The sequence below is a fragment of the Styela clava genome, chromosome 5 (genome assembly GCF_964204865.1).
Source record: "Styela clava chromosome 5, kaStyClav1.hap1.2, whole genome shotgun sequence".
NCBI classification, from domain to species: Eukaryota; Metazoa; Chordata; class Ascidiacea; order Stolidobranchia; family Styelidae; genus Styela; species Styela clava.
This window is the reverse complement of record NC_135254.1, coordinates 6,999,097-7,071,185: the sequence shown is the minus strand read 5'-3', so window position 1 is coordinate 7,071,185 and position 72,089 is coordinate 6,999,097. Positions and strand designations below refer to the sequence as shown.

The following is a 72,089-nucleotide window of genomic DNA, read 5'->3' as shown; positions in this document are numbered from 1 at the left end:
AATCGCCACAAGAGCATTTTGCTGTAAAACAAGTATTTGTGATAAAAATAGTAGGGTTTTTGAACTACCTTGCGGCGAGATTTCCTACGGCGGATTTTTCGGACACGTTAAATTATGTTTGTTAGATTAAAGGTTCTAGCTAGGTTTATGTAAGGCCGATCAAAGCTAGCACCAAAGATAAATTTAATAATAAATAAATTGTTAATATTTAAAATCATACAACAAAAAGTTATTGTCCTATCTGTTCTAATTAACTCTATTTTCAGGCAATTGAAGAAACTTCTCCACTGCTCCCGGTCAACTTAGGCTCGTCTATGTTAGCCAATGTGTGATAATTTTACTGAAGAATAGCAATATTATATAATTTATGCTCTATGTTATTATTTTTAAGTTTTGTTTTTTCATTTTTATGGATATATTTATGTATACCTATTATTTTATGATAAAGAAGAAAACATAGGACCACGGATATGTTACATCAGAAGAAGCATAGAAAGTCAAATTTAACCGGAAAAATATTTTTATATTTTTTATCGAAGCTTGATTTTCGATGTTATTATTTTGGAGTTTTTTAAAAAATCTGCTACTTATACCACAATTTACAACATTCCATGGTCGAAATTATTATTTCAGAATTTTCATCAAAATAATAGATTATTTTGTTTTGGTCATATTGGTGATCTGATATTTTGTTGTAAAATTGTAAAAGAGGGAAATATATATATATATAGGGTGTCCCAAAAGGTCTTGAATTTTTTTTTTGAAACAGAATTTATCGATACCCTATATTGTTTTGGCTCCCACAGATGTATTAAATGAAGTAAATTAAACAATTAACTGATTGAAAACAACACACCTGGTTAAGATTTATTGAGAACTAACTTCATAACAAAATTGAAATTGTAAAGAGACTTTATGGACACCCTGTATTTTCAAACCTTTCACTATTCTCTCCGTTTGTTTTTCTCAATTAGAAAAATCATTTATATATAAAAACTTTTTTAATTTTGTTCTCTGTTTGAAGAAAAATTGAAGCCAAATATTTTATTTCGTACTCAACTTTTTTTTACGAGTCCTTTTCATAAATTCACTCAGAACATATCTATGAACAAACAGTCTTTATCTATTTCCATCTAACTGGATCTCGCAGTGCCATGAATTCAATTTTCCTGTATCTGTCCCGATAGGGAACTTATAATCAAGACAAGATAATTTGCTTGTGTTATGTTTTAATTGTAACCAAGAACGGCAGACAATATTTCGTTGTTTGTGCGTGTTCTTTCTAAACAAGGCTCTGTTGAAGGACTATTGGTGACCGTCTTCAAATATTATTGGAAACTAAATTAACAGAGGCAAAGCAATGCCTCACCTATGATTGGCTAATTTTATTTCCCACCATATGTGAAGGAAAGTATCTCTAAATTATGATTGATTTATTTATCATTAATTTATTCTCTAATAATTGATTTATTAAAATAACTCAAAATTGGACAACCCAACACAGCTGTGTCTACAACAGAGGTTGGAGGGGGCGACAATGCTAGGCGCCAAACTGATTTTACCTCTCACTTCACAAGAAAACTCCCTGTTTTTCCTAGTTTAATGCTCGATGAGGTTATTTCAGTTGATGGTTTTGCTTTTTTATGCATGAATTGTTTAATTAAACATAGTGTGATTTGGTATATACCAGTCCAAATAACACTTTCAATACCACTGGAATGATAACCCTGGGGGCATGGGTGCTAAAAATCTCCGAAAGAGGGCCACAAGCCATAAAAGGATGAAAACCACTGACTGGTATACAGCATAAGTCTTTTAGTATGTAAGAGTTTGTGCTCATACTTATTAACTTTGTCGAAAATGTCAGAAAATTGTCAAGAATTGAGCTCTTAAAATACTGTACTGTTGTTTACTATATATGAAGCGATTAGTTGGTAAAATTATCTTTTAAATGTAGTTGGTTCTTTCTTTTATTAATACCAGTATTTGCCTTAAAGTTCCCTAGATGCCTATCTAACAGTAGCATAAAAGATTATTTATTTGTGTAATTTTAGTCCTGTATGGATTTCTCATTTGTGCAATTGAGCATGCTAATATTGTATTTGGAATTTTATCTCATCAGAGGTAAGCTATACTCACTCAATTATTAATGTGGTGTAAATGTGCATTGATGATAATGTTTTGCAAGCGTGCCGTAAATCGGATTATATTTTAGAACATTGCTTCTCCAACTTTTTTGCCCTGGATCATCTACGAATTAATCTACGATTAATCTACGAATTAATGCGGAACACCAAGTAATTAGAAGGTAAAATTGATGGTAGTTTCAAAAAAATTTAGCCTATGGTGAAAATATAAAATTTGCAGTAATTTTTACAAGTACAAATTCGGCCAATGCTTAAGGATATTAAACGATTAACGAAAACACCATGTTTCCGATATGGCACAAGGTTTGTTCGTCTGTTTGTCCCCATTTGGGAGACAAATTTACAACCCAGAGTCGCCAAAGTCCGGCCGTTATCACCATGGCGACCAATTTAGTAGCAATTGTGTTTCCTGTTCTGCGGAGCACCGTGAAGAAGCTCGTGGAACATGTTGCGCGGAAAACAGTTTGAGAAGCGATATCTTAAAATACTGGAATTTAAATAACTTCGATCGCCAAATTTCAGAAAACCGTTTTGGTTGCCTAGAAAAATTAATGATATCTGCAAAATTTTACTTTATGAAGTCAACATGAGTTTTTCGTGCATTCATTTTTCTGCAAAACTGACCAATTCTGCAAAAATTCTTTCACCAATAAGTTTGCTTTTCTCTGAACTGATTTTCTTTTGTGTTGATCCTATATCCATATCTTCATAGCATAATGTACCTACCAGTGTACACTGTCAGTGCACTTTTTTGCGAGAACTGTGAGGTACTTTCGCAATCATAATTTCCTAAAAGTGAACACTGAACCAACACCCCACCCCCGCATTCCAAAATCTGGGTACTTGATTTGAGGCTTTTTGAGAAATAATGGTTTCTTGTAACACTGGAAAGTACTATTAAGGCCTCAGTTTATTTACCATATTTTACAGACCATAAGGTGAACTTTGAATCCTTTTTTTATTTCTCAAAATTCGATCGTGCGCCTTATAAGCCCAATGTATGGATCTGGCAGTACTTTATTCGGTACTCCCGCAGTGTGTTCACCAGTTCGGGGACTGTCTGTGTTAGCCAAGTGAATATACCCCCTGCCCATAGGTTTCAGTCATTTTATACAACTCATGTAAAATAGGCAAACAAAATCAGTTACCTCCATATTGTTACACATACTTCTGGAGCGCTCTTTATTATTTATTGCCTACATTCAAAATACTGATATTGTTTAGGCTTACCATATGTCCCGGTATACCAAAACCCGTTGTGACTTGTAGGCCGACGTGCCTCGAATAAAACCATATCTAAGCAATTTATGACCTCACACGTTTTCGTCCTTGATATACGGTATATATAATATAATTGGACTAGACATGATGTGCGACATTTGTTCGACAGTTTTGATGTAATTCAACCGCTTGCGATGCACTTAGTTGAATATATAATCTTTGCATAATACTACTTTGTGTGTTTTAAGGGGTGTTGTGTATGGGGATTGGTAAAAGAAGATTTGAGAAGACTAGATTAAAAGACACAAAGACTCAGTTTCGCGGACATGGGAAGAATTTTGCGTTATTATTAATAATCTTTAGTTTATTATTACGATGTTACAGGGGGACCTGAAAAGGAACACATAAATTTCTCAATAATTTTATTAAAATGTCTACATTTGAACTTCTGTTGGTGAATGTGTGGGATATTGGATAATTTAGCTGCTTTTGGTTAATAGTTGTACGTGGTTAAACTTGAAATCTTTGATTCTAATCTCACACATTAAAATTAGAAGCGACCCAAAGTGATAAAACGCAACACCTGTGCGCTTCTATGGCTTTACAGCGTCATGCCCCCGGGATACCATAAGTTATAAACTAGATAGCGATCGGAGACCGCCGACTTATCAATCTGCGGTTTCGATTTATTCACTCTGACTCTTCATCTTTTCACTCTAATTAATCAATAACTCGACATATTATTAAATTATACGACATAATTCATCCAAAATCAAGAGACTCAAAAAAAATTATTTATTGATCGTGTGACATGGTCGTTCGCTATGCACAATCTTAGATATAGGTACCCTTGGTTTGAACCTTGAACTGACTAAATTACTTCAAGAATTTTACTTGCGCTATTTTTCCAATTTTTGGAAATTCAGAAGCAATATTTTTCATTGGCCTCCACACTGGACGGTTTTGAATAATGCGCATACCACAACGTAACTCGTTATATATTAATGTAGGATTGATGGTGAAATGGAATTCATTTCAGTTACTTTTCTGTTACCACGAACTTATGCCAACAAATAACAAAGTCAGAAGCCGCTGTTATAATTGTTAGGGCTGCAAGTCACATATCTGTGTCTTAGGCCAGTAAGATCTTGAACATGTATCTCGCCATACTGTTCAATTATTATGCAGATACTGTTACATTTTTGCGGAAACTAAACATACATACAAACAAGTATATATAAAAAAAATTCGAAAGCTACCTTTTCTGATAGTTTATGTCTCGATGAGCCTATACAGATCGCTTTGTACGTCTGTAGTTCAATGTTTTTACTCTCCCTGGCTGTAAGTCGTAATAATTTGAGTCATAACATTGTGAGGTTCGAGACTATTCGATTCGTCTGCATTAGAGTAAGTATGTAATATTTGTTCATCGCCATGTGAAAATTAGAGATACATTCACAAACAGAAGCAAAACATTGGTTTCCAAAGGTGAAGGAAGTTACTGAAATCCTCCATAGACTATAGGTTATCTAGTTCTGACATCCTATAAAGCAGGGGTGCACAACTCAAATGAGGACTCGTGCCAAATTTTTCTAAATAATCTTGTTGCGTGCCATGCACAATCATTGGTATTGTAAATTAACTCCCGCAAAACACACATCAAACAAATTTCAATAATAATATCGAATATCTATTGGTTGAACAATTTGATTTCCTGAACAACAGCTGATTTTGATATAAACGTGATATTTTAATGTATATCATAAATAAATTTTATTTTACAAAACGTTCGCGTGCCACGTTTGGGCGTATGGCGTGCCAAATTTAGCACGCGTGCCCCGTGTTGTTCACCCCTGCTATAAAGTATTGCTGCTATTAAAGGATGAACAATAAACAATTGAAAACTACATTAGTCAATTGTTCATAGTTGAGCATTGTTTTTATATTTCGATTGTCACACGGCTAGATAAGAATGTTTCAAACGTAGTAAGCCCTATACGAAGTAAGACTTAAAACTTGGTTTGTCAAAACATTCGAATCGTATATTGAAATATTAGAATGTCGTTAAAGTCTACGAATACCATTACTTTGACAGAGAAAGCACGAGTCGCTGAAGCAAAGAATGTTTCAAACAAGGTAAGCCCTAAATGCAAGTAAGACTCAGAGTGAAAAGTAAAAATAACATGATCTCTTTCAACGAAATAGTAAGTATATTTGTGAGCTTTCGTTAGATCATGGTCTAACTTCTTAAAGTGAAAAGTAATAATAACATGATCCATTTAAAGAAATAGTAAGTATATTTGTGAGCTTTCGTTTAAGACTTGACGTAGATAATAAATTGGACTCAGGTATATGGTTTGTTACGCAAAGGGATTGGAATTGCTCGAATGTACCAGATTAAACTAAAATCGTTTCGCGAGCCGCACATCATTCAAGATCGTCACCTCTCCGCGGGCGCATAACTTTTCCGTGCGGGCTGCATATGCAGGTTGCACACCCCCGCATTAAAGTATTCGAAAACCATTACTTTGACAGAGAAATCGCGCGTCGCTGAGGCAAACGCTTAAATCCTAGTCAATAGCACATTTTTTTTTACTTAGTCGATAGCAAGAAAATCTCTCCTGGACGTTTTAAAATTTAAATGATTAATATAAAAAGCGTGAGAGAGAAAAACGTGATTTATAAGTAAATGGATACCGTTGTTCATATTTTGTATATTTGAAAATCTCGTAATTCTCCACTCTGTAATTTTATTTATGATCAATGAAAATAAAAGACAATTCCGAAAATAAGTCCTAATGGTTTTTTCCGTCTTATTTTCGGGGAAACACAGTTATATAAGAACGATCAGAGCCAACGTCAAAATAAAATCAGAATAAAATTGTTTTAGAAATTTGGTTTGAAAATTTACTTCAAAAGAAAAACAAAATTTTGATGGCCGCCGGGGCGCGACGATTAATGCGTATGAAGAACTGCTGGAAAGTTAGCTTCCCAACTATCGGTGCCGGCGCACCAAAATGAATCGCGCTGACAAAAAACAATCGGCGATTAACACAAAATTAACACCGAAAGGGCGTTATTTTTTGACCTCATCGGTCTTCATTAAACATTAACAGTTTTATGTCTAGTGAGACAGAGGTTTTCCTGGCTTCAACGTCGAATGTAGACCAGAACAACTCATTAAAATGTTCGATTTTGCCCATCCCTACTTATAACTTTGCCTTTCCAAAGTCTCAATATAAAATTTTTATACAGAGCACATTTTCACTTCCTCAAATGAGAAATGAAACAAATGAGAGCAGGGTATATAAGTACTGATACGAAAGACAGAAAATGAACAATAAGTCAGGTCTTTCTTGCACCAGAAAAACTTTTTTCTAAACTGACAAAAAAGGGTCAAACTTTTGTTCAAGTCGCAAATAGCTAAATCAGGGAAGGCCAAGCTGCTTTCGACCGCTTCAAAATACCTCGCGATCGGCTGATCAGTAATAAGGTAATACACAAAAACGAATGGGTACTGAACATGCAAATAAATGCACACACACATACAAAATTAATCTCGGCTCTGTGGGGGTATTTTTTATGTCCCATTTAATTTGATTAGAGTAATTTTCATCATTTATTAATTTATTCGAATCATACCAGATTTACAGCCTGCTTGTTGCGCACGTACAGTAATGGGAACTCTCGTTGGGTGTGTAGAGCAATTAACCCCCAAATGTACCCCATCATGTCATGTTTAAACTATCCGAACAAAATTAACTTTTTCCAAAATTTACACAAAGACTTTCGTAGGAATCAAATTACACCACTTTTAGGAACATAACATGTTCCGTCCTGTCATTATCAAATTAAAATTCATTTCCCACCAAGTAAATCTACGGTCTGACAGGTACGACTCATTTAAATACTTTGTAATTACTGAACTACAATGACGAGAACTCGCGGAGTCACGTCTTCAAAATAATTTGTTTTTTGATGATCAAGTATATATATATAGCGTTAAATATCTTTCAATGTTAAGCTAGTTATAAGGAGTTTCAAGATTTGTATTCTGTGTGTCATGGAAATCTACGAATGTATTTCGCGGCGAATAAGTCTACTCGGTAAATAAGACCCGTTTTTAATCCTAAAAACATGTGTTTTTGCACATAACCTGCCAATAAGACGGGTAGTCAAACCGCATCAACATCGGAATCTCAAATTACCATACAGAGACATTTGAGCGGTCGCCGTGTTTGCGCATTGGTCAAAATAGCCTATAATGACGTTTTCTTGTAGCGTAATATTCAATCCATGCATTGGGTAAAATAGCATATAATAACGTTTTCTTGTAGCGTAATATTCAATCCATGCATTGGTTAAAATAGCCTATAATGACGTTTTCTTGTAGCGTAATATTCAATCCATGCATTGATTAAAATAGCCTATAATGACGTTTTCTTGTAGCGTAATATTCAATCCATGCATTGGTTAAAATAGCCTATAATGACGTTTTCTTGTAGCGTAATATTCAATCCATAACAACTACGAGAATTCAAACTGTTTTTCAATTTCAATCTAATTGTGTTCAACCTGTGGGGATGCTATCTCCGAACGTATTTGATATTTTATGATACGAATTGAATATTAGGGCGACACCAAAAAATTGTCATACTCGCCTAATAAGACGAACCCCCCCCCCCCAAAAAAAAAAAATCAGGCCAAAAAGCGACTTATTCGCCGGGAAATACGGTATATATATAGATTCGTAACGAATAATCATTCACGTGGGCGTTGGCGCTGAGAGGTGAACGAGCGGCTTGCAAGTTCGTAATTTTGTAACTTCAGGGACATCTCATAGATCCCTAAATGTGTTCCAGGTTAGAGTTAGATCATAGTTTTATCCAAATTTTCCTTATTTTAGTTCTATTACGAGTTCGGGGACTGTCTGTGTTAACCAAGTGAATATATCCCCTGCCAATGGGTTTCAGTTCCTTTACACAACTTGATGTGAAAGAGGAGAACAAAATTAGTTAAATCCATATATTGGTACACACACTTCTGGAGCGCCAAAGATTGTATTTTTAGATAGGTGGCTATTACTTTTATTCATTTCAGAAGTTTCCGCGGGATCGATTCGTTTTTTGTGTGCGATGACTTCATCAAATATTTTATACTTTGTGTCCGTCCCGCAACCGCGTTAGCAGTGAGCACTGCTTTACCGGTAGCCCACTGTGACATGTGCTTACTGCATACCCGTACTACTTCGTTTTGGCTTCTTTCGTATCCATATATTTGAGCATCGTTCGCATGTTTCCTCTATGAGCATTTTCCGTTCTTACATCCGACAGTGTAATTGAACCTGATAGGTATTGCCTAGGCCCGGGGTGGGCAACCTTTTTCGGCCCGCGTGCCAAAATCGACTAAATTTAACGACAAAATTACTTCGCGTGCCGACCAAATTCAAAAACAATGGTTTGCTACTTCCAAAGCAAAAGTACACAGTAATAAACCTTTTAAACATGTACAGACAGATTCAATATTCGAGAAAATATCGGTTTGACAAATAGATTTGATTACTTTTCTTATTTCATATCAGTAAGACTTCTTCTGCTGCATTACCGATGACCGAGATTTCACATTGGGTTTATATTTAGTAACGTCAAAGCATTACACGAACTACTTGGTTTCATCTTTCGGGCTACTCTTAATACACGACTTCAAGTTCAGAGATTCACAGGCATATGTAGATGAAAACATGGAGAGAAATGTAGTTGCAGAGTTTTTAAGACGCGAAAAATGTTCGCGAATGGCATGTCAATCACGCAGTAGTTAGTTTTCTGCACTATACTCTCTTGTATTCCCTTCCCCCAGCCGCTTACATTTTTTTCGAAATCAATTCATACCATCGGTACCAGTATGACAAACTGTATAGCTGTGTATTTAAATTGTATCAAAATCATCTAAAACTATAAAACGATGCTAATGCTGCCGAAATAAACAAGCAGTCCGAATTGAATGGTCGAAAGGTCCGAATTCGGACCGCGGTCTTCCAGTTGAGTAGTCCTGGTTTAGGGGATGCTATTTGAAAATAACTATGTTGAGAATAAAATCTATTTTTTATTTTGGTAGGTTGTCGAAAAAAATCATCCCGACGAAGCGGTCGGCGTAGTTTGTCTTGTTGACAATGTTTACCAAGTCGTAGAATATTCTGAAATAACATCGGAAACTGCACGTCTACGAACTGAATCCGGGAAGCTCACGTTTTCTGCAGGAAACATTTGCAATCATTTCTTTACTCTAGATTTCTTGAAGAATGTTTGCAGGTTTGTGATATTCTATGTTCAATATTGTATCATACACTCAAATTCGGAATCTCTCATTTAGTTAGCAGGACTATGAAGTCTTTGCATAATTTGGTGTTGAGCTAGAGCATTCGGACCAGGGGCAAAAAATTTTGTCCACCTAGACTGGCCGGCAGTGTGAGTGTGACGCAAATTCTTACATTTCATCAACAATATTTACAGTGTTACAAAAGCAAAAGTGGAAAATCCTCATGCTAAAACTAAACATTCCCTGAGTTATTTTTTGCTAAAACATCAAAATTTGGTTTTAGTTTGGTTGTGGCAGCATCAGGCAGGCCGGATTGAAATTCACAAATAGCCGGATTAGGCCGTGGGGCCGTACTTTGCCAATGTCAGGGCTAGAGTCATAGTTTGAAATTTTGATTTTATTGTAGTTGTAATTTCAGAATTTTAATGGTGAATGTCGAATTCAATTTTTTTTTACAAAAGTCTACAAGCATTTTTTACAATTTAAAAAAGAATACTTGATTTTATTGTAGTTGTAATTTCAGAATTTTAATGGTGAATGTCGGAGTCAATTTTTTTTTACAAAAGTTTACAAGCATTTCTTACAATTAAATAAAGAATGCTTGTATATGCTCTTCATTACAAAATTCGTTTTCCTTGTAGATTCAGAGCTGCAGTCGAAGTTGAAATTTCCACCAACTTAGAGTTTGGAATAAATTGTAGATTTTTCCACTGCCCTGGTGCCATAAAAACCCTGGTTAAATAGGAACCATCGTCAAGTGTAATGAGGTTCCCTCTGATTCCTATAAAATTATTTTGAACAGCTTTCAATTCATTTGTTAAAATAGAATGTATTGTATCAATTACTCAGATCTTATTAAATATTACTGTCAAATATTTTCCAAACTTTATGTTTCAGTCTGGAACAAGAAAGTCAGCTCTATCATCATGTAGCGAAGAAAAAAATTCCTTACTTGAACAAAGACGGTAAAACAGTGACTTCATCTACCCCCAACGGTATCAAGATAGAAAAATTTGTTTTTGATGTCTTCAAATTTTCAGAGTAAGCATAATTTGTTATCTTCCAACTTTACAAAATATCCTTCCAAGTTTGATTCAAAGTTGGTTTCGGTAGTACAGAGCAGGATTTCCCAAATTTTGTTTTGGGCCGCGAACCCATATTTGTGAATCTTAGTTTTGATGGATCCCCCCCATCCCCACCCCCCATTCTATGCCGTATAACATTTCTCAACAACGCAAACGACATTAATGTAATGGATGAGGTGGCTTTTCACTGCTCTATTTATCGATTCTCGGAACAATTTGTGACAAGAAAGCTCTTATAAGCTGACTCTACGGCAAGTCTCTCCTATTTTTTTTTTCATCATAATAATAAGAACTGATAAAGCTTCCTCACACACGAAGGTAGTTACAAAAGGCAATAAAATTTATTTGTCATTTCAATTTGTCCGCAACACTCAACCAAAACGATGCAATGGCTCTTCGATTGAAATTAATCCTTAAAAATCGATCAGACTCTTTTATATGGTTGCTGACCCCTGTGCATTCATCGCATACCCCAGTTTGGGAAACTCTGGTTTAGAGTAATCGTTTTCAACAAATTTGATAAAATCAGATTGTTTTTCTCAAAATGACAATCATTACTTTTGAGACGATTCTTTTTATTAAACAAAGTTATAAAAAATTGAGAAATTCATCTACTGGGATTTGCTATGTAGCCTATTAATTTTTTCTGCAGATAGAATAATCTGCCATGAAATTTTTTTGACTACTTTATTGACGACGTATTTTCTTTGCGATGGAATTACCAGGTCTTTCGCATATCGTCTATGCCAGGGCTATTAAACTGACGGACCCCGGTCTGAATCTGGACCTTTCGACCATTCAATTTAGACCATGTCTACTTCTTTATTTTGGCATGACAAGCATCGTTTTATAATTTTAGATGATTTCGATTCTAGTTACATACACAGCTTTTTCATACAGTTTGCCGTACTGGTACCGATGTGTGACATTTGTGTCCATAATTTTGAGCCATTCATTGCTCTTGTATTTAATTTAATATTGCATTTGAAGTTTCGTTTCTTTAATGAAATAAATTTTCTGAAATGTCCGTTCCCCGGTAATTTTGAAGTTTGTAAACCTTATGAATCTTCGGTGAAGATAGTAGAAGTGGTTAATACTCTTTGTGTAAATCGTTTGACCTTTATGACATCGTTTGACCTCTATTTTTCAGGAGGTTCGCAGTTCTTGAGGTCAAACGAGAAGATGAATTTTCTCCGCTTAAAAATGCAGATAAACCAGACGGAATTGGAGGAGACTCAAATCCTCGCACTTCTCGATGGGCTCTCATGTCTTTGCATCATAGACTTATAGCATCTGCTGGTGGACAGGTCGCAGATCAAAGTGGAAAGGTCATCACTGTTGAAGAGAGGTGAGATATTGCACACGTCACTCTTTTTAACCAGGGTCCTGCGAATTTCCATTCAAATAAGAGAGTAAATAACTATAATGTATATTGTTTTCAAATATAATTTAATATTGCATATTTTATTAAACTTAACACACTTTATCGATCATTTTTTTTTACCAATATTTTATCTGGAACGTGCAGGTGGTTCCAATCTTTGCCTATACCTGAGTCGACTTCATTATCTATCCCTATGATGTTACAATGCTCTAACAAATAGCATATCTTAAGCGAACAATACATGTCATAAAATAATTAACCAAAGTTATTTTAGTACTAAAAATCCTATAACGATGCAGCCCACAGTTTCACCCAGTTACTTGTATGTGGCCCTCCTGTATTAAAGGTTGCACACCCTTGCTCTAATTTCAAGTGTTTCGTTAGGAAAGTGTTCAGAAAATTTTTTCGACAAGCATATCCTCCGAAATCAAAAATTACTATGCTCTGTCCTATTTCATTTAAAAAACAATCACTTTTTCACTCATTACAGTTGCACTGTTTTACCCAGATATATCTGTATATGGTCTTCCTGTAAAAAAGGTTGCACTCCATTGCTATCTAATGTACAATTGGTACACTAGGTCAGGGCTACTCAACTGGCGGACTGTGGTTCGAATCCGAACCTTTCAAGTACCGTATTGGATTAGGGCTGCACTTAATTCTTTATTTTGGATCATTAGCCCCACTTTTCCAGTTTCCTTTTAGAAAATGACTTTTATAGTTTTGAATATATATGAAAAGAACTATAACACCATAATAAATAATCTTGATTTGGTAATAATCATTAGCCGGCCGAGGAAGTGCTCGTTTAAGGATGCCGAAATATAATTTCTGGAAAGTCCGGACCCAAATAATTTTGAAGTTTTGTTTGCGGATCTTCGATAAAAATAGTTGAGTAGTCCTGGGTTAGATCATGCTTTTCATCTGTATAAAATAATAAAGAATAATAAACAAACATAAAATCATTCTTAAAACTGTTACTTTTTCATATATTGCAGCTGCTCAAATACTGAAAGGGAATATCCGGTACAAGTCGAGATTTCTCCACTGTTGTCGTATGCTGGAGAGGTGAGTTGGACTTACAGCAGTGGTTCTCAAACTTTTAAGCCCTGTTTTAGAATTTTGTCAAGTCTCGCGCCCACTTCAAAAATAACTAGCTAACAATAAGCTACACAGAACAGATAATAAGGCAAAAGGGGGCTCCCGAAGTATGCGAACCAAGATGGCGGACATCGGAATGTAATATGTGTACTAGGTTAGGTTTAGGCCATAATTTTAGGTATAAATACTACGGGAGGCTCTTGGCTAGTCTTCGAATTGATAATAGGACTAAAATAATGAAAATTCGAAAAAAATTATGGCCTAACCCTAACCTGTTACCCATGTTACGTTCCGATGTCCGCCATCTTGGTTCGCATACTTCGGGAGCACCGGCAAAAGTTTGTTTTATTCAAAAAAAGATGTTGAAAAAATTTTGATAAAATCGCAATCTCTAAATAAACAATGAAGAAATGTAAATATACAAACTAAGCTGGGAAAGATCAAACCTAACAAATATTTTTCATTCTCAATTAGCTTCACGTCCGACAAAAAATTGTCTATATATCAATTTATTCAGCATGAATTATCGTTAATTCAAAAGATATGGAATTTTGATAAGTAAAAAAATATTACCAATTTGTTTTTCTCTGAAGTTACCATAACCATTTTTTATTCTGGAGATATTAGCAATAAGATTTTTTTTTCTTGAGCTATTGCAATTTCTCAAATTGCAGGTTTTTGGATGAAATTATCCTTAATTCTTTCTTTTATCAAATTTCAGGGCCTAGACAATCTGGTCAGGAATAAGACGTTGCCTTCACCTGTCCATCTGACTCTACAACAATGAATGTGATATCCTACTGTTTTACGCTAGCTAGGTGAGTAATTAATCCATCCCTTTTCTTGTTTTTGATTTACTTATGCCACCCTCGCTATGGATACCGTACTCTGTTTCTGTTTTTGTTCGATCTTCATTGCAGTGGTTGCCAATTTTTAAAGGCCTGTGGCCCCGTTCCGAAGACTGTTGGCACTCGTGGCGCTCATGTTTATCATTCCAGTTGTATTTATAGTGTTTTTTTGAGCGGTAGATTCCTAATCCCATTATGTTCAAACAATTCATGCTCCACAAGATGAAAACGCCCTGTTAAATAACCTTATCAAGCAATGAAACTAGAAGAGTTTTCTTGTAAAGTGAAAAGTAAAATGAATTTTGCGCCTAGCATTGTGCTACACCGCCCCCCAACTGCTCTGTGCCCCCTTAGGGAGTGGGATTTTCTACCGGTTGGATTCGCACGTATGATAATTGTGGAGTTGTTTCAATCAATATATTGGTGTAAGATAGGGAGTGCCAGGGTTCAAGTAGTCGCTGCTAGGTTGTCACTTTCTTGCCCACTCAAGTCCATGTACATCAAACAATCAACGAGTTAGCTATTCTCATATCCGACGTGGATTGGTAACAGGACAAGAGGCAGTGGTTTGCCATGTGATTAAGATGTGCCTTTAATCTCTTTCTCTCTCCTCGGGATAAATGTAAAAAGCCTATTATTATCTTTGCAAATGTCTATAAATAGTAAATTATAGTTCTAGTAAAACTTGCCGCATGAAATTTTGCTGTAAGAAATCTCATCGCAGGAAATATCGCAGCTTAGGAAAAATCGCCACAAGAGCATTTTGCTGTAAAACAAGTATTTGTGATAAAAACTAAGGTTTTTGAAGAACCGTGCGGCGAGATTTCCTACGGCGAATTTTCCGGACAGGTTAAATTATGTTTGTTAGATTAAAGGTCCTAGCTAGGTTTATGTAAGGACGATCAAAGCCAGCACCAAAGATAAATTTAATAATAAATAAATTGTTAATATTTAAAATCATACAACAAAAAACTATTGTCCTATCTGTTCTAATTAACTCTATTTTCAGGCAATTGAAGAAACTTCTCCACTGCTCCCGGTCAACTTAGGCTCGTCTATGTTAGCCAATGTGTGATAATTTTACTGAAGAATAGCAATATTATATAATTTATGCTCTATGTTATTATTTTTAAGTTTTGTTTTTTCATTTTTATGGATATATTTATGTATACCTATTATTTTATGATAAAGAAGAAAACATAGGACCACGGATATGTTACATCAGAAGAAGCATAGAAAGTCAAATTTAACCGGAAAAATATTTTTATTTTTTTTTATCGAAGCTTTATTTTCGATGTTATTATTTTGGAGTTTTTTAAAAAATCTGCTACTTATACCACAATTTACAACATTCCATGGTCGAAATTATTATTTCAGAGTTTTTATCAAAATAATAGATTATTTTGTTTTGGTCATATCGGTGATATTTGATATTTTGATATCTGATATTTTGTTGTAAAATTGTAAAAGAGGGAAATATATATATACACGGTGTCCCAAAAGGTCTTGAATTTTTTTTTTGAAACAGAATTTATCGATACCCTATATTGTTTTGGCTATTGAGAACTGACTTTATAACGAAATTGAAATTGTAAAGAGACTTTATGGACATCCTGTATTTCCAAACCTTTCACTATTTTCTCCGTTTGTTTTTATCAATTAGAAAAACCATTTATATATAAAAACTTTTTTAATTTTGTTCTCTGTTTGAAGAAAAATTGAAGCCAAATATTTTATTTCGTACTCAACTTCTTTTTACGAGTCCTTTTCATAAATTCACTCAGAACAAATCTATGAACAAACAGTCTTTATCTATTTCCTTCCAACTGGATCCCGCAGTACCATGAATTCAATTTTCCTGTATCTGTCCCGATAGAGAACTTATAATCAAGACAAGATCATTTGCTTGTGTTATGTTTTAATTGTAACCAAGAACGGCAGACAATATTTCGTTGTTTGTGCGTGTTCTTTCTAAACAAGGCTCTGTTGAAGGACTATTGGTGACCGTCTTCAAATATTATTGGAAACTAAATTAACAGAGGCAAAGCAATGCCTCACCTATGATTGGCTAATTTTATTTCCCACCATATGTGAAGGAAAGTATCTCTAAATTATGATTGATTTATTTATCATTGATTTATTCTCTAATGATTGATTTATTAAATTAACTCAAAAATTGGACAACCCAACACAGCTGTGTCTACAACAGAGGTTGGAGGGGGCGACAATGCTAGGCGCTAAACTGATTTTACCTCTCACTTCACAAGAAAACTCCCTGTTTTTCCTAGTTTAATGCTCGATAAGGTTATTTCAGTTGATGGTTTTGCTTTTTTATGCATGAATTGTTTAATTAAACATGATGTGATTTGGTATATACCAGTCCAATTAACACTTTTAATACCACTGGAATGATAACCCTGGGGGCATGGGTGCTAAAAATCTCAGAAAGAGGGCCACGAGCCATAAAAGGATGAAAACCACTGACTGGTATACAGCATAAGTCTTTTAGTATGTAAGAGTTTGTGCTCATACTTATTAACTTTGTCGAAAATGTCAGAAAATTGTCAAGAATTGAGCTCTTAAAATACTGTAGCAAATCTTCTGCTGTTTACTATATATGAAACTATTAGTTGGTAAAATTATCTTTTAAATGTAGTTGGTTCTTTCTTTTATTAATACCAGTATTTGCCTTAAAGTTCCCTAGATGCCTATCTAACAGTAGCATAAAAGATTATTTATTTGTGTAATTTTAGTCCTGTATGAATTTCTCATTTGTGCAATTGAGGATGCTAATATTGTATTTGGAATTTTATCTCATCAGAGGTAAGCTATACTCACTCAATTATTAATGTGGTGTAAATGTGCATTGATGATAATGTTTTGCAAGCGTGCCGTAAATCGGATAATATTTTAGAACATCGCTTCTTCAACTTTTTTGCCCGGATCATCTACGAATTCTTGCCTTGCGGAACACCAAGTAATTAGAAGGTAAAATTGGTGGTAGCTTCAAAAAAATTTAGCCTATGGTGAAAATTATAAAATTTGCAGTAATTTTTACAAGTAAAAATTCGGCCAATGCTTAAAGATATTAAACGATTAACGAAAACACCATGTTTCCGATATGGCTCAAAGTCTATCCGTCTGTTTGTCCCCATTTGGGAGACAAATTTACAACCCAGAGTCGCCAAAGTCCGGCCGTTATCACCATGGCGACCAATTTAGTAGCAGTTGTGCTTCCTGTTCTGCGGAGCACCGTGAAAAAGCTCGTGAAACATGTTGCGCGGAAAACAGTTTGAGAAACGATGTCTTAAAATACTGGAATATGAATAACTTCGATCGCAAAATTTCGGAAAATCGTTTTGGTTGCCTAGAAAAATTAATGATATTTTACTTTATGAAGTCAACATGAGTTTTTCGTGCATTCATTTTTCTGCAAAAATGACCAATTCTACAAAAATTCTTTTACCAATAAGTTTGCTTTTCTCTGAACTGATTTTCTTCTGTGTTGATCCTATATCCATATCTTCATAGCATAATGTACCTACCAGTGTACACTGTCAGTGCACTTTTTTGCGAGAACTGTGAGGTATTTTCGCAATCATAATTTCCTAAAAGGGAACACTGAACCAACACCCCACCCCCGCATTCCAAAATCTGGGTACTTGATTTTATAAAACGCTTTTTGAGAAATAATGGTTTCTTGTAACACTGGAAAGTACTATTAAGGCCTCAGTTTATTTACCATATTTTACAGACCATAAGGTGAACTTTGAATCCTTTTTTTATTTCTCAAAATTCGATCGTGCGTCTTATAAGCCTAATGTATGGGTCCGGCATCCGGCATTACTTTATTCGGTACTCCCGCAGTGTGTTTACCAGTTCGGGACTGTCTGTGTTAGCCAAGTGAATATACCCCCTGCCCATAGGTTTCAGTCATTTTATACAACTCATGTAAAATAGGCAAACAAAATCAGTTACCTCCATATTGGTACACATACTTCTGGAGAGCTCTTTATTATTTATTGCCTACATTCAAAATACTGATATTGTTTAGGCTTACCATACGTCCCGGTATACCAAAACCCGTTGTGACTTGTAGGCCGACGTACCTCGAATAGAACCATATCTAAGCAATTTATGACCTCACACCTTATGGTCCTTGATATACGGTATATATAATATAATTGGACTAGACATGATGTGCGACATTTATTCGACATTGACCTGACAGTTTTGATGTAATTCAACCGCTTGCGATGCACTTAGTTGAATATATAATCTTTGCATAATACTACTCTGTGTGCGTTGAGGGGTGTTGTGTATGGGGATTGGTAAAAGAAGATTTGAGAAGACTAGATTAAAAGACACAAAGACTCAGTTTCGCAAACATGGGAAGAATTGTGCGTTATTATTAATAATCTTTAGTTTATTATTATTACGATGATGCAGGGGGACCTGAAATGGACCACATAAATTTCTCAATAACTTTTATGAAAATGTCCACATTTGAACTTCTGTTTGTGAATGTGTGGGATATTGGATAATTTAGCTGCTTTTGGTTAATAGTTGTACGTGGTTTAACTTGTAATCTTTGATTCTAATCTCACACATTAAAATTAGAAGCGACCCAAAGTGATAAAACGCAACACCTGTGCGCTTCTATGACTTTACAGCGTCGTGCCCTCGGGATACCACAAGGTATAAACTAGATAGCGATCGGAGACCGCCGACTTATCAATCTGCGGTTTCGATTTCTTCACTCTGACTCTTCACTCTAATTAATCAATAACTCGACATATTATTAAATTATACGACATAATTCATCCAAAATCAATAGGCTCAAAAAAAAAAATTAGTTTTTGATGTGTGACATGCGTCGTTCGCTATGCACAAGCTTAGATATAGGTGCCCTTGGTTTGAACCTTGAACTGACTGAATTACTTCACGAATTTTACTTGCGCTATTTGTCCAATTTTTTGGAAATTCACAAGTAATATTTTTCATTGGCCTCCACACTGGACGGTTTTGAATAATGCGCATACCACAACGTAACGCGTTATATATTAATGTAGGATTGATGGTGAAATGGAATTCATTTCAGTTACTTTTCTGTTAGCACGGACTTACGCCAACAAGTGGCAGTCATAAACTGCTGTTATACTTGTTAGGGATGCAAGTCACATATCTGTGTCTTAGGCCAGTAAGATCTTGAACATGTATCTCGTCATACCGATTAATTATTACGCAGATACTGTTACATTTTTGCGGCAAATAAATATACATACATACAAGTATATGAAAAAAAAATCGAAAGCTACCTTTTCTGATAGTTTTTGTCTCGACGAGTCTATACAGATCGCATTGTACGTCTGCAGTTCAATGTTTTTACTCTCCCTGGCTAGAAGTCGTAATAATTTGAGTCATAACATTGTGAGGTTCGAGACTATTCGATTTGTCTGCATTAGAGTAAGTATGTAATATTTGTTCATCGCCATGTGGAAATTAGAGATACATTCACAAACAGAAGCAAAACATTGGTTTTAAAAGGTGAAGGAAGTTACTGAAATCCTCTATAGACTATAGGTTATCTAGTTCTGACATCCTATAAAGCAGGGGTGCACAACTCAAATGAGGACTCGTGCCAAATTTTTCTAAATAATCTTGTCGCGTGCCATGCACAATCATTGGTATTGTAAATTAACTCCCGCAAAACACACATCAAACAAATTTCAATAATAATACCGAATATCTATTGGTTGAACAATTTGATTCTCTGAACAACAGCTGATTTTGATATAAACGTGATATTTTAATGTATATCATAAATAATTTTTTTTTTACAAAACGTTCGCGTGCCACGTTTGGGCGTATGGCGTGCCAAATTTAGCACGCGTGCCCCGTGTTGTTCACCCCTGCTATAAAGTATTGCTGCTATTAAAGGATGAACAATAAACAATTGAAAACTACATTAGTCAATTGTTCATCGTTGAGCATTGTTTTTATATTTCGATTGTCACACGGCTAGATAAGAATGTTTCAAACAGAGTAAGCCCTATACGAAGTAAGACTTAAAACTTGGTTTGTCAAAACATTCGAATCGTATATTGAAATATTAGAATGGCATTAAAGTCTTCGAATACCATTACTTTGATAGAGAGAGCACGAGTCGCTGAAGCAAAGAATGTTTCAAACAAGGTAAGCCCTAAATGTAAGTAAGACTTGGACTGAAAAGTAAAAATAACATGATCTCTTTCAACGAAATAGTAAGTATATTTGTGAGCTTTCGTTAGATCATGGTCTAACTTCTTAAAGTGAAAAGTAAAAATAACGTGATCCCTTTAAAGAAATAGTAAGTATATTTGTGAGCTTTCGTTTAAGACTTGACGTAGATAATAAATTGGACTCAGGTATATGATTTGTTACGCAAAGGGATTGGAACTGCTCGAATGTACCAGATTAAACTAAAATCGTTTCGCGAGCCGCACATCATTCAAGATCGGCACCTCTCCGCGGCCGCATAACTTTTCCCTGCGGGCTGCATATGCAGGTTGCACACCCCCGCATTTAAGTATTCCAAAACCATTACTTTGACAGAGAAATCGCGCGTCGCTGAAGCAAACGCTTAAATCCTAGTCAATAGCACAATTTTTTTTACTTAATCGATAGCAAGAAAATCTCTCCTGGACGTTTTAAAATTTAAATGATTAATATAAAAAGCGTGAGAGAGAAAAACGTGATTTATAAGTAAATGGATATCGTTGTTCATATTTTGTATATTTGAAAATCTCGTAATTCTCCACTCTGTAATTTTATTTATGATCAATGAAAATAAAAGACATTCTCCGAAAATAAGTCCTAATGGTTTTTTCCGTCTTATTTTCGGGTAAACACAGTTATATAAGAACGATCAGAGCCAACGTCAAAATTAAATCAGAATAAAATTGTTTTAGAAATTTGGTTTGAAAATTTACTTCAGAAGAAAAACAAAATTTTGATGGCCGCCGGGGCGCGACAATTTTTGCGTATGAAAAACTGCTGGAAAGTTAGCTTGCCAACTTTCGGGTGCCGACACACCAAAATGAATCGCGCTGGCGAAAAACAATCGGCGATTAATACAAAATTAACACCAAGAGCGCGGTATTTTTTGACTTCATCGGTCTCCATTAAACACAAACAGTTCTATGTCTAGTGAGACAGAGTCCTTCCTGGCTTCGACGTCGATTTTAGACCAGAACAATTCATTAAAATGTTCGATTTTGCCCATCCCTACTTATAACTTTGCCTTTCCAAAGTCTCAATATAAAATTTTTATACAGAGCACATTTTCACTTCCTCAAATGAGAAATGAAACAAATGAGAGCAGGGTATATAAGTACTGATACGAAAGACAGAAAATGAACAATAAGTCAGGTTTTTCTTGCACCAGAAAAACTTTTTTCTAAACTGACTAAGAAGAGTCAAACTTTTGCTCAAGTCGCAAATAGATAAATCAGGGAAGGCCAACCTGCTTTCGACCGCTTCCAAAATAGCTCGTGATCGGCTGATCAAAACGGATGAGTACTAAATATGCAAATAACGAAATAACTGCACACACACATACAAAAAATTCAAACTTAAGCTCGGCTCTGTTGCCGTATTTTTATGTTCCTTTTTGATTGGATAATCGTATCCGGAGTAATTTTCATCATTTATTTATTTGAATCATACCAGATCTACAGCCTTCTTTTTGCGCTCGTACAGTAATGGAAACTTCCGTTGGGTGTGTAGAGCAATTAACCCCCAAATGTACCCCATCATGTCATGTTTAAACTATCCGAACAAAATTAATTTTTTCCAAAATTCACACAAAGACTTTCGTAGGAATCAAATTACACCACTTTTAGGAACATGACATGTTCCGCCCTGTCATTATCAAATTAAAATTCATATCCCACCAAGTAAACCTACGGTCTGACAAGTAGGGCTCATTTAAATACTTTATAATACCGAAATATTATGACGAGAACTCGGGTCACGTTTTCAAAATAATTTGTTTTTTGATGATCAATTATATATAGCGTTAAATATCTTTCAATGTTAAGCTAGTTATGAGAAGTTTCAAGATTTGTATTCTGTGTGTCATGGAAATCTACGAATAAAACTTATATATATACCGTATTTCGTGGCGAATAAGTCTACTCGGTAAATAAGACGAGGCCCGTTTTAATCCTGAAAAAATGGGGCTTTGCACATAACCTGCCAATAAGACGGGTAGTCAAATCGCGTCAACATCGGAATCTCAAATTACCATACAGAGACATTTGAGGGGTCGCGTGTTTGCGCATTGGTTAAAATAGCCTATACTGACGTTTTCTTGTAGCGTAATATTCAATCCATGCATTGGGTAAAATAGCATATAATGACGTTTTCTTGTAGCGTAATATTCAATCCATGCATTGGGTAAAATAGCCTATAATGAAGTTTTCTTGTAGCGTAATATTCAAACCATGCATTGGGTAAAATAGCATATAATGAAGTTTTCTTGTAGCGTAATATTCAATCCATGCATTGGGTAAAATAGCCTATAATGAAGTTTTCTTGTAGCGTAATATTCAATCCATGCATTGGGTAAAATAGCATATAATGAAGTTTTCTTGTAGCGTAATATTCAATCCATGCATTGGGTAAAATAGCCTATAATGAAGTTTTCTTGTAGCGTAATATTCAATCCATGCATTGGGTAAAATAGCCTATAATGAAGTTTTCTTGTAGCGTAATATTCAAACCATGCATTGGGTAAAATAGCATATAATGAAGTTTTCTTGTAGCGTAATATTCAATCCATGCATTGGGTAAAATAGCCTATAATGAAGTTTTCTTGTAGCGTAATATTCAAACCATGCATTGGGTAAAATAGCATATAATGAAGTTTTCTTGTAGCGTAATATTCAATCCATGCATTGGGTAAAATAGCCTATAATGACGTTTTCTTGTAGCGTAATATTCAATCCATAACAACTACGAGAATTCAAACTGTTTTTCAATTTCAATCTAATTGTGTTCAATCTGTGGGGATGCTATCTCGGAACGTATTTGGTATTTTATGGTACCAATTGAATATTAGGGCGACACCAAAAAATTATCATACTCGCCTAAAAAGACGAACCCTCCCCCCCCAAAAAAAAATCAGGCCAAAGAGCGACTTATTTGCCGGGAAATACGGTATATATATAGATTCGTAACGAATAATCATTCACGTGGGCGTTGGCGCTGAGAGGTGAACGGGCGGCTTGCAAGTTCGTAATTTTGTCAGTTCGTAACTTCAGGGACATCTCATAGATCCCTAAATGTGTTCCAGGTTAGGGTTAGATCATAGTTTTATCCAAATTTTCCTTATTTTAGTTCTATTACGAGTTCGGGGACTGTCTGTGTTAGCCAAGTGAATATATCCCCTGCCAATGGGTTTCAGTTCCTTTACACAACTTGATGTAAAAGAGGAGAACAAAATTAGCTAAATCCATGTTGGTACACACACTTCTGGAGCGTCAAAGATTGTATTTTTTAGCTAGATGGCTATTACTTTTATTTACTTCAAAAGTTTCTGTGGGATCGATTCGTTTTTTGTGTGCGATGACTTCATCAAATATTTTATACTTTGTGTCCGTCCCGCAACCGCTTTAGCAGTGAGCACTGCTTCGTTTTAGCTTCTTTCGTGTCCATATATTTGAGCATCGCTCGCTTTTTTTTTTCTCTCTATGAGCATTTCCCGTTCTTACATCCAATAGTGTAATTTGAACTTGATAGGTATTGCGTAGGTAAAGAAAGTCCAATCATGTAGAAAGGAAAAAATTGTAAATTGTAATAAAAAATTCCCATGCAACGGCTTTTACAGGCGTCGCTAATTGACTTTAACAGCGGATGATGATTTTTTGTTGTTGCTTAAAATATTCAATCCATGGCTGATGTGTGCAATTGAAATGTCTTGTTATATATAATAATTTAATGGTGTTCATCGTAATTAAAAGGTCTACTGCTCTAATAAATTTCGTTCATCAGTAGACAGAAAATACACAATAAACCACCCGATTATAAATGGATTGGATTCAGATTTTTGCGGCGTTGGAATTTGTCAACTTTGAGGTATTCTTTCAGCACTAGATTTTTTTGAAGATATCGCCGTTTGAAAAAAAACAGAGTCTACGTTAAAATCCTGAAGAATACAATTTGCAACTGTGTGATTGTAAAGTATTTAATTCATGGCCGATACAGGCATATTTAAAATGTCTTATTTTATTAATTTATAATTTAATTGTGTTCAATGTAACCTGCCGTTGCGTTGACCAAAATTTACAAAAGCATTGCCACTCCAAAATGTCGCAACCATAAAAAAATGTGTCCGATTACATCTCATTCCGATTCTTATTTTCCGATAAATGGTAGAATTTGAAGACCAGCCAGTGGCGTAGCATCCACCCCCGCGGTCGCGGGAGGGCCCACAGCGAAAAGGGGCCCAAGCGGTTAGAATTTGGAAATTTAAACCGCAAACCAAAAGCTGCAGTGCAAAACAAGTAATGCACATCTTATGAAGTTGAGAGTATTGCTACGCCACCGAGACCAGCATAACATGATGTGTGCCGTAACCACACCAAATTTTGCGATTTACAATGTCTAAAAAGCATTTGAAACCTGTCGAGGGTCTCTTATAACAAAACCTATGGTGTTTACCTTGGTGTTATTTCTAGTATTTTTCAATGCAGCTTTTCAATCAGAAAATTTGGATTGTAGATTCATTCATTTTGGCTTCTCAACTCCGATGATTATAATAACTAGTTTTCACAACAAACTCACAATCAATTGTCGTTGTCATCGTGGAACAAGGCATGCACATATGTTGATAGAAATTTTGACTTAGGGAGAATAATTACCAACGTAAGGGTGTTTGAATTGAATTGAAGACTTCAAAAGGAGGTGTGGGTGGGTGTTCCAACCTGCAATCTTCTCGCTACGGCCCTGTTGTTAATTAATGCTTCACAACTATATATAGCGCGGAATCATTTCTGCCGCACAAGTTGTGGTGGCATAAGACCGGCGCGAAGCAGTGCATATGCGGTGTGATCGAGACGAAGTAGGATATTACCGTGATGTGTTCACGCGTCCTGGAATAAAAACAATATCCCGCGAATTAAAATGAAACACCGAAATCTTGGATGATATATCGGATCTCATGGGAAATTAGAAAATGAAATAAAAGTAGTATCTTCCTGGCGACGACTTCCGTCGTTTAGTACGAGAAACTCGGCTCGAAGCAAGGGCGTAGCCAGCTCAATTTTTTCTTTTCTTGTTTAATGACGTAATAATAATTAACGATGTTCACTTGTGCTTTTTGCTCCGAAAAATGTCAGACAAATATATTCACCGATATCTAACAATATCTTGAAGAATCTCTCGACAGACATATTTCGCTTATGGCTGCTTAATGTACAATAGAAAAGGTTGTTTCCCTCGACCGCAAAATACTGTTATATAGACATACGAATACACAATACAAGCAGTATAGGATTTTCATGTTTCATCCGCGGGAGAGTATGGCTCATTCATATGGTACATCACGGTACGTTTTCCGGTCACCAGTTCATGTAATATTAGGCCGCGAGCCGAGGCCATTTATCTTTCAGTTTCGTAGCGCACATCAGGTAACTACCTGAAAATGATTTCAAAATGTTCGTTAGAAATTTAGTAACAAATAATGCCTTGTTCCCACTTCCAAAAGCTGCACGTTTTACAGAAAAGACGCTTTCACTACAATAAATATGTGTTACCATCTGTCCTATTTTCTCTGTTTTTCCGGTATCATGGGCCAATGAACGCAGACTTCTGCATGACGTAACAGTTAAGTTAGTCAGCTGTAGGTGGATCCCCAGTGGTCGGATGAATATCAGATGTACTACTATGTATGTATGCTCTACTACTACTGCTCGCTTTTGCGTTGAGTAGCCTTTCCATAGTTTTTTTCAGTTAACATTAGTTCAGTTATTCTAAGAAGGTGTTGAAAAGTATAAGTAAGATATTAAACACTTGTATATCCTTACCATAAATAACAATTTTAGTTGAGCACTAGCACGTTGTTAAATAGGTACGGTGCGGTAACTCCAAGGAAGGCTAGACCTAGAATAATATGTCGCAAACAACGATATTTTCTGGCTTGCATGAAATGTTTATGATTACCTTAATGACTCTTCTTGACTATTCAGCAGACTTATACTACTATATAGGCCACAGCATATTTGGAAATAGAAATTAATGGCTGTTTCTGTAATGCACGGTTGTGTGAAAGAGAAGAAGTTAATCAATTTTACTAATGTCGGTTGGTCTAAATCTAAATTCATAGAGTCGACAAGAACCTGGGAAGCAATGATAAGTTATGCCGGAGTGGAAAGAAAGGTAGCATTGGAAACGATTGAGAAGTGAAAAATCAAGTTGTAGACAGACAGTTGATGTTTTAAAATATAGTCTATAGTACATACTCATACTGTCATAGGGCATTTCAGACTGTGATATATCAAAATTTAGTGTAGATATAGTCTAGTAATGGTATGCAAACACTGCTGGACTGTAGTACATGCAAGGAGCATATATACGCTCATTGAGTACATCAGATAAAATGCATTATTTATTCAAGGTATTAGTTAGTATTTAGTGGTATTTTTACACTCATGCTGCTCCAAATATGATTTTCTTCCTCATTTTAGATACTGTACTACAAAAGAAAACGGCAATGTTCCACCAATCCGACCTAACGCAGGCTCTGATCCCTGCTGCTATCAGTGCTATAAAATGGATTGAACAAGAAGTCTTGAAGCTTAAAGGTATATGAGAATCATAATTGTTGCAAACAACTTAGATTTCATTCATTTGAAATACTTTAGCACTTTTCTGCAATTGGAACTGCCCATCAAACTTATGTTGGAGACTTCATTGAGGTTTTCAATTCATTTTTTCCCTCGACTATGAAGATCTTTTGAGGTTAACGAGGCATTAATTAATAAAGCTGAGGAATTTGAAGAGGATATGAAGAATGTAAATAATACCAGGGCACGTCTATTTAACACTGCCAAACATAAGGATTATACTCTCCACCCAACAATGATTCACTGAAGAAGCATGTGGCCCTCAAATCAGTTTTTGAGTTACAAACTGCAAGTGTAAGAAAAATAGTCAAAATAATTTATGAAAGTGTGCCAAAATCAACTTAAATTGCACAGATTTTTGTTCTTGTATTGACTGCAAAAATCACAGTACACTTATAGAGGAAAAGTCGATTTTCGAGATAGTGGATTTCGAAAACAATTCAGAAGAAAGTGAATTAGATATTGCAGTTGATTTAATAAGTATTATTTGGTTGTTTTTTTTCGGACATTTGTTAGTGTCGTAGTCCTGTTTCTAGAAATAATATTGCCTTTATTCAAATACATAACCACATAAACTAAAAAAAGATTAATTGTAATATTTCTGTTCACAATGTTATGTACATATTGTACATTCATTTAATTTTCTTGACTTTTCCGGTAAATTCCTAAGTGAGAAATAACTGATTTATTTGTGTTTTCGTGCTCTGCTTAAAAATAAATACGTTTGATAGCTTCTATAAAATGGATGTAGCTTTTTATGCTGTTCTTGTTGTAAACTGCTTGTGGTTATTAAATATAATTTATTCGCTAATGTGAATCAGCGTTGTTGGTGTCGCTGCTTTCGAGGTCACTCGCGACTGCTGTCACACAATTAAAGTATTTTTTGTTGTTGGTTACATGTACGCCATATTTTTCGTAATCTACCTAATAAATTATGATTGAGTGAGGAAGTCCGATTTTGGTCAGGCAAAACATTACAGGAATACATTTATGATAGTGTCTTGTAGGGCTCTCGAATTGCATAGTTCTTATGTATGCGTTGTAAACTTATGGTTATTGAATTTCCGGGAACCTCTTATATTCAATTTTGCACCAGGATTGTGGAACAAGCTGTAATGCGTTCAGTATGTTCATTTTCATACAAAACTGAAGAATTTATTTTGTTATCAGATGTGCGCTACGAAACTCATTTTCTGGGCGTTTTCATGGCTTCGTCTCACGGCCCATATCCGTGGTAAGAATCTACAAGTGTTTAATAACTTACTTATACATTTTTCAACAACGTCTTAGCATAACTTAACTGATAATAACTAAACAGGGCTATGGAAAGGCTTCCCAACTGAACGCAAGGTCGAGCAGTAATGACTAATATTCATCCGCTCGCTGACAGCTGATACGATTCAATTGTTACGTTTTGCAGAAGTCACTGTTCATTGCCGAAAATGTAGAGAATATAGGACAGATCGTAGCACATATTTCTTGTAGTAAAAGCGTCTTTTCCGTAAAACGTGCAACTTTTGGAAGTGGGAACAAGGCAATATTTGTTACTAAATTTTTAAGGAACATTTTAAAATCATTTTCAGGTAGTTACCTGATGTGCGCTACGAAACTCACTTTCTAAGCGTTTTTCAGGGCCTCGGCTCGCGGCCTATATGTAAGGCAGGGTGGTCCAAACCCATCGCCATTGCGGAGCGTAAACAAAAAAATCGAACAAAACAAAATTTGGTGATGTTTCGTCATGAAAATAACCAGAATTTTTTTTTGATAATTTGTTACATCACTAATGTCACTGAATTGACTGTGTTATGGCTAGCTGTGGCAACCAGCGAAGTTGAATAATGCGCTTGGCTAGTCTAAATTGTTAACTGGCTTTCTATCTTTTGGGTCGGGAATATACGCTAGCAAAATAGGCTTCATAAATAACTGAAAATCGAAGGAATCTATTACCCTAGGTTGGCTATGCCTGATAACCAAATATTAATGTTATGGCCGGACAATATAATTCCTGCTGGGTAATTACCCTCCTTAACTCAAATTTGGTAAAATTCGGTATTCAATCAATCTGCAGTTATTTATAAGTTACACTCTTGTGGCCCGCGAACACATCAAAAACAAGAGAGCTACGCACAAATATATGGACACGTTAGACCAGAGCGAATCAGTCTTTACCGGTACCTTTGACGCTACCGGTACCCTCAAAAAAGTTCTGAATTTCCAGTAGCAAGAATTTTGCAGAATCAAAACGTACAGCCAGTCATGACACTGACTAAAATCCGTGTTCCCATGGATAAAAAATAATACAGCAAAATTTTAGACAAAATATCAAATTTCATAGAATTCACGCAAAATTTTGAAATAAATAAAAGTAATAGCCTTCTAGCGAGGAAATTAATCTTTAACCACTGAAAATTTCAAAGCAATTGGTCCAGTATTCGAAGAGAAAAGCGATTTTTTAAAAACGTGTCAAAGAACAAGAACAACATAATATTGAAACGATCGTTATGGCCACTAAACGTGTCCAATAATAGTGTGGCCCGCGAGGCCATCAACCTTGGACCACACTGATGTAAAGTATGGGATTAGTGAGCCAGTTATTTGTTTCAGATGCATAGACTTAACGTGGACCAGCGGTTACGTGAACCACCCAACGACGCGATCCTTAATTAATAATAATAATTATCCCTCACGTGACTTGAATTTGCGTACCCACGCAGTGTAATCAGCGGTGCGATGGAGTGTATTCCTTACACTTAGCAAGATGCGCCAACTGCCCAGAAGTAGATCATTTCATACCCAGCGATAAAAATATCATAAAACTTCATCCAAATGTTCATAGCTATATATATATATGTGATAAATCATAAGTGTAAGTAAAATTTGTCCAAAGTTATAATCAAGTGAAAAACAAAATGTGTGAAAGAAATAGAAAACAAAAATAGTGCTTCTAAAAAACTGGAAAGCAGAAATATAAACATTCGTTGACGAAGCGTCATAATCTCAAAAATAAAAGTAATATTTGTTTTTTAAAAAATTATTTTTTAAAAGATGGAATCAAAAAATGAAATTAGAAAAAATGGATTTGGCCCTGAATGTTTGATATGCAATACGAGAGCTACGAAACAAAATTAAGAATAATTCCACACTTGCCATAAGCCTCACTTGCCCATATTATTAGGGGTGGCCATGTGAAAACATAAACAAGATGTATTTTACCAAAAGTCATATAGATATTGGAGATGGCGCTTTACGTCAGCAAGGTTGGTCTGTGAACCTTGCTAGTAGAATTGGAGAAAAATTTTAATTTCGGTTCACACAGCAAACAGAGACATAAATATTAGACTTAAATTAAGATCTTTTTCAGGACGGTCGGGCAGGTGATTCGACTGATATCTTTTGTCGAATCGTATAAAAAAATGGATAGTCGAATCGTATAAAAAAAATGGGAGCAATGCTTACAATACATGGATATGGGGGACAAGAGTCATATAAAAGTGCTCTCAAGAATTCTCCCGAAATCTCAAAGCACATCGAATCACTCCTACACAAGAATTTTATTTTACGATCAACATCAAAAGTATATTTTCTTCAATAAGAATTCGACAAAGAAAATTTTCTTTCTCCAAAAAAATACAAATTCAGCAAAACGGTTCATAATTACATTCCCGTGCTCTGGAAGTATGTGAACCAAGATGGCGGACACCGGAACATAGTATATCAGATTAGAAATTGCCATAATTTTATTCAAATTTACCTTATTTTAATTTTATTACGAGTTTGGGGACTAGTCAAGTGACTCCCATTGTAATTGTATCTGAAATTATGGCCCAACCCTAACCTGGTACACACACTATCTTCCGGCGTCCGCCATCTTGGTTCACATACTACATTTCTATCCAATAAACAGATGATGAAACAAATGTCTGGAATTGGTTTAAACATAATTATTTTATTTTTCAGAAAATAAATCACCCAGTGTGCCTGAAATGTATTTCTTGCTTATTTAAGTTTGGGCAAAAATTTTTGACCAAAAAGATCTAGATCAGGAAAAGAGGTCAACAGTTTGTGGTTTCACCGCTCTATAAAATAAAATGGCCCGATGTTTCCAAAGAAAACAATATTAATATAAATGATAAAAACGATTTTAGCTCAGTTTCTAGCTTTTTGAAATCAAAAAGAGATTTTTTAATCGAAAAACGAAAATTTTGATCGAAGCTAATTCTTGCTCGCAACTAGTTTTTGCAAAAATTTTGGATGATTTCGACCTGGTATACCCGCAGACAGGTGAATGAAAAACGTGCTTTTTGCTTCGTTCTTGGCTTTTAAAAATCGTCAGGACGGAGTATCAGTGAGAAGTAGATTGACACAAAAGTCCAGTATTATTAAAATAGCAAAATTTGACAAAAATAAACGAACAAAAGCTAAACAAAACACTCTACTCTGAGGCAGTGTTTCCCAACCTTTGGGTCGCAACCCAAAGCTAATTTTATTTTCTACTAAATTTTATTGTTTATTTTGTATTGATGTGTGTGCAGTGGTAAGGGTATACGTGGGAACTGGGAAGTATCACTGGCTAAAAACTGTAAAGCAACGCCACGATTTCAAAAACTCGCTGATGGGGAAACAAGCACAGCTTTTCTCATTTTGCGGTAATTCTAGGGAAAGATGGCGAACACCAGCTCGTAGTCAGGATCATATAATTTTATTCCAATTTTCCTTATTTTAGTTTTATTATACAAGTTCAGGGACTAGCCAAGTGACTCCCGTAGTATTTGGACCTGAAATTATTATCTAACTCTAACCTGGTACACATACTACTTCCCAGTGTCCGCCATCTTGGTTCACCTACTTCGGGAGCGCCCAATAAAATGCTTGCAGAGCTCTGGAAAAATATGGACTGCAGTAGTCGTTGATGGCTAAGAATAACTCACTATTTCGAAAAAAATTCCAACAATATTTTCAAATATGAAATATCGAAGGTATTAAAATATGGTTCATGTTCAACAAAAAACACATTCAAGTTGAAAATGGGAATTTATCCCAGGAGGAGAAGTACAGCCAGTAATTTCCAGTAATTTTGTATATTCAGAAATTGACTCATATGCCGGTGAGGATGAATATTCAAATACATAATACATTTTTATACATTACAAATAGTTTTATCACTAACAACAAAATATCTACACCCCCTAAATTTTGAAACACTCCCACCTAAAATAAAAAGCTGGGGAACATACTGTTACAGTGCATAGAAACTTGCTCAAAAACAACACTAATTTTTCAAATCCATCACAATTAAGAAGCGAAGATTCAATATTTAGCCAATACCAACAACTTGATCCATGAATTATGAGGCTGTGTAAAAAAGTTGATCAATATCAGTGATGCAGAAACTGGAAGTTCGAATCGGGGTCGTTACCAGTCGGTACCATTGTGTTTAATTACCGGTAAATATTATAGGCTTGGCTTGTGATTCAGTAACTCCATCTTGGATGGGGTAAAGTTGTCAGTTTCAAAAATCAGATGGTAATTATAACGAGGTTTACTATGTGCTATGTGTCAAGAGCCTACTTTAGAGTGAAACTGCAAAGTGCTACATAAAAAAAAATACAAATATATATTCTAACAAGCATCAATATATATTTATAAAACATAAACGAGTAAAGTGCGACAAAATTTGTGGTGTAAAAATTATTGTAAATAAAAAATTTAAAAAAAATTAGTAAAATTGTCAGATTCGGAATAATCAGAAAGTATGGAAAAGGGCACATTTTAGCAAAAAGGATCAGTGTGACCACAATATGACAGTAACATTAGTTTTGTACATTGGTCCATTAGCACAATGAGCAGCTTTGAATTATCCTATAAAAGCACAAATATTCAGGGCGTGTCTCAAAAATGTGGTGTCTCATAGTGTATTCTATCCATCCCCTCCCCGAAAATAGCAGACAATAACACAATTTCACTTCACATGGTTACTCTAACCCAGCCTTTTTCAAATCAACGACCCAGAGGCGACAAAGTACGACCAAGATCGCCATGGCAAACAATGCGGTTGCAATATCGATCCCGTTTCCGTGTAACACTCAGGAGAAACTCAGCGAACACACAGTTTGGGAAACTTTGCCCTAACCATATGTAAAGTTTTATATTTATCGTTAGCCAGAAAATACAAAAAATCCCATTTCACATGCTAACAATTTGCATGAAGTATTATATCTACTTTTACCCTTTGCCCCTACAATATGAACTCTTACTCAGAATATTTGGAAAACATTTTTGCATATTGTTCAGAAAGCAATTGTACAATGCCCAGGATTTGCTACATAATAGAATATTCATATATATATATCGCAGCAATGAAACCTTATGTCACATCTCGAAAAAATTTTGTTTTCGATCCTCTGCCATTATAAACCAGGGGCCATCTTTTGGTCCGGATTTCAAAGCTGTAACCGTTCTAGTTTTAATTTTAGGTCATGTTGTATGTTCATTCTCAGATTTGACAATTTGAACCGAACAATTACAAAAATGTAAATTTTTTGAAGACCTTAAATGCGACGTAAACTAATTTAGTTCTTGCGCCAAATTATGTCCAAGTGACATGAAATCAATAATCGTAGTTTCCTTGCCTGTATTGCCTCTTTGGTTTTTATATGTTGGCTTACACATAAACTTTGGTACTCCCGAAGTATGTGAACCGAAATGGCAGACACCGAAACGTAGTAAGTGTACCAGGTTTGGATCAGGCCATAATTTTGTTCCAACTTTCTATATTTTAGTTCGGGAACTAGCCAAGTGACCCCCGTAGTGTTTTTACTTGGAATTATGGCCTAACCCTAACCTGGTACACATACTACGTTCCGATGTCTGCCATCTTGGTTCACAGTACCTAAACTTTTACAATGGTCAAACTCTATATCTTTACTTTGATCATTTGGACTTGAAGAGCCATGCCCTAGCTTGAAAAATTACTGTACATATATTATTAATTACCATGCTTCTAATTGGTGGTGCAAAAAGCCGCTACAATGAGACATCTCCATTCCATCAACTTGGTGACATCAGCATCTCATTCAATAGCCCTATCAGACAATTTAAGCCGAAGATGAATCCCCCATCAGGTCCAGGATGCATTTCATCGTCATGGAAACAATAATGGGCAAAATCGATCATTTTAACTTCAATAATGTCTGTACTATTTGATAATACATCAGAATGCTTCCTTTTAAGGTCTTCGTGAGCTGTGAATTTACTGTCATTTTCACTGTGAATTCTATCCATATCACCGTGATGTTTGTGAGAATGCTTCTCATGAAAATGACACTTTGTCTTTTCTTTGTGATGTTTTGCAGAGTCGGAGTTGCGTAGTTTGTGTTTGTGTGACTGTTCCAATTTTTCACTCGTTTTATGTGAATTCCTTTTCTTTGTTTCTTTACAATCCATTTGCGAAGATTTTTCATTGTTTTTTCTACGTTCCTTTTGACAATGAGATCTGTAATTTATATGATCTTTTTCATGAAATATTTTATGAGTATGGGGCCTATCGGATGATCGAGAACGTGGAGGCCATGATCTGCTTTCAAACTGTTTACGATGAAAGTCATGGTGAAATTTGTGAGCAAACTTATCATTTTTATGACATCTTTCCTTCATATAAGAACTATGTCTTTTAGAATCATGTCTTTCAACCTGGTGTGCTGATGAATGCTTTAAATGTTTTGTGTATTTCCATCTCTGCACTAGATAGGAAAATGAGAAAGAATGGGCCCCAGGTTTCTGATGAAGGATCTCAACAGGACTTGAGGAGAACCTGTGAAAGTTTTTGTGTTACTTTCGTAATAGGGATGTCTAAAACAAACCTTATATTGCAATTGATTCGAAATTATTAGGTACCGTACTCCAGAAGTATGTGAACCAAGATGGCAAACACCGGAACGTGGTATGTGTACCGGGTTAGGGTTAGACCAACTTCATTATTCTAGTTCTTTACGAGTTCGGGGACTAGCCAAGTGACTCCTGTAGTATTTGTACCTGATATTATACCCTAACCCTACCCTGGTACACATACTACATTCCGGTGTCCGCCATCTTGATTCACATACTTCGGGAGTACCCAATTTCGTTTAACGCAGGATCTGCTGTGAATGTTGCCAGACTCTTAAAGCTTTGACATTACAAGAGGTACATGAATATTTGAGACACCGTTCTGTACTTAACGATGCCGTCTTGTTTAGAATCTTGTTCAAAGTGCAATACATGATATTCATAAAACATTTCTCTTGTTTCCCCCGTTACTTACTTGTCAGTTATAACAACATTGTCTTCACTGCAACCGCCTCGCTCTCCCTCCCACTGTCTCGATAGATCACCTTCATATAATAGCAGCACAGAACTAGAGTAGAATCTGTAAAAGTTTGTGAGTTAATTTCATAATTCTCTCATATTAAGTTTCGCTCAGAAGTAAAGGAGGCTCTACATCAAAAATTGGAAAGTTAAATTGATAATCAAAAATTTGGCGCTACGGAAGTATGTGTACCAATATGTATCTAATGTTTGCCTATTTTACAAGGGACTGAAACCTATGGACAGGGGTATATTCACCTATTTCACACAGACAGTCCCCGAATTCCGAACTAAAATAAGGAAAATCAGAATAAAATTATGGCCCAACCCTAACCTGGTACACATACTACTGCAGTACCAAAAGTTGTGTGGTGGGTTTACTTTGTGCATCAACTTGCACAACTTATCACTTGGAGGCTTCCAGTCTTAAGCCAACAATCCATTGGGGAGGTTTCAAAAAAATTTAGCCTATGGTAAGATTGGAAAGTTTACTGTAAATTTGACTTAAAAAATTGATTTGAAAAATCCTGCTGAGGGTGAACGATATTGAGCGGTTAACATTAACTACATGCTTTCCATACTAGCACGAGGCTTGCCCCCCTGTTTAGATAGCGAGGCCTGTCTGCCTGTTGGAAAATAAATTAATTATGTTTTGACAAGGTTACCATGGCAACCAATTTTGATTCCTATCCTGCGAAACACTCATAAAAAGCTCACGAAACAGCACTGTTACACAGAATACAGTTTGAAAAACGCTGGTTCATACAATTAAACTATTGCACAGCATTTTCTGTGCGTTTGGAATGTTTATTAAGGTCCAGCAAAAGATTCAAAACCACTAGTCCAAATAGTTATAAATGCACCTGTGAGATTTTATTGATTCGATTGTATTTTTCAATTCTATTAGTTTCTTAACAGCTTGCTGCACAAGGTTTTTGTCAACGGAAGACAAATTTTTTCTTTTTGTTGGTGATTTCGAACTGAAAAGAAATAAAAATAGAGTATTTAAAACAGGGTGGTCCAAACCCAGGCCCGCGGGCCACATGTGGCCCGCTGCTTCATTATCTGTGGCCCGCGTCACATTCGGAGAGTAACCAATAAATCGCATTTTGTGTTGTTTCGTGATCAAATTAATCAGATAAATCTTTTGACATATTGTTGCATCACTAATGTCACTGAATTGATTAGTGTTATGGCTAGCTGAGGCAAATAGCGAAGTTAAATGATGTGCTTGGCAGTCTAAATTATTATTTGGCTTTCCATCTTTTTGGTCGGGAATATCTGCTAGCAATATAGGCATCATAGAAAACTAAAAATCGAATGCAAATTCTATTAGCCTGTGATGACTATGTCTGATAACTATGTGTTTGCACAATAAAAGTGTTTGTTTTGTATTGCACTGTTTATCTATTCCTGGCACTATTGTGGCCTGCGAACAATGAAAAAATAAATTTGTGGCCCGCGGAGCCGACAACCTTGGACCACCCTGATTTAAAAAGTTGTAATTTTTTTGACAGTAAGAAGTCATATCCAATCGAGTATAACAGCAGAAAAAATGATAGAAAACTATTCAAATGGATAAGATTGAAAGATTATCAACACACTCATTCAGAAGTAAAAGAGACGAGTGTGATGAAAAATATACAAATGTGGAACAATGGGGACGGGACACGACATAATTAGACACCGTAAAATTATGCTGAATATATGAGATTTCAGCGATTCAAATAATGTAATATCAAATAAGCAGAAGCTAATTTTTAGTACTAAAAATGAAGATTTTTCTATATCACCACTCTGTAAGAAGGGACAGAAATATCATGTGAATATGGAACAATGGGGACAGGACAAGTAAAATTATGTCGAATATGCGAGTTTAAATATGCCAAAAGCCAATTTTCAGCACTAAAAATGAAGGTTTTTCTATATTACCACCCCATAAGAGGCAGAAAAATCGTGTTACTTTTTCCCCCTTTTGTCAGTTTCGTCGATGAAGTGATATCACACGCTCTATTTTATTGATCCTTCTTACATAATTTTTTTTTCTCTGCACTCTTTCTTTCTTTGATGTGTTTACAGCACACTCGTGTCAAAGCAGAAACTTTTTTCTTATGATGTACGTAAAAATGTGGCAACATCAAACATGATAACCACAGCAAGAGCAAATGTATTTCATATTGCCAGTGTGTGATTGTAAATCATGAAAACTTACAAAAAGGTACGTCATTGTACCTTTCTCCCGCTTGAAGCTAAAAATAATAATCAAACACCAGAAAAAAAGAAAATAAGAAGAGTCGCCCAATAAGCAAACCCCAGAAAATCAGGCCAAAAATGGAACCCAGAAAATCAGCTTATTGGCTCGAAAATATGGTACAAAGAAAGCCCTCTCTATGGAAAAGAAGTAAAACAACTCAAAACATGAAAAATTGTAAAACAACTCAAAACATGAAAAGATGTAAAACAACTCAGAATAAGAAAAAACTCAACATACCTTTGTATTGGTATTCCTCCTCTTGAGAAAAAATGTTTTAGGTTGGACTTGAACCCAGAAACAGTGAGATTGTGTCCATAGTATTTGTTATAATACGTGAATTTCTCTTGGTCAGGATGGTAGACCTGTTGAATAGTAAGTGCTAACTTTAAGTTGGGGTTACTCCTGACCAGTGTTCCCTCTAAGATGTGCGTGTGTGCGCGCGCACACAGCTTTCAGAGGCTGCGCACACGCATAGATTTACTGCGCACTGACGTATTTCGATGTAATGTAACAATGTGCTCGGTTGGCAGGTTGAGAAAGTTTGTTGTTGGCCTACTTATTACCCAGTTAGAACGCCAAAATTTCTTCACTGGTTTTTGCACATATATTAGTCATTTCCAAAAAAGTGCGCACAAACCAAAATTTCTGCGCACACATACTACAAAAAATTAGAGGGAACATTGCTCACGGCTATGGGGTAAGAAAAACTATGAGGTCACGAAAGACTATGGGTTAAGAAAGACTATGGGGTTACACAAGACTATGGGTTAACAAAAGACTATGGGGTTTCATAAGACTATGGGGTCTCGCAAGACTAAGGGGTCAAGTGAGACTATGGGGTCACAAAATACTACGAGGCCATGCAAGACTATGGGGTTACACAAGACTATGGGGTTAACAAAAGATTATGGGGTTAGGTAAAACTATGGGGCCATGCAAGACTATGGGGTCATGTAATACTAGGTCACGCAAGACTATGGGGTCAAGCGAGACCATTGGGTTACACATGACCAACTAGCTTTCCTTGCTCTGTTTTATTGAAAGTGGGTCCGTATGCGTGTGAGCAAGGATGCTCTGGCAAGAATAAAGATGACTATAGGATTTGATTCAAGAGTCTTGCTGCACACTAACGCAACACTATCATAATTGAAAAATATTTTTCTGAAAAAGTCTGAACGAAATGTTACAGAAATACATTTGTTCCAGTGCGCAGTAAGATTCCTGAATCAAATTGCTAACTTCATGTTTTCATTGGGTAGGATTTACATATTTATCCTGGGGGATAGTTATGTTTAAAATCAGTTTGCGAGGAAAACCCTGATTCAAACTGTGATAAAAATACAGAGAAACTAGGACTTCACAACCCTTGTTGCTCTCGATGAATGGCTCGAATACTTTGAGTGTTAGTGGCATTAATATACTTTGGAAAACGGTGGGGTGCAACTCGAAAAATTAATTCACATAATTCTATCATAAATACCCTTGAGGTATCAATGGATGTTTTACTTTGCCATTTCCTAGCATTGAAAAAAATTGACAAAAAATATTTGAATCAATGGCCATTAAGCTTAATTTCTTTATTTACCTGCATACCGCTGAGCCTTGCCCCCAAGTTAATTGCAGTAACGTGTCTCGCAATTTTTTCAGGAGATGCATCGTGTCGAACTCTTGTACCGATTTTTAAATCCAAAACACAAGGGCGGCGATAGCGAGCAACTGCATTTTCCAACAATGTAAAGCGTTTCTTCTTTCCATTAGATGGATTATCCGTGTTAGAAATCTAATGAAACAATATATTGTTCAGTTAAAATCCAGCATTTCTTAAAGTCAGTGAACATTGAGCAATTTTGTCTAAAAACTGTTGTGGGCAGGTCGATGGCAAATCAGTTAAAGCAAGGGTGTGCAACCTGCGGCCGAAATACGATCCACAAGAAAAATTTTGCGACCCATGGAAAAGTACCAATCTTGAATGGTGTGCGACCCGTTTTTAATTTTGTTGAATCTAGCTTGTGCGAGTAACTCCAATTCCTTTGAGTTGCAAAGTCCATACCTGTGATTGTATGAAACGATTAACGCATGTCAGAAGGTCAATAACCAAAATTTTTGTGCATGTAACTACTAGACCAGGGTTGTTGGGCAAGGTTTTGAAACAGGGGCCAAAATTTTTGCCCACTTAGACTGGCAGTGGCGGGCCATGAAAGTGTGACATGAAGAGTTACATTTTATAAACAATATTTACAGTGTGAAAAGTAGAGGTGGAAAGCAATAAGTCCCGCTCCAAAACTAAATTTAACCGCAATCTCAACAAATTCTTTGAGCTACCTTTAGCTTAAACATCAAAATTTGATTTCAGGTTGGTTGTGGCAGCATCAGGCGGGCCAGATTCAATTACCCAGCTGGGCCGAATTTGGCCCACAAGCCATACTTTGCCCATGTCTGTACTAGGCAGCTTATGTTAAATGTAGGTACGGGCAATGATTTCACCCAATTATTTGTAGCTGTATTGAAGGCTGCACACCTTTGGGTTAAAGCATTAGACTTGACAGTGTTGGCATCGCCAATTATATATGCCAGGTTAAAATTCAATGCCCCCACCTCACCCAGGATTTAATAAATGGGGTAGCCTCTGAAATGTTGTTGGGGTTACAATTCCCCAAAAAAGGTTGAAAACCACTGCGCCAGTTTCAATAATTGTTTGGAATCAAAAGTCTAAAAAAGTACATGTATATAATAGCCCCCAATAGCAGGGTCGCGACCCCAGTTTGGAAAGCCTTCTCTAGGGCATTGTTGATAGTGTAGTTTATTTAAATCAATTGAGATTAATTATAGCACGAGTTGAGCAATCTTAGTAAAGCTCAATCTAAAGAACAAGAACAAAACAGTTAAATCATGCAATGTAATGTTTAAAATTGTTGAAATGTATTATCAAAAATATATCAGAATGTATTTACGAATGTAAACAATTTGGTTCCTTCTCGATTCCTATTTTAAACTTTCACAAACCTTCAATTTAAGCCAGGCATCGTCTAAAACTTTGGAATTCCATGGATTATGTAAACCAGTTGTCGACACTCTGCTATTTTCTTCATTTTCTTTGCCGGAAGAAACCTTTTTATCTTCAATACAGACAGTAACATCAAACCCCTTGAAAAGTAAGAAGCTTTTATTAACCGGTAATGCCTTGCAGACTGTTTTTGCTGAGCGTTGTCTTCACTCTCTAGCAATGAATCTTTATAGGTATTTCTGTATATTAGTTGGGTGATCAACCTGCTTTTGAACGCATTCGAAAAAGATCTTCAGAATAATTGATTGGTAATAAGGTCCTAAACATAAAAAATGGGTGCTGTATCTGCAGCTGCACAAACCAATACAGAAAATTCCACCGCTGCCAATAACCTAGGCTCTGTGGGCGCATTTTTAGGTAAATCGCCACAGAAATTTGTATTTTTGATGCTCCATTTGATTTGTTAATTTGATTACGTAATTGCACGCAAAGTAAATTTTCATCATTTATTTAAGATTTATTCGAATCATGCAATTCAGATCTGTGGCCTGCCTATAGTCATGAGTGTTGACTGCAGAAGTTATTGTAGGATCGTTTCTCAGTCAATACACATGATATTCAGCATGTTCATTTTTAAACCTTGGCAGCAGTGAAACTTTCATTTGTTACACATTCAAGGCATTTTTTTGGGGTATGCTATTAATTCAGTCAACAATCAACATCAAATGCGATCGACGAATCGGAACACGATCGTGATAGATTATGAAAAAGGTAGTAGGCTCACTTCGGGGAATAAATTGGACAATTTATTAAAATTGCAAAAACTTTTAAGACGATGAAAAGGAGAGACTCACCTCGGATAATTCACTGACAACATCAGAATCTTTCTTGATTTCAGAAATTACAGGAGAAACGTTTTCAAAAGAATCAACAAATAAATTCTCGTCATTTCTGTTGCCTGTAGTTTTCTGAGTGATTGATGGAAATCTGTAAATTCAGAAAACATAAAACCATGAATAATGGAGTGTTTGAAAGTTACACATTAGCATATGAATGAAGCAGTAGTTCCAAACCTTTTTTGACACATTCCACCCTTGGCTTATTATTAATAAGAACTAATTTTAGGCGCGTATGTGTACCAATATGGAGGTAACTAATTTTGTTCATCAACTTACATCAAGTTGCGTAAAGAGACTTAAACCTATGGGCAGGAGGGTATATTCACTTGGCTAACACAGACAGTCCCCAAACTCGTAAAAAAGCTAGAATAAGGAAATCCGAAATACAATTATTGCCTAACCCTAGCCTGGTACACACACTACGGAAATACCCTAACTTCTCCCCTTCTACTCTATTTGCATTTGATATTCAATCTTCAACGGAACATTTGCTTGCAATAGATGTAACTACCGTATTTTCCCCAAAAAAGAACCTAGTTTGATTTTAAAACAAGCTTTTCCCTAAACATAGGGCTCAGCCTGAATTATAAAAATGATTTTAATAAGCCCTCTCCTTAAAATAGTCGATAGCGGATAGTCGGTTTTCATATTTTGTATAATTGAAAATCTCGTAATTATCTATCTCATAATTCTGTTGATAAATGAAAATAAAATACATTCCCCCAAAAATAAGCTCTAGTTTTATTTTACGTAAGAAACTTGAAATAAGACCCTGTCTCATTTTCCAAAAGCAGTTTTAAGTATTTTGTGGCGTCTGCAGCTGCCGCAAAACCATGACGGTATTTCCGTGAAGTGCCATGCCATGAAGTGATAAGAACTGCGCCTCTCATTTTCAGCGAAACACTGAGGGTTTTGTACATTTTAGATAGTTTCTAACCGATGCACATATATGCATCACAATAATACAATAGGTTAAAAATATTAGTACCGTAATAGCACAGACAAATACAAAAACTTTTAAATTTATTTCTGGGAAAGAATTTCACCACGATTGGGAAACATTGGGCGACAGCATTGCCATCAAACGTAAATGATAAACCCAACAAGCTCAATGTTACATCTACAATACAATCATTATGAGAATTAAACTCAGTTATTCCTGTTGCAGTGTCAGTGTGCTACACTTCGCTTATATTCCGTCACTATTACACTATTGTTCTTTGTGTTGTAATCACTGATTATCGCCAAGCGACAACGGACTGCATTCGCCTTACTGCATTAGTAACTAGCTTTTACAAGTGTTAGACAGTGGTCCGATTAAGTTTAGCGAAACTTAGTGTAATGCATGTTTTAGTCTTAGGTTTATAAGATGCGTTTTTAGTTACTTGAAGCCATAATTTTACTTATGATAAATAAACTGTTACAACAGCAATGTTAACAAATTAATGATTACGATTATACTCAAATCCTGTGGAGATTATTATAAAAGAATTTTTAGATGTGTAATCATTATAAGTTTTTGTGCCTGGGGGGTTAGAGAGCGCAAAATCACAAGGAGACTACAGGGGTGCAATTGTCTGTTCTCAGAAAGTCAAATTTGGTTAAAATCGCTGAATGTCTCTTCAATGTGACGTGGGTGTTCAGGCCGTGAACATCGGTATTATGTCAGTAAACTATATATTTCCGTGAATTCTCTCTATTTCCCAACTATTCCCCTGCACATGTGCCAGAGTACATCTGTAAAAAGTTTTTCCGGAATATCATGCGAGTTAGGATAAGAGGCGCTATATACAACCTTAGGATTGAATACGCAAATCCAATTTTCACAAAAATATAAAAATAAGGAAATGAACGATAAAAATAAAAAGCGCAGCCATAATATCCTTATCGCTTATATATCCTTATAATATGTGAAATATTGTTTGACAGTTTGGGAAGAAGAGGCACTTTGGGAAAAAATTCATAAAATATAATATTAAAGTGTATGATTTACAGCTAAGCAATATGTATACACAACATTTTATTCTCTGAAATTTTATATAGATCACAATAACACTGCAAAAAAAGGCAATTTAAAACAAAAATTGCGATAAATTAAAATTTTCGATTTATAAAAATTCATATATTTATGATTAAATTTGATTTAATTAAAATTGTTTAAAATAGGATCTGAAAACTCTCGATTTCTCACAATGCTACTCACATGACATGAGTCTTTCCGTAGTCCTTAACGCATCGCTTGGAGTGAGGTTTTGGTTCGTCATCGAACAATTTGATGATATTTTTAGTGTTTGGTTTGACAAGAGTTCGAGGAAGTGCGTAGGCAAGTACCGATGCTGTTCTACTGTCTTCTATGAAGCTCACTGTTACAAGTCCTGAAGAAATATGAGGCATTACTATATCATCTATGACAGTGCTTTTCAACCATGGTTCCACGGAAGAGTCCGTACAGTTGAGGGTTCTCCTCTTAAATATATACCAGTTGTTCTCAAACTTTTTTTGCTCGCGCACACTAAGCAAATAAAAAAGATTTTGTGACCCACTTGTAAAAAAAAAGTTATCTTTCAACAAATTTATCCTGCAAATGTTAACGTGACTGATGGCTGTGCCTGTTTCGAGGAACAAATAAGATTGAAACGAGGTTCCGTGGTTGCCAACCACACCCACATTTCATTGTTAATAATTCCAAGAAGTCGCTTCTTTTTTTGCCTCCGATTTCAGTCCTATTCGCGAAAGAAAATTCGCGACATGTAGTTTGAGAAACGTTGGTCTCAAATATATGTATTTGCTTTTAGGTTTGCCACTATTATCAAACTTGCTAAACTTCGAGGATAATTTTTTTTGCCAATATTAGGTTTACTTAAATACATATTTGTAGTTTATACAATTCAAACAAATGCACAGGACTCCCTCGAGCCTCTGGAAAAGTTTAATTAATTAGGATTCCGCTTTACCAGTAAGGTTGAAAAGCGCTAGTCTATATAATTTAGATCAGTGGTTTTAAACTTTTTAAGCCACGCCCCCTTATTAAAATTTGTCAAGTCTCTCGCCCCACGTCAAAAATAAATAGCTAACAATAAGCTACAAATACCAGATAGTGAGGTGAAGTATGTTTTATTCAAAAACACGTTGATAATACATATACATAATAAAGAAATATAAATATCCAAAATAAGGCAGGCAAGATCAAATTTAACAAGCGCGCCCCACCATTTGAAAACCACAATTTTCTGAAATCTAGAATTCTTACAAACACAGCTGAATGTATTACGGTAATTGAATTTTCTGCGGGGAGAAACTGATAAAAGCGAATCAATTTATCGGGCGTTGAAAACCCCAATTGCTTTTAAGGCACTTTCAATTCATTAATTTTTAAACAAGGCTAACGGGAATCCATTTTCGCATTCAAGAAATCGATAACACTAATAACATATTTAAATAGGAGTAAAAAATTGGCAAAATCTGTGATTTCCGGAAAAAAATTAAAATACCGTATTTATAAGTTATCATGCAGGATCTAAATATACATTATCACAGGGACAGGAAATTACTTTTCTGTGAGGGCCAGTTACAGATAACAGACTTAGTTAGTAGGCCGTTGGCTCAAAACTCAATATGGAAAACTATGAATAAAAACAGTTCATTTACAACAACCAGTCCAAAGCTAGGCCGACGTTTATATAATAATAAGAAGCACACTGTCAATGTGACAATCGGGGACATTATTTTACGACAGTTTTTTCTTCGATATTTTTAATAGAAATTTATATCCATAAAACCTATGGTCCTAAATTCGGCAGACCCAAGTGGGCCAGACGAAACAGTTCTGTAGGCCATATCCATATCCTGTGGGCCCACTTATTACCCGGTTAGAACGCCAAAATTTATCATTGGTTTTTGCACAAATATTAGTCATTTCCAAAAAAGTGTGCACACACCAAAATTTCTGCGCACACATACTACAAAAAATTAGAGGGAACATTGCCCACAGGTCAGCGAACTTTAGCATTGAAAGAGCCATTTGGCATTCTTTCTGCCAAACTCAAAACTACCCCGAGTCGCAACATATACCCTAATGTCAGTAACTAACTCTCAGAAAACCACTTATGATGCAATAATTCAGTTTGCAACGAAATGAAAAGATCTTGGGAGTTGAAAAGAAGTTTGTTTACCAGATTTGAATCACCTCATTGCGACCTATGTTTATTACTCTAACCCAGGGGTGGGTAACCTTTTTGCCAAAATCGGCTAAATTAAAAGACCAAATTCTTCTACGTGCCGTCCAACAGTTTTGATTCGTGAGTAGTAACCGTATTTAGCTCTGGAAACAAAAAGCCGCAGGTTGCCAATCGTCGGTATAGTCCGAGACTTCTGCAAGTCCACATTCAAATTTAGGAGTTTATAATATTATATGTATTCTGCTTCAATGTAATCAAATCTCATTACATTTGACTTCATTATCAAACTTGCTACATTTACAGGCAATTATTATCGAACAAGGGTCCTTAGGAACTTTGAAATGTTTTATCGCGGTTCCGTGACACTGGAAAGGTTGAAAACCACTGTCCTACACTAAACTCATATGTGAAATTGTAAAGTGAAATGCACATTATTTTGATTTTAAAACACTCTGCATATTTGATAAGCTATATATTTTAGTCAATTAGCTATACTTTATTGCTGCTGTATTGCACTAAGCTTTGGAAACACATTCGGCCTCAATAACCATTTATATTTCTCCTGCCATTTTTCTTTAAACTTATTACACGAGGGCCGCCAAGCCATTTAATGTGTGTGCCTTGTTAACAGTCTGATTTATCCCCATATGAAGCATAAAATCCTAGTCTATTACAGCCGATGTTAACAAACAATTCAAGAACTTGAAATTTAAGGTGAACCACTATAATGTTAAACAAAAAAACCTTTTTAATTGAGAGAATATTTCAATTCATTCTGTAGAAGAAAAACTATTTTTGTCTGGCCTAGCTGGATGTCTGAAGTTGGTTACATGGCCCATCGACAAAAAATGTTGCTCCTGCTTTACAGCACTGGTAATAACTAAAAGCTATGTATTCTACCAAACTTTAGAAACGCATTTGGCATAACTAATGCTGATTTCCTTGTGTGGAATGAATATGTGTGAGGTACAAGGAATTCTGCACTTTTTTATATCGTTTGAAAACTTTCCACATCTTTGATAATATTCAAGCAAAATGTTTTGGACAATTATTATACTCTGCAATAGGCATATCATGACATTACTTAGGAATACAATAGCCATCAGACAATTTCCTACTTTGTGCAAATCAAATACACGACAATATTTGCAAAAAGATTGCTGGACCGTCACATCACATTGTCTCATCTAAGTCTATATGTAACAGGGGTATAAACTTGTTGAATGATCAAAATGGCTCATGAACAGACAGGATTTCCTATGACTGATCCGCCTGGTTGGTCCTTTCTATTCAAGCATAAATATGAAAAAGGTGTGGCTTAGGTCTGGCCACGCCCACAGAAATTAAAAAGTTGAGCCCTGGCTGATGGAACTATTGAAAACGAATTAAGGATTTGAATTCATTTCATATTGAATCGTATTGTTTAATTGTTGGACAATTTGCATATGAATATTTCATAAAGAAATAATACTCACTGATTGATTGTCAATAAGTACATCCTGTAAATGTGCCTTTGTAAATTGCCATATTATAAATGTCTAATCAATAATGAGAACTATCAATTTTGATTTAGCTGGGCACATTGTCTTGAACTTATTTCTCTTGTGCCAGCTGAAATTGTTATAATTATTGACATAAAAAACGCAACTATCCTATACTAAGGATGAGCATGAGCAATCCAGAATATTAAATCTAGAATAGTAAATTATTCTACATTGCCCATCTCTATCAGGAACAGCCTGCCTAAGCATTTTGTGCGGCACTAGTTCTTAGAGATAGTTCAATTTCTCACATCGACATACAAAATTCAGATTTATTTCTAGACTTTATTAAATATATCTAAAATATAAATTGTTTATATATTAATAAAATTTTGATGTTTTTCAGCCACAACAATGTGAGCTACCACTAAATTTGACATTTGGGATATTTTATACCGTAGCTTTTGGCTAACACGTCTACCGGGCAAATAAGACGAAGTCAATTTTTAGCATTAAAAAAAAGAGGGTTTTTCCATATAGCCCTACAATAAGATGAAGCAGGAAAATTGCTTCGCTGTTGGTAAGTTAAGCACTAAATACGGTCATAATTTTATATGGTTAGAAGTTAGAACACGGTCATGTTTGTTTCAGTTAGAATCATACTCACAGAATTAACTATTCTTAACAACAAAGGGGTTATTTTAATAATTTTGAACAGTTGTTATAAAAAGTATAAGACAAATAACAGCTGGCAGTCCAAAGTCAATAAATTAACTATGATTGGCCGACAATTAGCCGTGAATTCATTAAAAAATATATCAATACATACATAAATTTACACAAATCATGTTTGAGAAGACTCACAAGAAAAATGATGCAACTCCTAAAAAAAGAAAATAGGCATAGCTGCCCAATAAGAGCCCCCTCCCCCTAAATCAGACCAAAAAATTGGGTTCAGAAAAGTGACTTATTAGCCGGGAAATGCGATATATTAGATGAAGGTAACCATATATGGTCTTTAATAAAATTAAGTACTTTTCTCAATGCCCTTTCCCTTCGCAAAAATGAACTTTGCTCATTACTGCCCCTGTCCCTCTTTTCGAAGCTTAAAGCAAAATTTGAGTGGCCTTATGTGATTTTCCTCTCTGGTGTGAACCAGTGCGCCTTGACCCACTACTGGGCTAGTTTTTCATTTGCAATAAAAAGTTAATGGACCACAAAAATTTTTGGGCAACGAAAGAAAAAAGTTTGAGAACCACTGCTCAAGCTAAGTTTGCTTCAAACAAATTCTCATAAAAATGTAATAAATGGCCTCATTCCCAGAAGATAATTTCTTGATGATTCAAATAGCGTATAAAACTAATACTCGTTAAAATATAATTCTATCAACAACAAAATTTCACTTGGAGTAATGTTTTTTGCGAATAAAAATAACTCAAATTGAGGAAACTTATGCCAGTATGTTCACCCCCTATTTAAAATCACAAGATTCTAATTTTACCTCGAAACTGCGGTGTGAATTTCTTCAAATCTTGTGGAAGTGTTTGATAGAAAAACAATTCTCTCGAAACGTATGGTTTCAGAAGTGTTGTTTCATCGTAACATAAGATGCTTGCACGTCCACTAACTTGATGTCCGAATGGTAACAACAACACCGGTTTCTCTAGATACACTTTTGACACTTTGGATGAACTTTTTAGATCATGACGTTTAACTCCTGGTTCTTTAGACTTTTTTGAAACATTTGGTCCCAAGCAAACAACACTTTTCAATTCCAATTTTCCAGGTTTTGGTCCATCATGTTGCACAACGTTAATGATTGAACTTAACTCCACAGGTTTTGAGATTTGTGCTGTGTCAGTCATATTCTGCATATTTGAGTTTTAAGATGGAAGCATATTCTACTTTTTATCATTTTGAATTCAAGGGACAAGATCCAGAATTGAAAATATCACCAGACAACAACTTTACATTAAAGTTACACTGAACATAACTGAAATCAGTGAAAGAAAATAAATACAATTACTCGTAAAAGTTCTAAACTAACTTGGGACACAAATATCGATTTCACTGTCCAAGTGTAAAAACTATTTGTACACAGTAACATAAAACTGCGACATTGCACTATTGATTAGTCTTCCGCGGGACTAAGAAATCCTCCTTCTATTCTTTTATGTCACTGGAACCATATGCAAGTAATATGCAACAAACATAAACATGAATATAAACAGTAAATATTCAGGGGTCTAACAATTATTTCTGTATTTTGTGCCAAATTAAGTCTGTGTTTCAAACCCCTCCTAATTTTTTCTTCCACTTTTGTTACATCTGGTGTGATTCCTTGAAATATAACACCATTTTGTTCCATCCGTACTTAAGTCCTTTAAACCTGACAGTAGACAGGAGCAATATCAAAGCATCTATTTGATAAGAAGTGGCATTTTGATACGCCTGTCCACCTAGGTCCACGTTTTTAAAAATGACAATTACAAAATTTAATGATAATATCATGAAAATATTCATATACCGTATGTGCTTAATAAATAATACCGGCACGGTACCAGTACACATTTCCAATACAAACGTTAATTAAATTCAGGTTCTTTATTAGATAGATTGATTTTATTTATTACATAAAACACAGTTATCATTTCCTCCGATAAACTTTATTTTGGGTTTAGTTTTTAAACATAGAATGTTCTACATTATCTTGAAACTGAACGTCTTATTATGTTAATATGTTTCAATAAACAATGTTACACTGTCAGACTCTACGGCCTTCCGCTGGGTCGCCTACCGGTACCGGTACGGATCTACAGTAAGGTCCGACGAGGTACCTACTACTGTACTACTATCTGACTGTACGGTACTCTGGTTCGCATTGAATCCAGTGAGAGATAATTATGTGTGAAATGAAAACTGGGCCAATCGTTGCCGTAGGATACGGTATCGTATAACCATGGTTAACTGCCTGATCATATGCGGCTTCACCTAGCATGCAATACCGTAACTGATTAAATATTTCCATAAGGTGAGGACTGCTGCGGTTACATAATGTTGGGATGAGAGGCAGAGTAGAAACCAATCCACGATATCATAATATAAGATGATTGACTGTGGGATTGTCAACCAGTACCGGTATTGCTTCTTGTATTGTTAAAATGCTTGTATTGTCTTGGGAAAAAAAATATTCAGAAAGCGAAGTGTAGTAAGTTCTGACGGAAATAATCTAGGAAAAATATGGCAATCATCACGGAGAAAAGTGGAAAATCGGGCACTTGCAAAACTTGACACGCGTTCACAAGTCGCAATCGCCCCTTTTCACCAAAATTCAATCATACAAATTGTTTCTAACATTGCTGCATTGGGAATTATGTTTATGCAAAGTGCTGAAATTTCACGAATGCCTGATTTTCGATTTTGTGCTCAGGCTTGCCACATTTTATCTATTTAAATTAGAAAAAAAGTATTGTTCTATTATGATATAGAAAAGCACAAATTTATTCAAGGTATAATAAATTTGAAACCCCAATGAACTATGGATGAAATAAGAAAAAAAAATCCAAGTGCATGAAATGGTGCCTAAAGAAGTGCCCGAATTCGTGAGTGTCTGGTTTTAGGGAAGGATATGATTCACATTCTCGTATTTATCCCGGGGAATGGAAAGTCAACAAGACGACGGCCTAACCATATGGCGAACCACGGCCTCTCGTCCGGCTACCATTCCATGTCGGGTATGGGAATAGTTAGTTAGTTTGTTGTTTTCGGAAACATGGAGTCGATGGTGGAGGGAGGCTGTCCAGCAATCCTCTCGCACATAACTATCCCTGCACGAGATTCGAACCTACGAACCCACGCAGAGTAATCAGAGGTACGGTGGCGAGCGTATTCCTAACGTTTAGAACGAAGAGCCACACTGCCGCACCTGGACCCCGTGAACTGGTAACCTGACGAGTGGTTGTGGTTCGCCATAAGATCAAGCCGTCTTATCGACTTTCCTCTCCCCGGGAATCATTACCGTATTTCCCGGCGAATAAGTCGACCCGGTAAATAAGACGAGGCACGTTTTTGAGCCTGAAAAAATGGGTTTTGCATATAACCTCCCAATAAGACGGGCAGTAAACTCGCATCAAAATCGGAATCTCAAATTACCATGCAAGGGCTTCTGAGCGGTCGCCGCCGTTTGCGCATTCGTTGAAATGGCCCATATAGGCCGCGAGCCGAGGCCATTTATCTTTCAGTTTCGTAGCGCACATCAGGTAACTACCTGAAAATGATTTTAAAATGTTCCTTAGAAATTTAGTAACAAATATTGCCTTGTTCCCACTTCCAAAAGTTGCACGTTTTACAGAAAAGACGCTTTTACTACAATAAATATGTGTTACCATCTGTCCTATTTTCTCTGCTTTTCCGGTATCATGGGCCAATGAACGCAGACTTCTGCACGACGTACCTTTTTCAACATTAAAAATTGCTTTTTATTAATGCCATGGAAGCTTTGTTTTGCCTACTCTAAACCTCGTATTTTTCATCGCAATAATTTTGGAGCAATTTGCCAACAAAAAAGTGTAGTAAAAAACAAATAAAATTGAATGTTGGTCAAAGTTAAAAGTCTGAAATAAAATAGTTTAATTTCATTTAAAGTAAGAGTCAATATTTTTCAAACCATGATAATTTTAAGACTATTCGCATAGTACTAGCTGAAATATGGATGGAGCGTAAAAAATCGCGACTAATTTTCAAACATTCGAAGAATAATATATCATTTACTATACATCGTAAAATGAAAAAAATTTATTGGGTAACCCATCAGTATGATATTTATCCACTATTGAAGCAACTTTTACCTAACCTTTGAACTTTGACCCCAAAATGCAAAAAATAAACTACATGTTATAGAACATTTGTTTTTAGTTTTTTGAGAAGGTATTAGTGTAACTAATCCAAAACACTTTTTATTTAAAAATTCATCGAATATTCGAAAAGTTATCAAGGTTCGAATTTTTGAACGAATAATTTTGTTTTGGTAATAACTTTCGAACTACTGAACCAATTTCAAAAACTCAACTATATCTGAGGTGGTATTAACGAGTCCTTTCTTTTGATATGAGTTGCGCCAAGTTTAACGTCCTGAATCAGAAGTTTCATTTTGGCATATCCTCTCCAAAGTGAGGTAACATAATTTACTTCGCATAAGGGAATATATTTGAATTTCGTAAAAGGAATATTTTTTCCTTTACCCCAATCTTGAAAATTTTGATATCTACGAAAGGAGGTGCTTTTTACGAACCCATAGACCGCAATTTGATCACTCATGGAGTCATTTTTCAAAAGTTATAGCCTTTTTAAGACAGAGTTTATTGCGATAGCGTTAGGGTTTGAGGTTTTCTACTAATAACTTTTTTTAAGGAAATGCAAAAACAGCAATATTTGGATCATATATTGGCATCAAAATTTTGCATTCATTGGCATATTGCACATGTCGATATCTCAAGTTGTTCAAAAGTTATACGCAAAAATGTGAAATTTTTAGACAAGAAAAATCGACATTGCTACCGAAAAAAATAAATTGTCGCAATGTCGATAATTCCGAAGTCGCATTTCTGAAGTCGCAATGTCGAAATTTAAATCAGGAAAGTTAGAATTTTCGACAATGCGACCTATTTGGTTTGAAAAATCGACATTGCGACCAAATTGTCGCAATGTCGATAATTCCGAAGTTGCAATTCCGAAGTCGCAATGTCGAAATTTCAATCAGGAAAGTTAGAATTTTCGACAATGCGACCTATTTGGTTTGAAAAATCGACATTGCGACCAAATTGTCGCAATGTCGATAATTCCGAAGTCGCAATGTCGAAATTTTCGACAAATTCGGGATCTGGTAACCCTAAAATTGTCGCAATGTCGAAAAAAAAAACATAGTCTCTAACCCCTTGTCGGAAAACATCGACACTGCGACTGGGTTCTGTGTAGGGATATGATTCACATTCTCGTATTTATCCCGGGGAATGGAAAGTCAACAAGACGACGGCCTAACCATATGGCGAACCACGGCCTCTCGTCCGGCTACCATTCCATGTCGGGTATGGGAATAGTTAGTTAGTTTGTTGTTTTCGGAAACATGGAGTCGATGGTGGAGGGAGGCTGTCCAGCAATCCTCTCGCACATAACTATCCCTGCACGAGATTCGAACCTACGAACCCACGCAGAGTAATCAGAGGTACGGTGGCGAGCGTATTCCTAACGTTTAGAACGAAGAGCCACACTGCCGCACCTGGACCCCGTGAACTGGTAACCTGACGAGTGGTTGTGGTTCGCCATAAGATCAAGCCGTCTTATCGACTTTCCTCTCCCCGGGAATCATTACCGTATTTCCCGGCGAATAAGTCGACCCGGTAAATAAGACGAGGCACGTTTTTGAGCCTGAAAAAATGGGTTTTGCATATAACCTCCCAATAAGACGGGCAGTAAACTCGCATCAAAATCGGAATCTCAAATTACCATGCAAGGGCTTCTGAGCGGTCGCCGCCGTTTGCGCATTCGTTGAAATGGCCCATATAGGCCGCGAGCCGAGGCCATTTATCTTTCAGTTTCGTAGCGCACATCAGGTAACTACCTGAAAATGATTTTAAAATGTTCCTTAGAAATTTAGTAACAAATATTGCCTTGTTCCCACTTCCAAAAGTTGCACGTTTTACAGAAAAGACGCTTTTACTACAATAAATATGTGTTACCATCTGTCCTATTTTCTCTGCTTTTCCGGTATCATGGGCCAATGAACGCAGACTTCTGCACGACGTAACAGTCAAGTTAGTCAGCTGTAGGTGGATCCCCAGTGGTCGGATGAATATCAGATGTACTCAACTGCTCGCTTTTGCGTTGAGTAGCCTTTCCATAGTTTTTTTCAGTTACCGGTAATATTAGTCCAGTTATTCTAAGGAGGTGTTGAAAAGTATAGGTAAGATATTAAACACTTGTATATCCTTGCCATAAATAGCAATTTTAGTTGAGCACTAGCTCATAAGACGTTGTTAAATAGGTACGGTGCGGTAACTCCAAGGAAGGCTAGACCTAGAATAATATGTCACAAACAACGATATTTTCTGGCTTGCATGAAATGTTTATGATTAATTTAATGACTCTTCTTGACTATTCAGCAGACTTATACTACTATATAGGCCACAGCATATTTGGAAATAGAAATGAATGGCTGTTTCTGTAATGCACGGTTGTGCAGTGAAAGAGAAGAAATTAATCAATTTTACTAATGTCGGTTGTTCTAAATCTAAATTCATAGAGTCGACAAGAACCTGGGAAGCAATGATAAGTTATGCCGGAGTGGAAAGAAAGGTAGCATTGGAAATGATTGAGAGGTGAGAAATGAAGTTGTAGACAAACAGTTGATGTTTCAAAATATAGTCTATAGTCCATACTCATACTGTCATAGGACATTTCAGACTGTGATATATCAAAATTTAGTGTAGATATAGTCTAGTAATGGTATGCAAACACTGCTGGACTGTAGAACATGCAATGAGCATATAATCGCTCATTTAGTACATCAGATAAAATGCATTATGTATTCAAGGTATTAGTTAGTATTTTGGGGTATTTTTAAAATCATGCTGCTCCAAATATTATTTTCTTCCTTATTTTAGATACTGTACTACAAAAGAAAACGGCAATGTTCCACCAATCCGACCTAACGCAGGCTCTGATCCCTGCTGCTATCAGTGCTATAAAATGGATTAAACAAGAAGTCTTGAAGCTTAAAGGTATATGAGAATCATAATAGTTGCAAACAGCTTAGATGGGCTATTCATATTGAAATACTTTAGCACTTTTCTGCAATTGGAACTGCCCATCAAATTCATGTTGGAGACTTCATTGAGATTTTCAATTCATTTTTTTCCCTCGACTATGAAGATCTTTTGAGGTTAACGAGGTATTAATAAATAAAGCTGAGGAATTTGAAGAGGATATGAAGAATGTAAATGATACCAGGGCACGTCTATTTAACACTGTCAAACATAAGGATTATACTCTCCACCCAACAATGATTCACTGAAGAAGCATGTGGCCCTCAAATCAGTTCTTGAGTTGGCAAACTGCAAAGAAAAATAGTCAAAATAATTTATGAAAGTGTGCCAAAATCAACTTAAAATGCACAGATTTTTGTTTTTGTATTGACTGCAGAAATCACAGTACACCTATAGAGGAAAAGTCGATTTTTGAGATAGTGGATTTCGAAAACAATTCAGAAGAAAGTGAATTAGATATTACAGTTGATTTAATAAGTATCATACATTTGTTTTTTTTTTCGGACATTTGTTAGTGTCGTAGTCCTGTTTCTAGAAATATTATTGCCTTTGTTCAAATACATAACCACATAAACTAAAAAAAGATTAATTGTAAATTGTAATATTTCTGTTCACTATGTTATGTACATATTGTACATTCATTTAATTTTCTTGACTTTTGCGGTAAATTTCTAAGTGAGAAATAACTGATTTATTTGTGTTTTCGTTCTCACGATGTTAATTTGTGACTTCATTGCTTAAAAATAAATACGTTTGATACTTGATAGCTTCTATAAAATGGATGTAGCTTTTTATGCTGTTCTTGTTGTAAACTGCTTGTGGTTATTACATAAAATTTATTCTCAAATGTGAATCAGCGTTGTTGGTGTCGCTGCTTTCGAGGTCACTCCCGACTCCTGTCACACAATTAAAGTATTTTTTGTTGTTGGTTACATGTATGCCATATTTTTCGTAATCTACCTAATAAATTATGATTGACCGAGGAAGTCCGATTTTGGTCAGGCAAAACATTACAGGAATACATTTGTGTTAGTGTGCTGTAGGGCTCTCGAATTGCATAGTTCTTATGTATGTGTTGTAAACTTATGGTTATTGAATTTCCGGGAACCTCTTATATTCAATTTCGCACCAGGATTGTGGAACAAGCTGTAATGCGTTCATTATGTTCGTTTTCACACAAAACTGAAGAATTTATTTAGTTACCAGATGTGCGCTACGAAACTCATTTTCTGGGCGTTTTCATGGTTTCGTCTCACGGCCCATATCCGTGGTAAGGATCTACAAGTGTTTAATAATTTACTTATACATTTTTCAACAACGTCTTAGCATAACTTAACTAATAATAACTAAACAGGGCTATGGAAAGCCTGCCCAACTCAGCGCAAGGTCGAACAGAAATAACTAATATTCATCCGCTCGCTAACAGCTGGTTTAATTCAATTGTTACGTCATGCAGAAGTCATTGTTCAGTGCCGAAAATGTAGAGAATATAGGACAGATCGTAGCACATATTTCTTGTAGTAAAAGCGTCTTTTCCGTAAAACGTGCAACTTTTGGAAGTGGGAACAAGGCAATATTTGTTACTAAATTTTTAAGGAACATTTTAAAATCATTTTCAGGTAATTACCTGATGTGCGCTACGAAACTCACTTTCTAGGCGTTTTTCAGGGCCTCGGCTCGCGGCCTAATAACGACTTTTGTTGTAGCGTAATATTCAATCCATGACAACTACGGGAATTCAAACTGCCTCGCAACTCGCGATTGCATCCACCAAATAAGAACATTACTGATCCCAAATAACAGGGCAATCTGCGGACATAATAATGCGGGATAAACTGTTTGTTTGTATTTAGTTTTGATACATATTTTCGCGCTCTTGCTAATTCGTTATCGCCGTTGTAAAAATCCCGAGATCTGCTATAAAATCCCGGAAAGTAGGCCTACAGTTTAATTAACGACAATAAATATACATAATAGGGCAACTTCAAATATGATAATCACAGCGTTGAAAATCCAGATTTTGAATTAAATAATAAGCCGATCCCGAAATGATAAAAATCATCATACTCGCCTAATAAGACGACCCCGGCGCCAAAATCAGGCAAAAAATTTGGGTACAGAAAAGCGACTGCCGACTTATTCGCCGGGAAATACGGTGTGTAATTCTATCTTAATCTCAGCCTACTTGACTATAAACGTATATATACATGCATGGCGATTGAGACATATTTTCTACAGTTACACACAACATTTTGATTACCATTACCAGCGCCACAGAGCGGTAAAGCCTTTGGGGAATATTTAATGTAAACAAACTGTTTTCGTGCTGTTCGTAACAGTATAATTTGACTCCAACGCTCGATAATTGTCCAGTTGAACGTGTAAAAATGCTGAAATGATGCAATAACAACTAATCGACCGCGACAGTAACAACTTCAAACTCGAACTTTTTTGATAACGGACAAATATAAAATTAAAAAAAATTAGATTTTCACAGTATCGGTATATGAAATATCAAAATAAAATTTTATTATCAAGCCATGGAAGATTCGGACCTAGTGTACCACCGATACTGGTCGGGTACTACAGTACAGGTCAAAAGACATTTCTACCTGACGCGGCATTCGCCGGATTTAGACGATGGCGTCTCATCAATCATTTGTATATATATCTTAAAATAAATATTAACCTCACGATTTTTGGGATTATCTTTTTCAAAATTCATGGTTTAGCACTTTTCTCCCTTGTAGCCGATGTATTTTTTTAGAAATGCTACAATAACAAGTCATCATTCAGAACAAGACCCCGAATAATCTGAAACAAAATTATTAATTCAAATATGGAGATCGCTGTATATCAGTGTTTTCAATCGGGTTTCCGCCAGTAGCGTACAGTCGAAGGATTCCCCCAGTTGTCTATTGAAATCCAAAAGTCTGTATTATATGTATATTATTTAAATATAATCAAATAGGGTTTTTGTTTGCCACTAATATCAAACATAATGTACTTCAAATATCATTTTTTGCCAGTATAAGGTTTGCTTACTATATATATATATTCATGGTCTATTTTGTACAAGACATTCAGAATTTTCAATATTTTGTTGGGTCTTCGCTCCATCAAAAAGATTGAAAATCACCATCTTAGAGTATCGCGGTATATTGATCAACGGCAAAGCTTTACCGCAATTTTCTACGATGTCGCTGTTAATTATCGTAAAAAAAGTCATTAGACCAGGGTCGTCCAACCCTTGTCCGCCGAAGATTTCATAGTGGCCCACACAAATTATACCTCGTCGTTCAAACGCGCTAGAGGCACGACCGGAATGAAAATTTTCGAGACATCGATTGCATTTTACTTCGGCTCTTGTGATCATTGCTCGAGGAAATTATAGGAATAAATTTGCAACCCAAATTTATTTCTTTATGAATATATATTATCTTTCGTTTAGGCTTCGATCATCCTGCACAATATTAAAAAGTGTACTGCACCTTTGCTACTGGCTTTTTGGATTTTTTTGCGTTAAATAAAATTTCTGAAATTTAGTCATCGAATAAAAATACTTGCATATTGTGTTCAGATAATCGCAATAGCTCTGTGCAATCCAAGCATTTGATTCCGCGACGCGCAAATTCTAACGTAATTCAGAACTGGTATATTTAAATATATATATAATATAAATATATATATATTCAACATTGCGGCCCGCAGTGACTTTCCTCATTCGAAAAGGGCCCGCGGCATTAAAAAGGTTGCCTGCATTAGACTAAGAGTGGACAACCTTTTTGTTTCGCGTGCCAAAATTAATTAAATTCAATGACAAAATTCTTCCATGCGCCAAATGAAATTTGTGATGCGAAGAACTTTGAAAAAAAAAGATAAGATTTCCTTCAAACAATGAGATTAGACTAAAATTGGAATTGCTTTTCCAAAAAATATTAGTCTGACAAAAAAGTTATTACTTTTCGTATGCTATATAGCCGTGCTTGCGTGCCAAAGTTGGCACTGCTGGATTGACCATTTAGGTCTTAGGACACCAAGGGGAACGACAGAAATTTCTGCGGCCGAGTTTTCGATTGTGCCTCGGTGCCTTTAATAAAATGATCGGTCAAGCGATTCAGACCTCAATATTGGATTCGTTGAGATATATATTTGCCTATTCTTTTTCTAAAGTATTGTTTCACCTCTTTATAAATGTAAATTAATCATAACTTGGTACTTCATTGGTAAACAATACTGAAAATTACACATTAATATTGAACTATTTTTGTTCTTGCTCTCAATTTTGATGGATAACATCTTGAGTAGTTTTTGTGTTGATATTCTGGGAGACACATATAGAGCGCCAAAGTCGTGATTGGAAGAAGGCACGATCTGAACCTGTTGCCAGAGGTTTTCCACCTCTGCACCAGACAAACAAATATAGGTTTCATAATCTTGTTTGTTATTTACTCATTCATTCTTACCACACAGAATTTCATTTTCTAGTAGGAGTTTCCAGCTGTGGTTCATGACAAGTTGTTCCTTAAGTATTTCTTGAATTAACCTGTTGAAGTTTACAAATTTATTTATTTTAATTCAAAATGTAGATCTCCGTTGTTTTTTGTGGTTCGCCTCTTTTGGGGATTTTGTACTTACTGTTAGATATTACTGTAATATGGTATTTGCGGAGACCGCATTGGAATGACCTATACCTATTCTATACTGTATTTCAAATTGGTTGAACGTTCCTTCGTAGTTTGTTCAGAATATTCATAGAATGGGACAGATTATGCTTTTCAACGTAAACACATTTGTAAAGCATATATATTCAGATTTCTATTGAAAACAATAAATGCAATATGATAATTCCGTTACGACTCTATACCTGAAACATATTTGGGGTTGGCTGTGAATTTTCCGCGGCCTTGGTAAAGATACGAATTCGGTACTCCCGTAGTATGTGTTAGTATCCGATTTTCCTTATTTTAGTTCTGTGACAAGTTCGGGACAGTCTGTGTTAGTCAAGTGAATATTTCCCCGGCCCATAGGTTTCAGTCCCTTTACACAACTTGATGTAGAATAAGCGAACCAAATTAGTTACCTCCAAATTGGTACACATACTTCTGGAGCGCCACGAATTCACCGTTGGCCTCTGATCATCAGCCACGTTTATCCAAGAGTTGTTGGAGCGGCTTGCGGACGTTACTGCCCATGAAAGTATTGGACTAGACCATTGGTTTTCAAGCTTTTTTGTTTAACTCCTTACTTCGTCTATTTTAGAATTCTTTATTCATCCCTATAAAATTACTGGCACTCCGGCAGTATATGCACCAAGATAGGGCACAATCTGAACCGTAACCTGAAACACATATTATGTTCAGGTTGTGCGCCATCTTGGTGCACATACTTCGGGAGCATAAAATTACTTTATTTTTTCAATCTTTGGTGTATTATTAGCTTGTGTGATGCACAAGTCGCTATCCCTTTTATGCAGTTCAAGTGGTTTATAATGTGTGCGTAAATAAGTATTATGATAATAATATAGAACCAAAGAATAAAAGTAATACTGAGCAGCAAATATAATGCAAAATTCCTCTCTGATTGGGAAACGTTGAATCAGACATTTCGACCAAAGCAGGCTCGAGGATTGAGTGCTGATATACTAAGATCAACAATGCGCAAGGCTCGATCGCCGTGATAGAATAGTCGCCGGATTAATAATAACAATAATTCACCCAGTTTCAACCTTTATTTTTTGAGGGGCTGGCCCAGTAAGAAAAAACATTTCTTTTTATATGGACGTGTACATATTCTTTATTGCAATTTCAATAAATGTCTTTTGTTTGGTTAAACCTTCTCAGTATTTACTTCGATGAATATTGATATTGCTCTTCTATGTGGGGGAGGCAAGTTTAGTGGCGACAATATCGATACTATTCCAAGAAAAATTTATTTCCAATATATGTTTACACCTAAATGCATTAACAAATAGCGTTACCAAAGACTCAAATACTTCTAGACGATTAGAATAGTTTTCTTCAATTTCACGAGATTCAAATTATGCGAGACACAATTATAATGATAAAAAAAGCTCAAACTAAATTTGTGACAATTTTTCCCAAATGATTAATATTTGTGAACCACATCTAAGATATAAAATTTATTTATCTGATCAAATAAAATAAAGAAAGAAATCATATATTACATTGATTTTAACATAAGTAAATTAAAATGTAAATAGGATAAATATTTGATTTTCATATTTCCACAAGGGGAGGGGACTATAAAGATATCCTGGCAAATTTTACATTTTTATCAGGTTACAACTAAACTTTGATTTCAACTTTAATTTTTCATCAAACACCTACTTCACGTTCATTTTTAACGAGAGAGGGATTTTCAGATGAGGATGAAAGCATAAGTTATTTTTCCATTTTCTCAATTTATTTGCAACATACTTATACAGATAATAAAAATTGTGAAATGTGGATTGACAATTCTTTGTTAAAATGATAAAAAAAATACGTAAAATACATCTGAGAAACAAAAAAGTAATACAATATCGAAAGAACTCATATATTACACTGATTCTTACTTAATTAAAACTAAAATAAAAAAGTGATTACATTTGTCCATCATGTTCCCACAGAGGGAAGGGGCAGACTGGGGGTGACAATTTGAATTTTTCTGACAGTTTCAACTACTAGACAGCTACACAACCCAACTTGAATTTGGAAAGACTAATATTAAAGTCTAACTTCAAGTTCGTCTTATTTTTAGAGAGGGAGCGAATGCTTGAAATAAAATGGAAGAATTACTTATAGGTAGTGAATGTATTGATTAGAACGTGGACAGGAGATGTATCATTGATTATTTAATGCTAACAGTCATCTAAACATAAATATCAAATACAAGACTAAAAATGAAGAAAACGAACCAATAAATGTTGTCATGTGAACATTCACTATGATACGAAACGTAAAATTACGCTGAATTTGTGAGAGAAATGATATCGGCCACAAAGTCAAGGGTTCAAAATCAAACAATTTGTTCAGCTTTTTAAACTTTTACTATGAATGAAGTACAGGCGGGAACCATTATCGCAAGAGCCGTTAGTATTTACATATAGATCGGACGTCAACAGATTTATCATGGCCTATCAAATTCAATATACCCTGGGTGAGATGGAGTGCATATGAGAATAACCTTGGAGATCTCCCCTGCACAACACCGATATAGTTATGTCCAACGCTCTAGCCAGCATTGTTCATTTCCATCATTAATCTATTATGGCAAAACCTTTTCTAACTTTGGATAATATTAAAATACATTCAGAAACAGTTTACAAGCATAACAATATTTTGAGTGTTAGTGTAATCTTTGTTGAACTGGTTTCAATTTATTTTTTGATTATCTTATACAAGTTCTGTTGGAATTCTATAGAAAAAACTTGAAAATTTGAGTTGTTATATTAGATCACTGTCTCGAAAAGTATAAAAGTATATAAATAATAATATGGTAACAACGGAAAACACTTGTAGCTCATTTAAATTTTAAATTTTGGTTAAATGTTTGGCTGATCTCACAAGGATTTCTATTGTTCTACGTAAGAACTACATCTTCGGCAAAGCGTTGTTTAAAGTGAAAATATAAAGGATCGACAACAGTGACGGCTTTAGAAGACTCATTCGTATTAGGTTTTACAAAAAAAAAATGTACAGACTGAAATCATAATTCTTCATTTTTACGGTTTGGCAAGAATTCTTGTATTGGTTCCCTTAGCCATATTTTAATAACTTTCCATATTGATTGAGAAGTTTCTCCATCTTGATTTTTTTGTCGGACAGTTTGCTATAACAGTTAGTTGAAAGTTCAAATTTCACACAAGACGTAGCTTTGATTATCTAAGTAGTTGTAAATGTGTTGATCTGAGTTTGTTGTATCTTTACGAATATCGATCACCATGTCTGTGTAACCAGAGTGATTCTGCCCATTGAGTGGAAACCCATTGGACCATTTGAAACTCATTGATGATATCTCAGTTCCGTTGCGGAAACGAAGAATCTGATTCTAAAAGAAAGAAGTTGAAAATATTAATTGTTCAATCATCAAAACAATTTGATTACATACAAAAGTTATGAAATTTGTCAACTTTTTCTCAATATATTGGCATAATATGTCAAAGATAACGTAGAATATGGTTATATAAGAAATAGGTTAATAAATATCAAGTGTTCAATTATTAATAAAGTATGTAAATTATTAATTTTATAGATTCTCTTAATTTTCCCCTTACTATATTGACATCCTTGTGCAAAGATATGGGTTCGAGTCATAGTTATCCAGTTATCCGAAGTTATCTAAACCAGTATTAGATAAATGAAACAACATCCGATCTGGAATAATAACGGAGCTACCGATCTCCCTATGTCTGAGTGAAGTTTTACGCAGAGCCTAATCAGAAGCAAATGTGACGTCATAACTATTATTATGACGTCACAACTTACTTTTTGGGATTCAAACAAAGTTAAACAATATGTGCGGTTAGGAGAAATACTGACAATACTTTCATATCCAACTCACAATAGGGTCGTATGTCATGCCGAGATGAAATAGCTTCCATGAATGCCCGCCCATCTTGTTGTCACGAATGAATGCCATTATTTTGACCATGTGATCTTGGTTGTATATATTTGCTAACTCGGCTCCGAGTTGCTGACATTTGACGATCGCTGATGCTTTATAAACCTCTTCAGATGCCAACGGTATGAATATTTTTCCGTCATAGCGCATGATATCTGTGATTTAAATAATTTACAATTGTTAAATCATATGGATTGATATAAATGTGTCGTCGTACATTTGCATATCTAGTCACTGTGGGTAGTTTATTAAAAATATATCGATTGTCAATGAAACAAACCCTGGATGAGATGCGGTGCAATGTCAGATTCATGCTTTGAAGAGATGACTTGAGTAGAATTTGAACCGTGTTGTGCTGCATTAAAGATTCTGGTTTTTGTTAGTTGGCATCTATATTTGCATATACAGTCAACCTTGTGGATTGATTGGGTAAATATGCGAGTTATCAACGTTTTATGACGAGGGAACTACGAGCAATTTGGTGAATTTTTTTTTTTAGTTTTGGAAATGATTTAAAATTATACCTTACCCAGCATATCACCCAGGGTGCAATAAATTGGGTAGGCGATACCGAATTGAGAATATTCCCGTTCTCCCGAGAAATGGTTTCTCATTATCGAGCGGTGGGATCTGTAACAAAGCCTTATTTGGAGTGGAATATGTAAATACGTTGTATAATACAACAATAAAGTTTTCCTAATGTTCCATACGCTTAAATATAAAATCTGACAATTTGGAATTGAACATAAAGATCTATTTAACGCAGTGTTTCTTGGACTGTGTGCGCAGCACACTAGTGCGGCGCAAGAGATTCTTAGGTGTGACTCGAAGCATTTTGGAATATTAGAAAATAAGCCACTTTTATTACACATAGGCAGGCATGCAACGGGCAAGCTTGTGAGAATTGGGTATCCGGTATTAGACTGGTAATAATATATATTGTATTTGCCTTATCGCTGTAGTAAGGGTGATTGTCACGGTCTAATTTTATGTCATAATGTATTTGTAGAAAAGACTTCAATCTTCCACCATGTTGGCTTGCGCGTTCAGTTATCGTTAGGCTAACAGTAAATCAATTTTGGACGAGTCTATCTGCTTACAAATTTTATTCGATCATCAGTGCAAAAACCATCAAAATAATCTAGCCATTTGCATCTTCATGGATCTTTGTAAACAGAATCTGATTCTAAAAGAAAGAAGTTGAAAATATTAATTGTTCAATCATCAAAACAATTTGATTACATGCAAAAGTTATGAAATTTGTCAACTTTTTTTCAATATATTGGCATAATATGTCAAAGATAACGTAGAATATGGTTATATAAGAAATAGGTTAATAAATATCAAGTGTTCAATTATTATTAAAGTATGTAAATTATTAATTATATAGATTCTCTTAATTTTTCCCTCACTATATTGACATCCTTGTGCAAAGATATGGGTTCGAGTCATAGTTATCCAGTTATCCGAAGTTATTTAAACCAGTATTAGATAAATGAAACAACATCTGGAATGATAACGGAGCTACCGATCTCTCTATGTCTGAGTGAAGTTTTACGCGAATGTGACGTACTCATAACTATTATTATGACGTCACAACTTACTTTTTGGGATTCAAACAAAGTTAAACAATATGTGCGGTTAGGAGAAATACTGACAATACTTTTATATCTAACTCACAATAGGATCGTATGTCATGCCGAGATGAAATAGTTTCCAAGAATGCCCGCCCATCTTGTTGTCACGAATGAATGCCATTATTTTGACCATGTGATCTTGGTTGTATATATTTGCTAACTCGGCTCCGAGTTGCTGACATTTGACGATCGCTGATGCTTTATAAACCTCTTCAGATGCCAACGGTATGAATATTTTTCCGTCATAGCGCATGATATCTGTGATTTAAATAATTTACAATTGTTAAATCATATGGATTGATATAAATGTGTCGTCGTACATTTGCATATCTAGTCACTGTTGGTAGTTTATTAAAAATATATCGATTGTCAATGAAACAAAGCCTGGATGAGATGCGGTGCAATGTCAGATTCATGCTTTGAAGAGATGACTTGAGTAGAATTTGAACCGTGTTGTGCTGCATTAAAGATTCTGGTTTTTGTTAGTTGGCATCTATATTTGCATATACAGTCAACCTTGTGGATTGATTGGGTAAATATGCGAGTTATCAACGTTTTATGACGAGGGAACTACGAGCAATTTGGTGAATTTTTTTTTTTAGTTTTGGAAATGATTTAAAATTATACCTTACCCAGCATATCACCCTGGGTGCAATAAATTGGGTAGGCGATACCGAATTGAGAAAATTCCCGTTCTCCCGAGAAATGGTTTCTCATTATCGAGCGGTGGGATCTGTAACAAAGCCTTATTTGGAGTGGAATATGTAAATACGTTGTATAATACAACAATAAAGTTTTCCTAATGTTCCATACGCTTAAATATAAAATCTGACAATTTGGAATTGAACATAAAGATCTATTTAACGCAGTGTTTCTTGGACTGTGTGCGCAGCACACTAGTGCGGCGCAAGAGATTCTTAGGTGTGACTCGAAGCATTTTCGAATATTAGAAAATAAGCAACTTTTATTACACACAGGCAGGCATGCAACGGGCAAGCTTGTGAGATTTGAGTATCCGGTATTAGACTGGTAATAACATATATTGTATTTGCCTTATCGCTGTAGTAAGGGTGATTGTCACGGTCTAATTTTATGTCATAATGTATTTGTAGAAAAGACTTCAATCTTTCACCATGTTGACTTGCGCGTTCAGTTATCGTTAGGCTAACAGTAAATCAATTTTGGACGAGTCTATCTGCTTACAAATTTTATTCCATCATCAGTGCAAAAACCATCAAAATAACCTAGCCATTTGCAACTTCATGAATCTCTGTAAACAGATTTTCTGCTATGACTGAGATTAAAAGCAAAAAAGGGAGCGACGGAACCTATTTTTAATTGTTTCTCAAAACAGGCACACACATAGCATTAACATTTGTAGAATAATTTGTTTAAAGATAACTTTATTTTTCTACAAATGTCCGCAATCTTTTTTTTATTTGCTTAGTGCGCCGCGAGAAAAAAAAAAGGTTTGAAAACTACTGAATTATCAAAACAGACCTTGTTCAGTAAATCCAGACGAAATTGTTTGGACAGCTGGCTCATGTGTAGTTTGGACAGCTGGCTCAGATGTAGTTTGGACAGCTGGCTCAGGTGTAGTTTGGACGGATGGCTGAGATGTAGTTTGGACGGCTGGCTGAGATGTAGTTTGGACGGATGGCTGAGATGTAGTTTGGACAGCTGGCTCAGATGTAGTTTGGACAGCTGGCTCAGGTGTAGTTTGGACGGATGGCTGAGATGTAGTTTGGACGGCTGGCTGAGATGTAGTTTGGACGGATGGCTGAGATGTAGTTTGGACAGCTGGCTCAGATGTAGTTTGGACAGCTGGCTCAAATGTAGTTCGGACGGATGGCTGAGATGTAGTTTGGGCGGATGACTCAGATGTAGTTTGGAGAGCTGGCTCAGATGTAGTTTGGAGAGATGGCTCAAATGTAGTTCGGACGGATGGCTGAGATGTAGTTTGGGCGGATGACTCAGATGTAGTTTGGAGAGCTGGCTCAGATGTAGTTTGAACAGCTGGCTCAGATGTAGTTTGGACGGATGGCTCAGATGTAGTTTGGACGACTGGCTCAGATGTAGTTTGGACGGCTGGCTCAGATGTAGTTTGGACAGCTGGCTCAGATGTAGTTTGTGTAATAACAGTATCTTCGGGAGTTGTCACTTTTGCAGAACTAGACGAAGCGGGTACTGATGAAGTCTTCACGCTGTTCACAGTAGAAAAGAACGCTTCGCCAGTTGTCCAAGGAGAATCCGCAGGACCAGTCGTAGCGGTGATCGAAGAAGACTTGACGCTTGCGAATTCTGTGTTAAAATAGGATTTATTTTAAAAACCACGCTGTAAAACTGATATGCACTTTTGGATTTTTGTGAGATGTCGGCAATATTAAATCTAAAATTTCTCTGTTTCAAACAATTATTAACGAACGACTTATGCAGCATCTCTACATATTATTTCTTATTAATGCTGAACAAAATATATTCATAATAACACTACTTATAACAGGGTTGTGCAACAGGCGGCCCGTGGGCCACAACCCGGCCGGTTAAGCCATAACTCTCAAAGTTTCCCCATCAAGCATAAATCTCAATCCGACAGTTTATTTTCAAAAGTGCGCTCACATGAGTAAAAATACATGTAAAAATATGTTTTCTTTCGCTCTTGTCGATGCGTTAAATCTTTCGCAATTTTCAACGTCTTTATTACTGTAATTTAAATTTTTTAATCTGTTTTGTCATTCATTTGGTTCCGAATTAAATCGTTGTGTAGATGAAAAATCTGAATTTTTGTGTGGCGCAGCTAAACGTATATTCATAATAACACTACTTATAACAGGGTTGTGCAACAGGCGGCCCGTGGGCCACAACCCGGCCGGTTAAGCCATAACTCTCAAAGTTTCCCCATCAAGCATAAATCTCAATCCGACAGTTTATTTTCAAAAGTGCGCTCACATGAGTAAAAATACATGTAAAAATATGTTTTCTTTCGCTCTTGTCGATGCGTTAAATCTTTCGCAATTTTCAACGTCTTTATTACTGTAATTTAAATTTTTTAATCTGTTTTGTCATTCATTTGGTTCCGAATTAAATCGTTGTGTAGATGAAAAATCTGAATTTTTGTGTGGCGCAGCTAAACGTCTGAAGTTGGTTATATAGCACACCGACAAAAAAGTTGTGCATCCATGGCCAAAAACAACCGAAAATGAAACAAGAAGAGTTTGTTCACTTTGTGGCTTGGTTGTTTCTTTTACATCTGTGCTAGAGGTGTGTATTATGTTGTTTTGTGTTGTCATTGCTGTTTTGGTTTTCAGTTTTCCTTCAAGAAGGGTTAGCATGCTGGCCAACTGGTTGATTTTCTCTATAAATAAATAAAAATCGGTAACTATCAAAGGAAATAAATAAAATGTTGAAATAGAGAGTATTTCGTTAATAAAAAGATAAAATAACTAAAACTGGGAGACTACAATCCTGGGGATATATTTCTTACCCAGCATTTGCTGAACCTAGTTGTATAAATCAGGGAACATAATTTAAACAAGAGAGCTACGCCCAAATATATGGACACCTCTGTTCGCAGTACAGTACGGTTTACTGTACCGTCAGATCACAGTCTACAAATATATTCGCACCAAGCGAAGCAGTACAGTCGGACACAAAATGGCGTCCGATGTCCACAGAACGTTCAGTGACGTCATAGCAAACAGAAACAAATCTCACAGAGCTAACAAAAATATTTGAAATAAATAAAAGTAATAGCCTTCTGGAGAAAAATTTCATCTTTAAGCAGTAAAAATTTCAAATCAAATGGTCCAGTAATCGAAGAGAAAGGCGATTTTTTAGATTTTCCACTAGGTGTCAAAAAAGTGTCGAAGAACAACAAGACCAACAACAAGAACAACATAACAACCAAACGATCGTTATGCCCACTACGTGTCCAATAAATATGAAATAACCAATTCCGATTGGGCTCACAGTTGAATCGTTAAAGTGTTCATCATGTTACGAACCTTCCAAAGCTTTTTTTCTGTTTCTGAATTCTTCATTCTTAAAACAAAAATGAATATAAAATTAGAAATGAAAACGACTTATCTGGAACCCCGTAAACTTGCGAAAATTTAAAACTTATGTGACGACATACTGCGGTTTTTTTGGGCGCATAATGTTTATAGAATTTTTAAATTTTGAATAAACTAAGTCTAGTAAATGATTTTCCATATATTATAAATGTCGCCAGTCATTTTTTTAAAACAAATAAATCTGTGAAATTAAGCTACCATGAATATCTTACCATTTCGCATTCCCCGAATACTCTCCACACAAGTGTATTGTTACACAGCATTGGTGCCCAGCATTTCTCTCCTGTTGAAGAAAGATATATAGTGAGATAAAACAACAACAAATCAAGAATATTGTTTGTCCTAGAAATGTAACACGTTATTAATAGTAAAAAGGTGGTAATTTTACAAATATTTCAATAGTACGCAATCGCACGAGTTGTCTACTTCCTAATGTAGCTGTGACGTAATAGCCGTACAAAACATATACGTAATAACGAACGCTATGTTTAATCAATCCACAATTACCTCAATCAAATTAGATTATGCCGAGGCTACGACAAGCAAATCAACAAGCAGGCAAATTTTGCCGTTCTTGAGGGGATTGGGAACTTTCTATTTGCTGTAGTATTGCTAATAATCGGTAGTTTACTTTTATTACTATAAAACTTATTCATGCACGCATTATGAACTACTTCAACAGCACAAAATCGATGGTGCTATTTTCGCATAACGTTAGATGAAAATTGTTCAGAGATTTAATAAACGAAAAATCGATACTTTTTAGGTATAATGACGGGGGATTAAATGTGTTCAAAATAGTCGACAGGACGAATTTAACAAGTAGGGTCGACAACCACTGCTTTGAATTAAAATAAAGTTGTATTCTAGATCTATTTAAAACGCGTTTTCTACACGCATAAATCCCGCTATTTCGAACGAGCGTGCTTTTTATAACCTTTACAACTACGCAACAAAAAGAATGGAAAATACATCGACCAAGTAAACCTCAAAATTAAACAGAAACAGTTATTTAAATCAGGGGTGTGCAACCTGCGGCCGCAAAAAAGTGCGTCCCGCGGAGAAGTGCTAATTTCAAAGGGTGTGCGCCCGCGAAACAAGTTTTTAATTTAGGTCAATCGGTTAGAAGGGAGTATTTCCAATTTCTTTTCGTCGCGAAGCTCATACCCGAGTCCAATTTATTATTAATGCTAAAGACGCTATACTTGCCTAACAGCTAGCTAGCGCGACGCGTACAACGCACGTCACGAGTTCAACAACCAAACTTTTTGTGCCTACAAGAAAGCCTATGTTAAATAAAGGTGTAGCCAGCGGTTTAACCCAGTTATTTTTATCTGGCTCTCCTGTAGGTTGCACACCGCTTTTTCATATCATTCATTCCCCAAAATTAACAATTACGAAAATGTTTCTGAAAATAGAAAAGATTAAATAGCGGTGATTTCGTTGTCAAGCACACTTCCATTCATTCGTCAATTCATATGAGAACAACTGGTTTACGTGATTCTACTTGTTTTTGCGTAGCATAGCGTGAACGCGACAGTGCACCTGCAACCTTACGAGTTTACAATGTTAAAAACAAAACAAACAAAAAAACGCGAGTACAATTTGATAAAACGATATAGTCACGTGACACCGACAAAATCAATTGAAGGTAAATATTGAAAACCACATAGTTTTTCATCAAATAATTGTCATTTTCCGTAATTTTTGTGAAAAATAAGAATTGATAACTGATTTTTTTTCTATGTTTCAAAAACCGGATTTTATTTCGTAGTTTTCATTCATTTAGTAAAATGCTCAATTGCGTATGAATTTTTAAATATAATGAGATACACAGGAAACATGTTATCGCGTACTTTTGTTCAATATAATTGTCTCTCTAATACCATGATAAAATTGGAAACAATTACAAAAACGACAAATAGGAATAGCAAAATATTTTTCAACGAAATTGAAAGTATATTTGTGAGCTTTCGTTAGATCATATTTGAACTTTTTCTGTATACTAACGCTTAATATACTTATTTCGTGGAACGAGCTGATTTTATTCTTTTTAATACCAACTCGTTAAAGCATCTTAGTGCCGACAGCCTCCTATGAGTCCGGAGTAGGAAGAAATCAAAAATAAAGACTTGCAGTTTATGCCACAATATTCTATACAATATACAAATTAAAAATCATTCACGTTATAATTCAAATATTACTAACCTTTAATCAATGAAAAAAACTCAATAATCAAGAGAAGTTTGGTTAAAAGGACTCGCACAGGAACTTCCATTTTGAATTTGAGGACTTTGCCAACCTTTCTTTTTTTTTTTAAACATAAGATTACCTTTGTTTTTTTTTTTTATTTTTTTTTATTTTTTTTTTTTTTTTTTTTTTTTTTTTTTTTTTTAATTTGGGCCTCAACCCAACGATACTTACTTTTTTTTTATTTTTTTATACTTACGTTCTTTTCAGGGGAGGCTGTCAGATGATCTTTCTTTTTTTTTCTGCAAAATAAAAGAAGAGTTAACGGAAGTCCCGACCTCAACGGAATATTCCCGCCACCAGGAGGACTCGGAGAAATGCACCTTGATGCACACTCATTGAGCCCTCTAGTGACGAGTATTTCGTCTTGGCCAGGTAAGGAGAAAAAAAGAAGGAAGATGTCAAGATGACGAAGTGAAAGTTTAGAAAGAAAGAAGGAAAGAGCTATGGAGGGAGAAGTAGGTAAGAAAAAAAAATATAACATAAAATAGAGAAGATTAAATGTATTGATGAAAAAGTTGCCAGTTTCTTGGTATA

The 72,089-nt window shown here is 35.5% G+C and overlaps 3 protein-coding genes and 1 long non-coding RNA gene across 5 annotated transcripts in view; 3 read left to right on the top strand and 1 right to left on the bottom strand.

The window, feature by feature from the left end:
* The window catches only part of LOC120344472 (UDP-N-acetylhexosamine pyrophosphorylase-like), a 12,549-nt gene extending 8,973 nt beyond the window's left edge, over positions 1-3,576 (top strand). Inside the window, exon 11 of the mRNA XM_039413709.2 lies at positions 267-3,576. The gene's annotated coding sequence lies outside the window, so the exon portion shown is untranslated. The remainder of the gene's footprint in view (positions 1-266) is intronic.
* A 1,850-nt stretch (positions 3,577-5,426) lies between these two features.
* On the top strand, positions 5,427-18,392 carry LOC144422833 (UDP-N-acetylhexosamine pyrophosphorylase-like). The gene is made up of 7 exons (XM_078112697.1): positions 5,427-5,504; positions 9,483-9,676; positions 10,581-10,724; positions 11,919-12,116; positions 13,151-13,220; positions 13,975-14,071; positions 15,111-18,392. The coding sequence occupies exons 1-6, from the start codon at positions 5,427-5,429 to the stop codon at positions 14,038-14,040; spliced, it is 750 nt and encodes a 249-aa protein (XP_077968823.1). The 3' UTR covers positions 14,041-14,071; positions 15,111-18,392.
* Positions 18,393-29,253: 10,861 nt separating this feature from the next.
* On the bottom strand, positions 29,254-49,946 carry LOC120344475 (inositol hexakisphosphate kinase 3-like). The gene is made up of 9 exons (XM_039413712.2): positions 48,649-49,946; positions 43,692-43,863; positions 41,444-41,576; positions 40,589-40,729; positions 39,171-39,365; positions 37,823-37,947; positions 36,195-36,311; positions 35,288-35,392; positions 29,254-34,480 (listed from the first exon to the last, which is right to left on the bottom strand). The coding sequence occupies exons 1-9, from the start codon at positions 49,019-49,021 to the stop codon at positions 34,036-34,038; spliced, it is 1,806 nt and encodes a 601-aa protein (XP_039269646.2). The 5' UTR covers positions 49,022-49,946; the 3' UTR covers positions 29,254-34,035.
* Positions 49,947-53,716: 3,770 nt separating this feature from the next.
* On the top strand, positions 53,717-56,347 carry LOC144422869 (uncharacterized). 2 transcript variants are annotated; one of them, XR_013475414.1, is made up of 3 exons: positions 53,717-54,520; positions 54,806-54,922; positions 55,344-56,347. It is a non-coding gene; the product is annotated as an uncharacterized LOC144422869 (long non-coding RNA). The 2 variants fall into 2 exon arrangements; XR_013475413.1 differs by lacking the exon at positions 55,344-56,347 and having other exon boundaries at positions 53,718-54,520; positions 54,806-55,325.
* Positions 56,348-72,089: the final 15,742 nt, after the last annotated feature.

What these genes read in the sequence shown, in the direction of transcription:
- LOC120344475 (XM_039413712.2), bottom strand. Translation starts at nt 49,021, where the DNA reads ATGCAGAATATGACTGACACAGCACAAATCTCAAAACCTGTGGAGTTA. An exon ending in TTGTCAGTGAATTATCCGAG is followed by an intron (nt 40,730 to 41,443) that starts GTGAGTCTCTCC and finishes TTACTTTTCAAG; the next exon opens with GGGTTTGATGTTACTGTCTG. An exon ending in CAAGGCTCAGCGGTATGCAG is followed by an intron (nt 37,948 to 39,170) that starts GTAAATAAAGAA and finishes ACTATTCAACAG; the next exon opens with GTCTACCATCCTGACCAAGA.
- LOC144422833 (XM_078112697.1), top strand. Translation starts at nt 5,427, where the DNA reads ATGTCGTTAAAGTCTACGAATACCATTACTTTGACAGAGAAAGCACGA. An exon ending in GATGTCTTCAAATTTTCAGA is followed by an intron (nt 10,725 to 11,918) that starts GTAAGCATAATT and finishes TCTATTTTTCAG; the next exon opens with GAGGTTCGCAGTTCTTGAGG. An exon ending in TGTTGTCGTATGCTGGAGAG is followed by an intron (nt 13,221 to 13,974) that starts GTGAGTTGGACT and finishes ATCAAATTTCAG; the next exon opens with GGCCTAGACAATCTGGTCAG.